The 71,789-nt window shown below is 48.8% G+C and overlaps 1 protein-coding gene across 1 annotated transcript; it reads right to left on the minus strand.

The window, feature by feature from the left end:
* Nucleotides 1-1,947: 1,947 nt before the first annotated feature.
* MAFB (MAF bZIP transcription factor B) lies at nucleotides 1,948-5,323 on the minus strand. Its single transcript, XM_012755249.2, has one exon. The coding sequence runs from the start codon at nucleotides 4,940-4,942 to the stop codon at nucleotides 3,971-3,973; it is 972 nt and encodes a 323-aa protein (XP_012610703.1). The 5' UTR covers nucleotides 4,943-5,323; the 3' UTR covers nucleotides 1,948-3,970.
* Between the last annotated feature and the right edge of the window lie 66,466 nt (nucleotides 5,324-71,789).

Genomic DNA, 71,789 nt, shown 5'->3' on the forward strand with positions numbered 1-71,789 from the left:
AAGCCCGTGCCGCCTCCGGAAGAGCTGTGGGCTCTGCCCGACTCTCGCCCCCCGCGTGCGCCCCGAGCAGACTGGGGCTCACTTGGTGGGTCGGTGCAGAGACTGACAGTGCCTGCGCCGGGCATCGATGTGGGTGCAGGGCGTAGGCGTCTGTGTGTCAGTGTGTCACTAGCACTGTGTCGGCGGGATTGTCATATTCTCCGAGATGCAGCTGGTCACTCTGAACTGGCCTGAGCCACCTTATCTTCGGGTGCAGTGTGACAGTGCTCGTCACTAGGCCGGTGTCCGTGCCCCTGTGATCTGGGGAAGGAAGACCAACGCTTTGGAGTTTGCAAAACCCTGGCCATCTCAGAGGCTGAGGATGGAGGATGCTAGTCCACATGGGATGGCTCCAGAGGGAGCCAGGTCACCGAGTTTAAGGCCTCCAGCACCAGGAGTCTGTGATCCCCTTGGTCTCTGGAGCCACCCAGCCACGAAGTGGGGTTTCTTCCAGCACCCCACTGAATGAGGCCTCTTTTGCCCTAAAGGGGATGCATTTGTACCTGTGGGCATGTTCTGTGCAGAAGCGCTTGCATATGCAATTACCCAACAAATCATACCCCCTCGCTCCGTCCACAGTGCACAAGTCAGCAGTTACCACACAGCCAGGCCCGGCTGCTCCTCCTCTCAGATCGCAGCCAAAGCTTTCCCTGCCAGACGTCTTTCGGTTGGTGAAATGAACTGGGCCTTGGAATTAAATTCAAGCTAGTATCCTGAGTTTGCCTCCTACTGAACAACACCAAAGCACTATATAAATGTAAATTATTGCTGATGTTATTTGTACCCTTAATTTTAAGGTCCCCTGCCTCTTCTCCAGACCCCAGCAGCCACCACCCACCCCAGGCTTCCAGGGATCCAGGCCAAAATCTATTCCCTGCTAGTTCTACTCTCCCCTTCCTTCTCCCAGGCTCCACTAGCTCAGATTCCTGGCTAGTGCTGCACTGCTTGGGTGTCCTATACCTCCCCATTAGGGTCCTGGGGTTTGTGGGTCCTACTCCACCTCCCAGAGGTGTCTGAGACCAACCCTGAGTTGTAGACAGGATTCCAAGGAGGCTGGAAGGGGTTGCAGACCACCTAAGTGGGCGCTGCTCTTCCAGAAATCAAGAAAAGGAAAGGTTCTAGGGCCACATCCCCATCCGGATATCCAGGCGCAGTTGGAGCTGCCGTGCCAGAATGATGACCCAAATGCCCCCAAACCCCAAAGTGAGGAACCACTGAATCCAAGCCCAGCCGTGCAGCACCCTTCTGTGGAGCTGAGGGCTACAGGCCACCCTGGGTGTACTACCCCAAAAAAGTCCACCGAGAGGGGCTTCCTGTCTGGAGGGTCCTGCACCTCAAGATCTGGTGCTGGGTTACACTTGTTTCCACCAGCCTTCTGGGGAGGAGGATAGGCCCTTACTCAGAGGAGGCATCTAACTCTGGGCAGCTCCAGTTGCTCCCAGAGAAATGCACTGGGCAAGAGAAAAGAGACTTTTAGCTCAAGCAGGAGGGTGAGAGCACTGGATCAGCTGGGCTTGGGCACCAAAAAGACTCTGCTTCCCCAGCTGGGTGGCAGCTCCTGGCATCCTGGTCTCCTTCAATTGTTATTTCAGAGCAGGCAGACTAGCAGGTCAGTCCTGATGGCCAAGGCTGAAAGCACCAAAAAAGTGGTGTATGCCCCGTGCCCATGAACTCCAGGGCCTTGTGGACCTGCACCCACTCAGCTCACAGACTGGCTCTTGACTGGGGTCTGTACCTAGGGTGAGAAGTAGAGAACACGTCTGAGGCTCACTTACACACACACTTACACTCTCAAGAGAGAGATTCGCAGGTGACAGCGCCCCAAAGTCAGCGTGACTCTCCAAGAGGCAAGAGAAGAAAGTCAAGGTGGTGCGAACGCAGCCCCCTAAATAAACACCATTTCCATGGTTTTAATAAGCAAAATAGGAAACCATTTTAATAACCAAAAAACAGAAACCAGTCTGAATAAAACTACAATAGACTAGGTTTTAATATTTTCATATCATAAGCAGGGTTTGAAATTGATCCCTTATTTTACATGAAATAAAAACAATTTCTGTTGCAGCAAGTTTGATTTCAACACAGTTGAATCCGTAAAAACCGAAGCTTGTTTCTGATGCAGGACGAATATCCACAATATTTAAAACTGCAAGCACCATGCGGTTCATACAATCTTGTTATTACTGTTAATTTATCAACTAATACAAACTAAAAAAATGCATCCGGCCAGCAGCGCCAGCAATTTCAAATGGGAACTAAAAATATGCTTTTATTTTGGTATTTTTGTCAGTGCAACTTAAATCCTTTTACTGACCTGCAGAAAAAAAAAAGTAAAAATAAAGAAAAACACCCAGATCTTCCCTATAACTATTATACAACTGAAGGGAGGGAGGATACCACCAATAACTCTTCCCACTATCTCAAAAGCAGGAAAAGAAACACAATGCATTGGTCTAAAGAACGCACTTGAAAGTTGCAAAATTACTTGCCAATGTTTGGGTTTCTGGTACATTCTGAGCATGGCAGTTGATTTAATGCAAGCTCTGGTGCCCACTGGCCAATGTCAGGGATGGCTGAGGCGGTCACCCTAAGAACACTATGGGCCCCTGCAATTAGTGCAGGCCTGGAGGGGTTCTGGGGTGATTCTGGTTACAATAAAAAGCAGAGGAAAAGATCTATTTTCCTTTCCTTTCTTGTTAGGGGAGTCAATTTAGCCATAAGACAAGACAGGGAGCGAGTACACGCCAGGGCCTCCCGGGTGCCTTGGGGAACTCCGCAGCTGCCCTGCGCTTGTACTCAAGAGCTGGGACCGCAGTCTTCTCACTCAGCACCAGCAACATAGAAAACTAAAGCTGGAGGAAATAGGGGGCCTAATGGAGACAGGGGAAGGGAAGAAAACATGCAACTTCCAAGGGTGCCCCAAGACAAAGTTGTTTTCTGATGCAAAATGCCTGGAACTTTTTTCCTTTCTTTTCCTTTTTTCTTTTTCTTCTTTTTTTCCTTTGTGTTTTTTTTTAATCTTTTTTACTTACAAACAAAAATTCCATAATAATAAACCCAAACAAAGACACTCAGCTTGTTGCCACGTTTTCTAAGCGGTTTGGCAGGGCGGGTATTTACAAGCCGACCACCGGACCGAAACCCGGCACGCAGCCGCTGGAGTTTCCGAACTGCGATCCCTTCTCACCCAAAGAAATAAGGGGATTATGATCCATGATCAACAACATGCTAAAGTTAAACAAGAAAATGGTACAAAATAGAAATTATTACCATACATGTCCAGCATGCAGGATTAATATTTTTAATGCAGATTTTCGTATTTTTTCTATATAATCGAGCAGGCAATAAAACTGATGAGATTTGCGCGCCGAACGTCCTAACTGAGGCCCGCGTCTCGGGGCTGATCGCCAGTGTTCTCCGGACTCTGCACAGACAGGTCCTTCTGTCCTTCCTTTGCTCAGCCTCGCCTCGCGCCTGCCGGGACGCCAGAGTCCCTCTCCTCTCCTCTCCTCGCTGCTCTCTTCCTGGGCCGGGCTGTGCTCCCGGCGGCAAAGCAGTGACCCGGGCTTAACGCTCAAAGTTCATAAAGCCAGGAATCTCCAGGCGGCCTTGGGGACTCCTGGGGACTATGCCTCGCCGCCCTCCAGCCTGGAGAAAAGTTGCTCCCGGACTTCCCACCCCCCGTCTCTCTCTGGCTCGAGTCTAGGAGGCGGCGCTGGCGTGCGCTACTCTCGCCTTAGCCAAGGTCCCCTGCCCGCCCGCGCGCCCGCCAGTCGCCCGCGGCCCGCGCGCCCTTCCTCCCTCTCGCTCAAGTCAAACAGGTCAAGGCTGGGGCCGCGGCAGGGACAGGGTCCAGGGGAGTCCGGGACTGGGGGCACGGGACGGGGAGTCCGGGTCGGGGCAAGGGCGGGGGGCCGGGACCCGCCACGACTCACAGAAAGAACTCGGGAGAGGAGGGGCTGTCGCTGGTGGAGCCCGCCTCCCTGAAGCCGGAGTTGGCGAGTTTCTCGCACTTGACCTTGTAGGCGTCTCTCTCGCGGGCCAGCCGGGACACCTCCTGCTTAAGCTGCTCCACCTGCTGAATGAGCTGTGTCTTCTCATTCTCCAGGTGGTGTTTCTGCTGGACGCGTTTATACCTGCATGACTGGGCGTAGCCCCGGTTCTTCAGCGTCCGCCGCTTCTGCTTCAGGCGGATCACCTCGTCCTTGGTGAAGCCCCGCAGGTGGCGGTTCAGCTCGCGCACTGACATGGAGACGAGCTGGTCGTCGGAGAAGCGGTCCTCCACGCTGCCGTTGCCGCCCGCCGCCGTCGCCGACGCTGCCGCGTGCTGCCCGGGCCCGGGGTGGCTGGTGGGTAGCTGTTGCGCCGGGCTGGCGGCGCTGGACGGCGGCGGCGACGCTTGGTGATGGTGGTGATGGTGCGGGTGCGCGTGGGGGCCTAGCTCGTCGTGGGCCACGCCGGCTCCCGGGTACGCGTGGTGAGGGTGAGGGTGATGGTGGTGGTGGTGGTGGTGCGCGCCGCGGAAGCCGTCGAAGCTCTGCAGCGGCTGTGGCACTGGGTGCGAGCCGATGAGCGCCTCCACCGCGTCCTCGGGCGTCAGGTTGAGCGCCTCGGGGTTCATCTGCTGGTAGTTGCTCGCCATCCAGTACAGGTCCTCCAGATGGGTCTTCTGTTCGGTCGGGCTGAAGCTGGGCGACGAGGGCACCGAGCTACACGGCGTGCTGAGCGGTGTGGAGGACACCGAGCCGGCTGGCTGCAGGCGCGTGCAGGGCCTGCCCGGACGCTCCGCTCGCCCCAGAGGCTCCTTCTTCACGTCGAACTTGAGCAGGTCGAAGTCGTTGACGTACTCCATGGCCAGCGGGCTGGTGGGCAGCTCTGGCCCCATGCTCAGCTCCGCGGCCATCGCTGACGCGAGGCGCAGCCGCCGCTGCCGCCCGGGAAACTTTGCGGCCGGCCGGGGCGCGCTGAGCTAAGCGCGGGGGCGAAGAGCGGCGAGCCCGGGAGGCGGGGAGCCCAGGGCGCAGCGGGCCGGGGCCGCCGGCCAAGCCTTTGTCTGGGGACGCGGCGGCGCGCCGGAGAGTCCCGAGGCTGCCTGCACGGCCCCAGAGCTCGGGGCTGTGCCCACACCGGGACCGGGCCGGGTCGAGCCGGGCGGGGTGGAGAGGCAAGCGGGGCGCACGGTGGGGCGGAGGGGAGGCGTGGGGCCAGTGCCCGCCGCTCGCTCTCTACCTCTCTTGCTCTTAAGCTCTCTCGCTCGCAGCCGCTCGCAGCCTGGCGGTGCAGCTGTGCCGGATCCTGCACCGCTGCTGCCTTTTATCGCTTTCCTGATGTCACTGGGGCGCGGGGGCCCCGGCTGCCCGGCGCGCTGGCCAATAGCTGCACGGCCTCGGCGGCCCAGCGGCGCAGGGCGGGGCGCGCCTGACAGCTCCCCCGCCCCCCGCGTCAGCTGACTGGCGGCCCCAGCAGCCCGGGTGCCGCGGAGGCCTGGCGGAGGGCTGGAGCAGAGTGGGACGGACGGCCTGGGCCCAACCCCCAACACCCTCCAGGTCCCGGCCCCGGCACTCTCGCCTTCTGTGCGCGCCCCACCTCTGGACCTGGCCGCGGCTTCCACCCCCTAGCGCGCTCTCCTTGCTCGCTACCCTCTGCACCCCCACCCTCAGCCCGAGTCACCCCAAAGGAGGCTCAGAATGAGCTCCGGGACAACGCCTCCCGGGCCCTTTGTTCCCCAGCGGCCCCCGCCCAGTGTCCTCGCGGCTTCTGGCCGTGCGAGTGTGTGCCGTGCGTGCCTGTGTTTCTGGAGGTCTGCGCGCATCTGCGTGTTGGGGAGGGCGGGGTTGGATCTCCGAGAGTTGCGTTCAGACCCAACTCTTAACCTCAGGGGACCTTTCTCGGGCCAAGAGAGGGCCGTTCCCCCTCCTGGCGGGTGCGGAGGCCGAGCCCTGAGATTCGACTCGGCTGGCCCCGCCGCTCCCGTGCTCACCCCCACCCCCCAATGCTCACGATGAAGCCGAATGGGAAAGAATCGGCCAAAAGGCTCTGAATCCCTTTCCCCCGCCAGATGCACGAAAACCTGAGCAACCCGAAGCTCGGGGCCGAGGCCAGCCCGGGACCGTGCTCCGAGTGGCTCTTGGCTGCTGGGGAACGGGCCCTGTTTTTGTTTGAACGTTTTGTAACGATTAAGCAGATCCCGGCGTCAGCCCGCGGCGGAGAGGCTCAAACAGGCATAAAGTGCGACCCCAAGTGGCCACTGTGCGCAAAGGCGCCCCGAACGGCCCGGCCCGCTGCCGGAAGGCTTGGACGGCGCTTCGGACCCAGCCAGGTCTCTCCACCTGGCCCAACCCGAGCCAGCCCAGATCGCAGGCTGTATGTGCACCAGAACCCAGGACAGGCTCCCGTCGAGCCACGCACAGGTCCTCCGGTCTGGTCTTCGTACTCAGCCGCGAGTCCCGCGCTGATCGTCCACGCTAAAATTCCGAACCCCAGCCTTCAGGGGTGCTCGTTGGCGGCTCCTCACGCCAGGAAGCCCTGGGTGGGGAAGGTCCGGTGGCCGAAAGTGGAAACGGCACAGTGAAGGGGCCCGGGGCAGTCAGATGAGAAATCTCCCTGGAGCGCAGACGGGTGACCGGAGCGCACCGCACTAGGCATCCAGACCGCGCCAGGCGAGGCTCACCCTCCCTACCCAGGTCCGCGATGGCCGGAATTAAGGAGCTCTTCCCCAGACTCCGGGCCTGGCGCTGAAACCGGATAAATCGCGAATTCGCTGGACCCGGAGACCCGACCCGCCTCCCGCGTCGCCTTCTGCTTTCCAGCTTTGGGCGCGCGCAGCGAAAGGGAGGAGACGCGTGCACTGGGTGAGTGTGTCCCAGCCGCTGTCTGCGCGGGACCCGCACGACTGACGCCGCGCGGAGGGGTCAAGTGGGCCACATCAATGCGGACGCGGCCAGATTTCTTTAAGTGTTAGCAGGTAAAAATATTTGCCTCCAGTTAATCTAAAACCCACTATTCTCTTGCGCCTTTGGGCAGGCTGGGGTAGGGCGTGGTCTTAGACCGCCTAGTTTTAATAAAATGAATGTATTTTAACTAAAACTTTAACTCAGAGATTTGGATTGGCAACTGTAACGCTGGGAGAGCCCGTATGCAACCCTCTTCGAGAAGCGAGCTCTCCGCAGGAATGATTCGGCCGCCTGTGGCGAGAGCTTGGGCCTGGGCCGTCTGGAAGGGCCGCCCCTTCCCGAAGCTGGAGGCTGGGGACACGCACCCACCCTGTAAGTGTCCCCACCCTGTTCGCCCGCGGTGAGCGCACACTAGGACCGTGGCTCAGCGGGGGGACGTTTCTAGGCCACCCCGGACCGGCTGTCTCGCCTCTGTACAGACTGTGGGTCTGGCCTCAGGCGACCGGGGTGGGACAAACACTCGGGACTCTCTTGGTGCCGACTGAACTCAGGCCCGCAGCGCCTTCCCTCCCGGACCCTGAGAGACCCGCGGTTGCAGAGTGCGTCTGACATCGCGGCCCTCTGCGTGGGCACTAAGGCGGCGGGCCAGGCTGTGTCGCCCGCGCCCGAGTGTCCCCTCCTGTCCGCCTGACCCTCGCCGTCGAGGACTGAAACCCGAATTTCAAGAGTGTGGCCCGTCGTGGCCCTGGGGATTCTTGCAGTCCCAGCTCTGTAGTTGCAAACCTCGCGTTCTCCTGCCCACGTCCTGCCTCCGTCTCAGGCAGGGTCTCTAGGACTTGGGCTTTGTCTGGGCAAGCGCGCTTCTCTTTGTCCCGGTGCCTCTGTCTCTGTTGTGGTCACTCCCTTCCCCTGGGCTTTGGCTGAGATCTCTCTGTCCTTCCCTAGGTTCACCTCCCCACAAGATCCGTTTCTTTGCGGTTCTCCCGAAATAGCTACTCCCTCTTCTCCAGACCCTCAGCTGTCCCCCACCGGAAAAATGTTGGAAACAGCCCCACCCCTGCCAGGCTCAGGGTGAGTGAGGGAGACACGCAGGTTCCCGCAGAGTGAAAGCCGCTGCTGAGCAGCCGACCCCACTTGGTGGCCCGACCTCCTCCTCCACCGGGGCACCACTGCGCTGGGCAGCAGGGTCTCGGAGTCCCAAGCCGTGTGGCCTCGGCTCCCCACTGCCGCCGGCCGCTTCTCCGTGCCCGGCGCCCAGGAGGCTGTACCCCATCTCTAAAAGACAGGCGGGGCCGTGGGTGCTGCTGTATACCCATTGACTGGGTGTCCGACACGACACACTGAAAGAAAAAAAGATGCGGGGAGAAGCGAAGACCCAAAGAGAAGCAAAGCGGAAGCCTGGAGACACCAGAGCAGTGCGCCAAGTCCCAAGCCTCTTTAAAGGAAAGCTGAGGATCTGCAGCGGCCAGAGCCCGGGTTACTGAGCAGCATCTTGCTTCCAGCCGCCAAAACCCCAAAACTCCAATTTGAGGCTTTCACTCAAAGGCGACCCCCCTTCTACCCACTATTGGGCCAGAGGCTGTGCGTTCAAGAATCACCACCTTGGGATTCTTTAGTTACAGATGGTGACGGAGAAAGCTCTGCAGCCACCGCAGAGCCTCGGGGCACTGGGGTGGGGTGGGAGGGATAGGTTATTCTCTAGGGGAGCGCGGAGCCCACTGCCAGCCGCCCCGCAAGAGTTCACGGCGCTGTTCTCTCCGGCGCCTACTCAGCCAGCTGGATAATTGGAGCGGGGCTCGGCGGCTGCCCTCCCGCGCGCCTGCACACCAGAGCGGCGCTCCTGGCAGCCGCGTTCAACCCGAAGGTGTGCCGTTCGCCCGCGGTTTCCCTGAGGGTTGCAGGTGGTTGGAGAGCGAACAGACGTCTCTGTGCGCATTTGGGTGCGGCTGGAAGCGCGCAGAAGGTGCACGTGCCTGCGTGCGTGCGTGTGTGTGTGTGTGTGTGTGTGTGTGTTGGCTGGGGAGGCGCCGCACTCGAGATACCGGAGCCTGAAACTTCCAGCCCGAGAGCCCGGCGGGTTGCAGGGTTGTACTATTCCGGGTCGCCAGGCAGAGGCTAGTGGTCCCAAGAGCCCCACTGGCAAGTTCCGCCAGGGAGGGACCTGAGTCAGGGTACTCCCGCAGGAGCCTGCCTACTGCGTTTATATGACCCAGACATGGTGTCACCTGTCTCTTCCAAGGAGCCCTGAGTTCTCTGCTAACCTTTTATGTGGCCCCCACTCCCTGGGAGCCTCCAAAGGTCTGTGGCTTCCAAGAACAGGGAGGCAGGAAGGATTTTGTTTGTGGGTTTTTTTTTTCACCCTTCCTCTTCCTCTTTCCCAAAGGCAGCTGTCACTTCCACTTTCACTGCCCCCACGCAACCGCTGTATTCCAATCCAGCACTTCCAGAAAGATATTCTTGGGGTTCTGGGTCCTGGTAGCCTTTAGGCAGCCAAGGACACAGCGGGTCCCAGTAGGGAGCCCAATTGCACTGACTCTGCAGAGACCTTCCCCTGGCTGCCTCCCTGGGGCCAGGGACCCTGCCCCCACCCCCGTACACACACTTGGGAGTGGAAATTGATTAGTACAACTCCTTCACCTGCCTCTTTTTACTTTGTTTTAATGTAACTACTAAAAAGTTTTAGATTACCTATATAGCTCACATTCTATTTCTATCAGCACTACGTTGGATAACCACTCGGCTGTATTAGCTCCAATATAGATGGGAAATTTGATAATAATATTCACTCGCATTTGTACAGGGATTTGCAAAGCCTTTTGTCATTCTCATTTTCATCCAACTGTCACAATTCTACGGGGTAGCAACTATTATTTTCCCTGATCTACAGAGATAGGTAGGCAGGCAGGTAGATAGGTGGGCGGATACAGGTATGTAGCAGTGTCCTAAGAGCTTTGTGCGTGTGAATTCATACAGTCGTCACAACTACCCAATGAAATGAGCAGGATTGTCCCCATCTTACACAAAGATGGGGCTTTGTGAGGGTAAGAGGATGTCTTTAAAGTTACACTGCAGTGATGAGCTGGACCCTCTGGCTCAGTGCTCTGAATGAATACTGTGAAGCGTGTGGTCTCTACCTCTAAGTGGGCAGCATCCTGGGGGGTCCAGGTGTCAACACGGTTCTTCTCCAGCTGTTCTCTGGGTCAGGATTTCCAACTCTCCATAGGATTAAGGATTCTGTTCAGGTCAAGGCTGAGCCTCTACCGAGTACCAAGTCCCTACTGAGGACTCAACTGCAAGGGCGATGTTTAAATGTGCTTTCTTGCCACTCACCCTGGGGCTCCTTCTCTTTCCCTTTTCCAGTCCCTGGCTGTGTGGGGATGGAGAGAACCCAGGCAGGAGTGCAAGCAGAGGAGAGAGGCTTTGCAGAGTACTCTCCTCCTGTCCTTTACCTTTGGCCTCAGCCTGACCTCTCATCGTGGCCCCGATCCTTGGTACTGATCCTTGATCCTGCCTTTGGTCCTGATCCTTGATCCTTCCTCTGGTCTGAGTTTGACCCTTAGCCCCAGTTAATCCCTTTCTTAACTATCAGGGGAAAGATAGGGGAAGGGAGCAGCTCAGTGCTGATGAGAAGCTCACTGCCACTCAAAGCCACTGTTCAGTGAAGGATGACCAGGACAGTTCCCTCGCACCACTACGTCTCCCCAGCCCATGACCCCAGAACCAGTGTTAGATATTCTGAAACCTCCTTGCTGCTCCCCAGGACTGAGGATCTCACTCCCATAGCCCAACTGCCACTGTCTGTCTATCCTTCCACCTGAAAATCTCTCTGGTCCTGCACCTGGTGCCTTCACCTTCATCCAAGCCACATTCACCTTTTGCCTAGAGGACTGCAGAGGCTTTGGCTCTGGACATTCTACTTCTCCACAGGGCAGTGGAGCCAGGTTTTATGTTATATGAATCTGATCATTCCATCTCCCCCTCCCCCACCTCCTGGCTTAAATATAAATTCCTTTAATACTTTACAAAGGAACCAAATTTCTTAGCATGGCCTTCGGGCCCAGGATGATCTGACCCTGCCAATTTCCCCCACCTCATCTTTCATTGCATTCCACCCCTCACAATGCTCCAAGCAAACCAACTTCTTTAAGTTCTTCCACAGCCCAAGCTGTGTTCTGCCACAGGGCCTTTGCACATGCCATTTCCTCCACCTACAATGGATCAATCTTTTGTTTCTGAAGAACTTAGACAGAAGAGGTGGTCTGTGGATCTTCCCAGGCCTTAGAGGGACTTGAATGCATCTGGGCATGGGAATGGGGGGAAGAGCCGACTAGCAAGGACAAAGTCCTGGTCCTCCCAGGGAAATCACATGCACTGGAGCCATATGGCAGAGTGGATACCTCCATTCCTTCCTTCTTCAACACAGAAAAATTCAAGGAAATGGTTTGTTCAGCTAAATGTTTTTCACTTGAGAAAACGGGTTACACAGATTCCTGAACTACAGTCTGATTTTATAGGTCTGAATACAGCCCAGCAATTTGCACTTCAGTAAGTTCTCTAGGTAATTTTGATGCATGGAGTCCAAGAAACACTTTGAGAAACTAGATGGAATTTGACTGTGAGCTCCTGGAAGAATGTCTCTGTGTCTCTCATAGCCAGTACAATGCCCACACACCAGGCAGAACTCAATTTATGGTTATGATATGAATGAATGAATGAATGAATGAATGAAGTTAACAACTAGGCAAATGCTGACTCTTCCTTACAGAGCGATGCCTCAGAATTCTCAGGCCTTTTCTACACACCTTCCTGCCTCCTCCTCTCCCTTAGTTAATATTCCTGAACCAATCCTTACTCCTGAGACCAAGGACCAACTCAGAGGAAATCTGTATCATATAAGTCATTCCACCCACTGGCCTCCCTGCTTTTTCCCTCCTTTGTCTGGGTGCTCTTCCAGCTTCCTACCACGTGCTCTTAGCAGCTTGGGGAGCAAACTTCTGGGTACAGGGGACATGGGTGGCACCTGCTGACTGCCTCAGGATCTGATGTCTAGGGTTGTCTGGCTGTGCCAAAGCCTGGGCTCAGTTCAGCCAGGAGCTACTTTGGTCATTCAATCTCTTTTTCCCCTTTCTTCTTTTTAAAATGAATTATACAAGACTACTTCCTCAATGTGAGACAAAAAAATGCAACAATGTAGTTTTAACATCTATGTCTATAGCCACTGCTTGCTTTTTATTTTCACTCAGCAACTTCTGTATCAATACATCGAGATCTTCATCTTTCTTTTTAACTAATGCATACCATCCTGTCCAGTGGATGCCCTGTACTTTTTTATCCAGTCCTGTATTGATGGACATTTGGGCAATTTCTAATCTTTTGCTATTGCAAACAATGCTGCAACTCACACCTTTTTTACATGCTCCTTTTTGCCCTTGAGCACACATTTCTCTAGAAAACAAAAAATTGCTGGCCTGAAAGATGTATGTATTTTCAATGTGTATTTTCAATGTAATTTCAATGTCAAATTACTCTCTAACAACATGGCTTACTTAATTTTCCATCAGGTAACCTGCTTCCCCACAGCCACATCAACAGTGGATTTTATCCAGGTTTTTCATTTTTGTGCAGATTTTATAACCAGTGCTGACAGACGAGGGATCGGAATGAATGAGGCTTCTTTCCCTCCCTCCAGGAAGTTGCAAACCTTCCCACTGTCAATGTGAGGTGCTGTGCTGGCAATGTGACCACCATGCTGGCTGCTGGAGGATCCTAAGCAAATGAGCCCTTGGTTCTATTGGGGGAAAGGGGGAGGAGGCAGATAAGGCCTCAGAGAAGAGGTGACACTTGACTGAGGCTGAGCAGAAATTTGTCAAACACGGAAATGCCAGAAGAGCTGGTGGTAGGGATAGTCCAGGCAAAGGCATGGAGCAAAGCCACGGGCTCATGCACTTGACCAGCTATTTCAGAGAGGGTGGAGATAGAGCTGGAGGCTTCTGCAAGAGCCAGCATCACAAGGGCCTTGAATGCCATGCCAAAGAATCAGAGCCCTGTCCTGAGGGCTAGAAGGCCAGCTCCGCCTAGGCAGGCATCTTTTTTGATTCACTGTCAGGCATCTAGTAGGCGCTCAGTCAATATTTATGGACATGAAAAGGAGAATCTCAAAGATATTTAAGCCACATGCTTAATTCTCCCTCATCTCTCATGCAGACAGGCACGCTCAGTACCAGGGACTGTGACCCAGGCTCCATTCTGGATGCTGGAGAGGCGGCAGGGACAAGCCAAGCTCAAATCCTTTCCTGGGTTGCAGCCCCCTCTCCCAGCCCTGTGCCAGGTCCCTTTCACCTCTGCCCATTAGAGATTGCTTTTGGTTTCTGTGTTGACAACCCCTGTTTCTGTGTTTGGAGCGGCTGTTCAGTGCCATTTCCTGATTTAATATCAGCGCCAGCGCAGAGCAAGGATGCACAGTTAGCAGTTTTTGCTCCAAGTATTTTTCAAGTTCCCTTTTGATGTAAGGGTTGGGTTTGCAGCTTCCCTGATTTTGCCGAGCAGGGAGGGAGAAATCGGGGAAGGAGCTGGGAGTCAGAGGTGGGAGGGGAGGAGGAAAGAACCCAGAGAAGATCCATCCAGTCTAGAGGAGCTGAGAGACCCCAAGCTCCTTTCTGCAAGGAGAGGGCTGAGAGCCCAGCAAAGACAAGGGGGCAGGATGAAGGGTCTGCTGGCAGGTGTGACTCTGAAGCAAAGCTGCTGTCACCCTGCTGTGTGGGTGTAAAGATGCACATATACGTCTCTGCATACGTGCCTTTGTCATGAAAACAAAGGGCTACAAAGCTTGAATAAGCTAACGACACAATTCAAAGCACCAGGAAATTAAAACAAAATTGGCCTACTGAAAAACTTAAGATAGATATAGGTCCCAGCAGTACTCAGGTTTTTTGTTTGTTTGTTTGTTTGGGGTTTTGATTTTTTTTTTGTTTTTGTTTTTGTGTTTTGTTTTTTTGAGACGGAGTCTCACTCTGTTGCCCAAGCTAGAGTGCCGTGGCATCGGCCTAGCTCACAGCAACCTCAAACTCCTGGGCTCAAGTGATCCTTCTGCCTCAGCCTCCCAAGTAGCTGGGACTACAGGCATGCGCCACCGTGCCTATCTAATTTTTCTATATATTTTTAGTTGGCCAATTAATTTCTTTCTATTTTTAGTAGAAACGGGGTCTCACCGTTGCGCAGGCTGGTTTCGAACTCCTGACCTTGAGCAATCTGCCCGCCTGGGCTTCCCAGAGAGCTAGGATTACAGGCGTGGGCCACTGCGCCCGGCCTTTTTTTTGTTTGTTTTGACTGAGTATCTACTATACATACCCACGGACTTCTGCAGATCTAAGTGCTAAGAACAGAAACTGAAGAGCTCATCTTCTGGTGGGAACAGATCTTTTTCACTACATCATGGTCAATGCAGTGATGGGAGCATGATTGGGGACAGTGCACACACAACAGCATTTACGCACACGAGTGCACACACACGCACACACGTACTTGAGGACAGGAAATAGGGAGAGACTGGCACTTCTTTGCCAGAGTCCTTGAAGGTCCTGGCCCCCCAACTATAGGCACCTGTGCGACCTTCTACTGGGTCTCCTTTCTGCCTCTACCACCACCCAGCTGTGGGACTCTTCCTCTGAGACCCTCTGTGTCATTTTGGATCCTCTGAGACGCAGAAGGCAGAATGGGATTAGAGGAACAGGAGGTTTCTGGGGGAAACACTTGTGGTGGGTGAAGAGGAGGCAAGGAGGCTGCAACGCAGGCCTCACATCTGTGCAAGGAGACCCCTCCAAGCCCCTGCGCAGCCAGTGGCAGGAGCCACTGGGAGGGAGCCCAGCCCCAGCTCAAACACACTGGTGGGGCCAGAGGAGTGGCGGCAGGGACTGTCAGTCTGTTATACTCCCGTAGCAACGTCCCGAAGGAGACTTAAGTAGCATACTTCTGTGGCCACCCCACCCTCCTTCTTCCACCCGATCAAAGCAGGCTTCCCCGGGTAATGAAATGACAGCAGCAAGCATCTACTGCATGCTTTCTACACATGCGGGACTATGCCGCATTTAGCTTACGTCATCCGACTTAGTCCTCCCCAATAACCTTAGGAGATAGGTGCTATTATCATTATTACCCCCATTTTACAGGCAATGAAGCTGAGGCTCAAATAAATTAAATCACTTGCCAGAGGCCACAGCTAGCAAGTGCCAGAAAAAGGATCCGAAGCCTGTTTGACTCTCACCATTGCTCTAGACTGCTATGGCCAGGAGGAGGACTGGGCGGGTAAGTGGAAGGCTCGGTTCTCTTTTTGCACCCATCTCTCCTGCTGCTGATCCCTGGGTGGTGTTAACAGTGCAATCCCCAAGAGGGCCCTTCTGGTCTCATTAGGACTGATGCCAGCCGCTGGGTTCTAAGCAGAAGGCCCAGAATGCTTATCCGAAGTAGGCATTCTCCAGCAGCCACATAGCTGTCTTTCTCTTGGGCATCACCTCCTCCAGGAAGTCCCCTGGGGTGGCCCGTGTTTCTGTAGCACCTCATAGACACTGTGCCCATAGTATCTGTTATGTCTGTGTCTACTTCCAAACTCAGCCTTTCTAGGACCAAAACCAGGTCTGACTCGTGTCAGGTCCCTAGCACCTAGCACATGGGGGCCTGACACTGGAGGGGTGGAAATACATGGACATGATGCTGGGACGAACGAACACTGGCCCAGGGCATCAGGAAGACAGGCTGGGAGAGCACGGGACCCTTGTCGAGAAAGCCATTGCTTTGTGCAGCCTGCACTCCCCGGCCTGGCCGCCAGGGGCCTCATCACCCCCCAGGCAGTGTTAACAACTGGGCTTCTTTCTCCCGCCTCTGCAGCAAATCGGCCCCTCCCTCCCCTGCCCCAGCTTCTCCTCCCTGCCAGGCCCAGGCTCACACCCTTGCTTTCCAAGGCCTCAGCATCTGCTTGGCTGCCCAGTGGGTAGCCCCAGCCAAGGAGGAGAGTTATTTTTATTTATTTCTTCTTAATCATGAACTTAATTTAGCTGCTAATCAGGTTACCATGGTGACTTGCACTGGATTTATAGCAGTTTCCTAAAGTGCTTTTTTTTCACACTCTTTTGGGTAAACGAATAAAATTTGGGTGATGTGCAAGGCGCATAAATATTGGGTGTCCTAGAAAAAGGTCAGACGCATCCATTTTGCGTTTGCCTCTTGCTCTGCCTGGTGTGCTTAAGAAAGAGCCGTGACTCGGGACAGACCTCAGCTTCCTCTCCTCTGCCCTCCTTGTAAAACCTTCAGTGGATCCCTATGGCCAACCAGGTAAGGTCTGAGATTTTTGCAACACTTAGAAGGCCTTCCCCCCTCTAGACTCCCCTCCCTAATGCTCTGCCTTCCAATTGCCTGTGCCGCTTCCCCGCATCCTCCTGCATCCTGTTCCTTTGCTGGTGCTGTGCCCTGGGCCTGGAAAGCCCTTGCCCGAGAGCAGGGGCGCCCTCGGCCCTCGAGACCTCCAGAAGGGTTAATTCCTCTCTCCTCTGATCTGGGAGTCTCGGGAGCCTGGCTTGTCTTAGCATCACTCCCATGCAATGCGTTATTTGAGAACACTTCTGAGCGCTCTTACTGGCCCCACTGCCACTCCGTTGGGGGGAGGGGAGGGATAATGCTGGCCAGCCCAGGAGGGCAAGGCAGGGAAGTCAGCCTTTAGACAGCCTTCCGGATTTCACTGTGTGGGAACCTCGCCTCGTGCTCCATCCAGATGGTTGGAAGCACAAAGGGGGACTCACTCCATCTCCCCTCTGTGTTTTACCCTATGGGCCCAGAAGCTCTCCTGCCTTAGGCTAACTGGAACCCCTCCCAACCCAAGCCTCCCGCTGCCCCCACCCCCATGGTTCCCAGAAGGGAGAGTGTCTCCAAGCTGGAGACCACAGTTTCCAGGTTTCCCCGGGGGACCTTGGGGCCGGCAGCCAATCAGTCCCGGGATCAGCCACAGTGCATTAGCAAATGCCCAGGGCTCAAGGCGCCAACAGAGCCACCAGGCGTCGGCGCCGGATCCTGCTCAGGGAACCCAAAGACACCTTCAATTACTGTCTTGGCCTTTGTAATCAGACAAACTGGACCCATAGACCATGGGCTGGTTCACTAGGCTCAGAAACCTCCCAGCCCCCAGCCCTGGCACTCTGGGCTCACCAGGCACCCTCCATGTCTGGAAGCAGGTACAGGGCCCCCAGGAGAACACTCTCTGAACCTCCTGTGTCACAAGAGGAATAGCCTAGTCCCTTTGCAGCAGTCCGTGCTGGGGGTGAGGCTGTGTGAGTTTACTAAGTTGCCACCCCTCTCTGAGCCTCACTTCTCCATCTGAAAGATGGGTCTGTAGTAACGGCAGAGGTGCTGACATCAATAATCATGGGCTTAGTTTTACTTCTGGCCCTTTAGAAGTTGGAGTCAGAAGAACTGGGTGTAAATCCTGGTTCTGCACTTTTATTTGATTTTGCTTCAAGATTGAGGCCAAGGAGAGGAAAGGTGGGTTCCTAGAATGCCTGTGGGGGTTGGGTGAGGTTAGCAGGCCTAGACAGCTACAATAGTGACCCAGGAGGGAATGGCTATGATACGCCAGGCAAGCCCCGAATGGCTGCAGCAACTTCAGCAGGTTTGTTTGTCCATTTGTATCCCCAGAGGAATTCTGGTCAACATGAGTCAGGGAGTCTGGAGGTGGAGAGTAGAAGGACAGCTCCCTTTGCTCCAGCATGGAGGGACCCAGGAATCCAGACATAATCACCCAAGGCTTGCGAGAGTTTGGGAGAGTTTGGGGTCCTAATTCTAGCTCAGTGGCACACTCACTGTGTGATCTTAGGCAGGTCACTTAACCTCTCTGGGCTTCTGAGAGTTTTTCTAGAGACATCAAATCCCATTCAAATAAGGGCTGGACCTTATGCTCTCCAGGCCCCTCTCCAGCAAGTGAGCTTATCAAGCTGGTTCTGGCCTATCCAGCAGTAGTTGGGGGTGGGGAGGAGGAGGAAGATTATGAATTTTGTAAAAAAGCTCAGAGTAAATCATAGTAACCCCTCATGCCAGGGGGGACTGCCCCACTGCCCCCCACCCCTGCAAATACCTTAAGGTGGAATTAACAAGTACCCATTCCTGCTAATGACTCAACAAACACCCAGCATAAAGGAAAGCAGGGAACTCCCCTGACTGCCTGGGTTCAAATCCCAACTCTGCCGTTTCCTAGCTGTGTGGCCTTGGGCAAGTTACTTAACCTTTCTGTGTCTGCTCCTCCTCAAATGTACGATGGGACTGATAACAACACACATTGCCTTGGATTGTTGGGAGGATTTAGTGAGCAAATACACATTAAGCACTTAGTGTTGTGTGTTGATCATTATGTACCAAACATTTCCCCCATATGTTAGTTCTGAAAGCTGCTATTATTAGCCCCATCTTATACCCAAGAAAACTGAGATGCAGAGAAATTCACCCTCTTACCTGGGCCTGGTGCCCGAACTCAGTGCATTTCCCATCAGCCCTTGCTGTTCCCACTTCTGCTCAATGGGATCAATGGTCTCCACTGAGTTGTTTTGCAAAGCAAGTTTATACAACAGTGGAAACAGAGACAGGGGCAGGGAGTTCATTAAGGGTAGGTGATCCACGGATCAATCTTAACACCATTGCAGGAGAGACGACTAGACATTAGGATGTGATACAACAGGACCATCACAACACCATCGACGAAGGCTCCCAGCCAGAAATCGAATGTAACTCAGGCCTCTGGGTATAACTGCCGGTTTCCAGGAAATACAGGGGACGGAGGAACAGGTTAAGCATCACCACAAGGAGGCGATCAGCTGAGTCAAGAATAGGAAACTGTCTGCAGAGGAAAGGACCCAGATTTATCAAGAAATAAATGGCATTTGAAAAAGAGAAATAAACAACAGTTTTAAATGTGAGGAGAAGGGGGGAGCTCTAATGAAGACACTTAAGAGACATATCGATCCGATGCAATGTCTATAGCCTGACTTAAACAGACTATATGTAAACAGACATTTTTGAGACCATTGGGAATATTTGAATCTCAACCCCAGTATTAGATATTAAAGGAACTGGCTTTTCATTTTGTTAAATGTGATAATGATATAACAGTTATGTTAAAAGAAATTTTAAGTCTTCATCTACTCGCAATACCCCCTATAATATTTACATATGAAATGAGATGATGTCTGGGGTTTGCTTTAAATACTCCAACAAGGGAATAGGGTCAAGGGTACATGTGACGTGGGTTTACGTTGATTCACTGTTCTTTTGTATGTTTGGAAAATGTCATAATAAAAAGGTTAAAAGTAAAAGGAGGGCGGAGGACGGAGGCAAATCGCTAAGTAGGAAGAGTTACAAGTGCAGGTTTCAGAAACATTGGAAGCGAGTGTGGTTGGGACCCGCAGAAATGGGACTGGGAAGACTTTTGTCCCCTCAGCCACTGAAGAAGCAGCATGTGCCTCGCCCACTCTCAGGCCACCTCAGGGGAAGTGAGCCTTCCTACAGCACCCTGCAATTCATTGGTTCATTCACTCACTCTCCAATTCGTCCATCCATCCATCCATTCCCTCGTTTGCTTGTTCAGTCGACACACCTGTTGGTTGAGAGCCTACGACGTGCCAGCCCCTGAGACAGGCAATAAGGATGCAAAGGTGACCATCCTGTCCTCATGGCGGGACAGTTTGGACTCGAGGAGACTCGGATGCTTGTTAAATCTCTCATCACACAAATACATCTTCACAAACCCTGAAAAGTCCGAGGGAGGAAGTGGAGTGAGTGCCACCAGGGAGTTTGACATGAAGGGATGTGACTTGGTCTAGGGTGAAGGATGGTCAGGGAAGGGTTCTCTGTAGCACTGAAGCTGGGACTCCAATGATGAGAAAGGGGCGGCCACATAAAGAGCCCCAGGAAGGGAATTGGGCAAACAGAGGAGCGAGAGGAAATGTCCTGGCGCAGGAAGGAGCCAGAAATTTTCAGGAATGTTCAGTATAGGTGAGTGGTGAGAGCAGGGTGGGGACATCTGGGGCTGGTAACTGCTGCTCTTGAACCTCTCTCCCATGGACAGAACCTGTCCCTCCTGCAAGTTATCAAGACAGGGACAGAGTGTGGTGTGTACGCGTGGCCTAGAGCAAATGCTCCACTTCCCTAAAGAATTTTAATTCAGGACCAGGGTAGAGAGGAAGGGAGGAAGGCTGCCCTGGGGCAGAGACGGGGCTATGACAAAGGGAACCACTGGAATCAAATCGCTGAGTAAGTAACACTCCCAATTAGAGATTTAAAAACCAATGGTGAAAAGCAGGTCTGCGCTGCACTCAGGCCCTCCCTCCCTCAGCCAGCCCCAGTGAGGGAAAGAAGTCCCAGCCAACCATGGGGACAGTTCCCCAGTGATTTATGGCCCTGAGACAAAGGCTCCCAAGGAAAGGCCCTGCAAAGCTGAGACGTGTTGTTGGAACAATTAGAGCCCATCCATCTGCGGGAGTCAGCCCAGCATCCAGAAAATGGGCCTGAGACAGGGCCGGCCTGGGCCGAACACCAGCTCTTCACCGGGTGGGACCATCACCCGGTGAACACGCACAGAAGCCCCATTTTTCAGATTGGGAAAATGAAGTTCTCGGAAGGACAACTTGCTCAAGGTCACCAGCTAGGAGATTCCAACTCAGGTCTATCCTACTGTCTCCCTGGCAGTTTCTGCAGCTGCCTAGGGTGGCTGGTCCCTGGGGGTTCCTGGGCTCTGTCTTCAGTTTTCCAAGATTAGGCTCGTGCAGGAGGGCTCAGCTCTCAACATTCAACGCACTCGGAAAACCAAACTGGTGTATGGAAAGCCAGCAGCAGGCTCCTCTCCTACAGAACCAAATGTTTACTTCCTCCTCTGGAACTATGATTCTACAGGGACCTGGAAGGGGTCGAGAGTGACAGCCCCTTGCCTCTAAACCATGTGCAGTGTCCGGGGCCCTTATAAGAGATGTGTGTAAAGCAGTACCCCTCCAGGCACCAGCGCAGCCCGGAGAGCAGATCCCAGCACCCCACTTCAGGAGTGCCGTGTCTGACTCAGCTCTGCGATCCCAGCACAGTGTCTGGTCCACAGCAGCACACAGCAAATGTTTGCTGCATCAAAGAACAGACCTTTGGCATTGGAGATGTTGCAACAAACCCAACTTTAAAAGAAAAACAATAGATGCTTATTAAAATGAGGAAGAGATGAGAAATGCTTATGGTATAATGTGCATTGTAAATAAAAACCAGACTACAGATAGCAAAAAAAGAAAAACCCTACAAAAATCTAGTATAAGTTTAATTATGTAAAGTAACACGCATATATTTGTGCACTGCAAAAATTCTAGATGAAAAAATATGAACCAAAATATTAACAGTCTTATCACTGTGCAGTTGGCTTATGTATAGTTTTATTGACCCCTTGAGTTTTTTCCTCCAAAATGTATTAAAAGAGCATGTGCTGTTTTCAAGATAATAACAACAGGTTGTAAGTATTTTTTTTTAATGACATAGTTTTTAAATGGTAAAGTTTAGGGTGTTGCCTGCCTCTGTGAATCCAGAGCCAGCTGCTGGGCGCTAGACAAGACCCTGGTATTTTGTGAGCTTAAGGAGAGCTTCCCCAGTCTGCAGACCCCAAGCCCACAGGGCCCACGCCGCGGCACCAGGAGTGGCCTGTCCCCTGCCCAGGGCCGCAGGGTGAAGAACGTGGACGCCAGGCCTAACAGCCACCTGCCAAATCCTCACCACAACCAAGCACATTTCCACGACTCCTTCCTCCACAAGCAAGTCAGTAAATCAAAGCGCATCTCGTACGCAAGGTGGGCCCTTTCTGGTAAAACACAAAAAACTTAATCTTTGGTCCAGAAGCAGTAGATTGCGGCCGCAAGTCGGCAGCCAAAACCATTAATCTTTGCTGCGTTCCCCAACTGGCCCGAGTAGTAAAGAAGATAATACCCCAGCAGAATCAGTGACCCACTACAAATTGGTCCTGAAAGGTCCACCAGCATAAATAGACTTTTGCTGATCCAACACTTGTTAGGAACCCCAACAAAGAGACTATTGGCTCATCTGATGAGCCGCTTGCAATGGGTCCTTGCAATGGCTGGTGATGGATGACCACCCTCCCTTGGAGGGGAAGATGCAGCTCCTGGTATGGGGCCCTTTCTCATCTTAAATTTGTCCTCAATAAATCACAGGTGCAGAGAAGCCGGCATCAGTTTCATTACACCTACATGCTCCAGTATCAATCACGCCACCATGGCGGCCTGTCTGGGCGCAGTTCATTTCAAGTGGCTGTTTCTGTTCAGATTCCGTTTCCAGGGCGGTGCACGCCTCCTCCAAGGTGCCGGGGCCCAGAGGGTGGGAGGAAGAAGCTTCTCGCCGCAGGCCTACGCTTCCTCGGCCTCAGCACCCACTCTCTCCTCCTTCTGCAGTAACTTTTCCCCAAATGGGTGCCATTCTTAGCTCTGTACCCAGTACCTGCGCAAAGGGCTGAAGCCTGGGCCTCAGAAAGGCTTGTTTTTAGGTAACGGTTCTGACATTTGCCCATTTGGAGTTAAGTCGCTGAGGTTTAGTTTCTTCATCTGGAAAATGGGGCTAATGACACTTACCCGTGGAGATGAAACACAGGAGCACTTGTAAAGAGCCTGGCATGGTGCTGGGTACATTGGGGGTCTTCGAGTGATGTCGGTCCCAGCAGCTGCTCGCTCCTGCCCTGGATGCCGGCAGAAGACAATGTATTGCCCGGATGCTGGTCTTGCATTCCCTCTGGTACCCAGGCCCATGGGAAAGCGGAAACTCTGTTGTTCCTCTTCCCTGCCTGCGTCCACCTGCCTGGGGCCGTTCCTGGTGCCAGTGAAGGTGTGTCGGTCACCGCTCAGAATTTATGAGGACGCTGCCACAGCTCATATTTTGTCTTGTTCTTTTCATTGTAGGCAGTTAAAATACACTTAAAACTGAGGACACCAGAGAGCTCCCAGACCTCTTCTTAATGCACATAATCAAATACCTTAATGTCATTAAATGCATATATAAGGCTCATCATAAAAGGCGTGAACTTCTTGTTTAAAGAATCATAAATGGGAATCAATGGCTTCTTTTTAGTCAGGTCCTAAGCCAGTCTGCCTGCAGCCACTAGAGGCAGAAGGGATATGGGCCCCTCCAAGGAGACCAGTATGGCTCCTCTGGAGGGCACAGTCCAGCTGCCTCTGCTGTGGGGTAGAGCGCCCCAGGCCCAGTGGCAGCCCTGTAAATTGTTAACTAAATGGGCAGATCTTTGAGCAGAAGAGAGGGGAGTGCAAGGGACCCTGCTCCTGAGCCGGTCAGGAATGTCAGACAGAACAAGCTTTTCAAAAAGACACTTCCATTCACTTTAAACCTACAAGAGAGCTGGAGTGACAGGGCCATTTATTTGCAGAAGAGCTGGGGAGGGGGTGGAAAGGGGAGGCAGAGAGAAGGAGGAGGAGGGAGCTAGGTAAAGGGAAGAGAGGCAGGGAGAGGGAGAGAAAGTTCAGAAAGCAGGTAGACAGAAGGAGCCTGAAAGAGAAATGGGGCAGGCTTTGCCCCAGGGTAGAGTTTCATCTGCATTGCATGTTGGCTCAGACTCCGGAGACAGATCCTACAGAGCTGCACCCATATGCAATACATCTTGGAGAACAGAATATAATATCAATAACAATGCTGATACTGAACACTACCAAGTGTCCAGTCTGGTGTCTAAGTCCCTTACAAACACGACCTCATTTAATTCTCCTAACAACTCTCTGTGGCAGCTACTACATTTCATCAATTCTAAGACATGCATTTTCCTTTTCCATCTTAACACTTCTGAAATTGAGATGCTTTCTACAATTGCTGTCAGCCTGGCAGCAGTCTCGATATCATTGTCATATCTGGGAACGCACATCAAAACTTGCAGAACAAGTATTTGTAGCTTAAAATCCCAGGGACAATGGAGGAGTGGTTTTGAAGAATGCCGGTCACTAATGTTTGCGATGCAACAGAAGGTGATGGTCTGTAGGAAAACGTGGTCATCAACAATGCTCAGTCAGTCTCCGAATATGAAGAAGTTTAAGGAATACCTTAAGCAAATTATTTCACTTATATTGTTCTTTTTATGGGTGTGCAAGGCCTTACGATAAAAATCTATGTCTCAAAAAACCAGAAAGTTCTTTTCATAAGTATAAAATTAAAATTCTAAGTGATAAGAAAGCATCCCATCATAGTTTCATTGGTGATGAGTCTTTTTTTCTTGGCATTTTGCAAAATAGTGGTGTAGCTTACAAGCACTATAAGTCCCATCTTATGGATGAGCAAACTGAGGCACCTTCATTACGTGCTCAAAGCCACACAGAAATTCAAAACTCCAGGTCTTTCCGATTCCAGAGCCTATTTTTCTCACCATTATTGCCACACTTCTCTGATATCTCTGGAGCCAGGCCAACACATGTTCCAATTCCAGCTTAGCCACTTACTGGCTTTTTGACCCAGGGCAGTAACTTCTAGCCTCTGAGCTACGAAGCAGAGATGTTAATGAAACCTGCTTCTCGAAGTTACAGGTGGGAAAATCCACATGTGAAAAGGTTCGGCATAGTGCCCAGCTCCAAGAATGTGCCCGGGACAGGGGAGGGGGTTGAAGCAGGGTCTGCATATATATATAGATTCATGGCACATCTGCAGAACACCCCCTTTGCCTCCGCAGCAGCTGACAAAGGAAAGACTTGGGGGGCACGAGGATCTCAAATAGAGGACTGGAACTGTGAGAGCCAATCAAAGATGCTTTTGGCCCTATCTCAGGACAAGCCAGTCTACCTACGCTTCCTGGTGCCCAGCTCTTCCTACCTACTAACAAAACAACAGCCACGGTGACCATAATTAATGTACTACTTTATTATTGCCATTTGCATCTATCGAGTGTCTGCGCTGTGCTGGCACAGGGCTAAGGCCCTCACACATATCTCACCCTCACGATAACATCCATGGGTGGGTACCTTACAGAGGAGGAGGAGGCTCGGAGAGTTGAAGAACACACAGGGCTGTCTGTAGGCTTCCTGGGCCCATTCAGAGAACAAATCCGCCCAGTGTCTTAGGTTAATTTGGTGCTCTGGGGTCCAGCGATTCATCCCCATTAGGGGGATGAGATTTAAGTTAAAAAGTTGACTTTTCAAAAGTCATAAAGGATGTCTTTTCCTCTCCTACCCACCCAAATTATAAATAAAACAAGTTTACCGTAGAAAATTTGGAAACTGTTTATAACAAAAAGACATGGCCACACAGAATCTCATTGCACAAAGAACACCTCCTTGTTCACATTTTTTTTGTTTCCTTGGTCCACTCTTATTTCTAGCCATAGTTTACACGGTGGACATTATGCATGCAGTTTTCTATCTTAGCCTAAGCATTTCCCCATGTTACTGGAATCAACATCATTTTTATTATTACTGATATCATTGAATTGACCTTAATGTACTTAACCACCACTCCCCTAATATGGGACATTTCACGTGGTACAATTTAATGTGCTCAAGTGCAGACATGTGTAACTAAAGCTTTGCTTACACTTTTATTTCCTTGGGATAAAGTATTTACAATAGCATTCCTGAGTCACATGACTCGTACATTGTGATAGATATTGTCAAATTGCAATTTATATTTAAGAATGTCTATTTCAAGCCAGGCTTGTTGGCTCACGCCTATAATCCTAGCACTCTGGGAGGCTGAGGCAGGCGGATTGCTCGAGGTCAGGAGTTCAAAACCAGCCTGAGGAAGAGCAAGACCCCGTCTCTACTATAAATAGAAAGAAATTAATTGGCCAACTAATATATATATAAAATTAGCTGGGCATGGTGGCGCATGCCTGTAGTCCCAGCTACTCGGGAGGCTGAGGCAGAAGGATTGCTTGAGCCCAGGAGACTGAGGTTGCTGTGAGCTAGGCTGACGCCATGGCACTCACTCTAGCCTGGTCAACAAGCGAGACTCTGTCTCAAAAAAAAATAAAAAAAGAATGTCTATTTCAATCCATCCTTCCCAACGTGGAATATTAACATTTTTTTAAATTCTGTTAATTTGATAAGTAAAATTTTTCTGATTATTTTAAATTAATATATCTTTGTTTACTAGTAAACATCAACGTTTTCTCCAATCTTATTGCATGATTATATCTGTGAATTTGCAGGATTACAGAACAACCATTAAGAGTCCCTGCTAGATTCAGTTGCCTGGTTTTGAATCCTGGCTCCCTCTTTGTAAGAAGTATGATCTTGGGATGATTATTTAACTTCTCAAAGCTTTACTTTTCCTTACCTTTTAATAGTAATGAGAATAATAACATCTGTCTCACTGGGTCTTTGTAAAGAATGAATGAGAGAGCCCTTGTAAATTACACCTGGCATATAGTAAGTGTTGACTAAATATTACTTGAATTTTTCTTTTGCAAATTCCTTTTCATACACTTTCCTTATTTTTCTTTTTCAGTTCTTAATATCTTTCTTATCAATTGGAAAGAGCTCTTTTTATTATGGATGAAGAACACTATGCCTTTTGTCACATTTGTTGTGAACATTTTTGTGATTGGCTTTTAAAGCTACATTCTTTCTGCTTTGATGGTCTCCATGAAGTTATTTTAGGGCCGTCCACATTTAGTAAATCTGCAGCAAAGAGTTATGTCTGTTAAGTGAAGATTTGGCATAAAAGAAGGGGTTTCCATTTCCAGAGGTGCACCCCAGAAGACATAGCTTCAACTCACAGCACTGCGTGTTGAAGCGATGAGGTAGGAACGGAGGGTGGTTGCACCCACAGAATGAAACCGGGGCACAGAATGTCGCCATGGCTCTGACGTGCTGGTGCCTGCACACTGCACAGGGCACCTCATGTCAGGGGAAGAAATTGTGGAGCTTCCTGGAGCCCACTCTTTCTCAGTTTGGCAGCTGTCCTCATGTTCACAGAGACATTTTGGTAAAAAAAAAAAAAAAAACCCTCCTTTTCCAGGATCTCCGTTTATACCTCCTCACTTCTGTGTACTCAGGACTTTTCTGTCAACAAGAGCTCCGAGGAGTGAGAAAGCCTCTGGTTTTGTTTTCATTTTTTATGTCTATTAAAAATAAACATGCTGAGAAGCTGCCTTTTAGTCTCTTTATCAAGCCTCAAATGACGTGCAGCCCGTGTCAACGCGGCAGTGACGAACACAAGCAGCATTTACAAAACCAGATTTGTAAGGCACCAGAAGCAAATTCAGTTAAGGGCAGGTTTCGGCTCCATTGATCAAAACGGGTTTTAGCCGAGTGATGGGCAGTCCGTGGGTCCCTTGACTCAACGGAGGTGTGCAGGCAGGCAGGACGCTGTCCCCAGCCCACCCACCTGGGCTCTGCTCACAGGACACCTGGCAGGCTCTTCTGCCAGGAAAGCCGAGAAGCCCACCTCTTTACTGGTCGGCACAAATGGGGCACATTTCATGCTGAGTCAATTTAATCAATACTTTTCTTGCTTTGGAAACTCGGAGCATTTAGAGAGAGCAAAGCCACACTGCACAGTAAAGCAGCTTTAAATTCTAATGAGCTTCTCTGTGCTAATTAGTGACTTTGCTAACTGGAAGCTTTCTTTGTTAGAAAACACACTCTTGCCTCGCAGTGACGCAAGATGCCAGCTTTCCCAAATGCACCTCGTTCCATCTCTTATTATCAAACCAGAAAAGGAAGTACTTTGTTCCTCTCCCTCGGTTAGAACAAACAGATTTTTTTTATCATTCTTTTATGATTTTCTTTCGGCGACAAACCATCACATTTTGCCTTGTTAAGAACTAGAAAAGTACACGAGATCGATTTCTCCTAAATCCTACCTGTCACCTGCCGGGCAAGCGACAGAGCTCTAGAGGGTAAACACGGCCTCTTCTGGAAGAGACACCACAGTGTGCCCCCTCCTGTCCCCTCCATGTCACGGTGAGGTTTGGTAATTTGCAAATTGAGCAGCCATCGTTATTTTCCGAGGAGCACTCGGGGTCTCCACTCCTCGCAAGGAGAATGTGGCCCAATCATTTGTCTCGGCGACGCACAGATTCTAGAGCACTTGAGAATTCTTAGCCATAAAGCTGATTACTAACACGGGAATGGTTATGAAGAAAAATCTTTTTAATCTGGGAAGGAGGGGAGGGGAGGATGAAGGACAAACAGGGAAAGATATACAGAGCTCGCCACTCGGCAGTGATCAGCCCACCTCGGAGGGTTTTGAGAATCAAAATTAGAGCTCGGATGGATGAGTGGAATTTCTCTCCCTCTCTCTTTTCTGCCCTGTTGTCGTTGCCGTCTGAGTATGAGAGGGTCCGTCTGGGTCACTCTGTCACTATCTCCATCCTCTGTCCTTTCTGAGTGCTTTGGTGAAGATGCCCTGCCTGGAAATAATCCCATTCGGACCTCTGAGTCCCACTTTAAAAGTCTTTGGGACTGATGGAGACGAATCCCACCAGGTTTTTGTTTCCAGTCAAAGTGCCCCCATCATTTATTAGGCGAATTAAAGTATCAATTTCTGTTTAAACATTAACAGGGTGATGCCAAATATTAGTCAGTTCCTAATAATTTTGAGGGATTAAAAAGATAATAAAAGTAATAGTCCATTACATTACCTACTTCAGCAAGATTGTAATGAACGTAATAAATTCTGGATCAGGGTTATAACAACTTCCATCTATTTAAAATGAATTTGTAGGGTTACTTTCATTAACTATGTATATGGGGAAAATGATCTGACATATTACTTTAAAAGAGCTGTAAAACCGATTAGGAGAAAATATGCCTTTCCAGACAGGGATGCCGGCCACGGGGGATGGCTGCACCCATGGGAAGCGGGGAACACGCTGCAGAGACAGCCCGACTGCGTCCCGATTGTCACCCTGGAGAAAATGGGGAACAGCATCGGCGCTGGAGAACGAGGGGGACGGAACCTTCTTTTTCTCCTTCTCCGTTTTTTTTTTTTTTTTTTTTTTTTCCTCCCCAGGTATATTCCTTACTAATGACCCAGGGCTCTGTCCCGGGAACTTCTGCGAGGAAATAGACCCCAGGCCTGCAGCCCAGCCTGGCCTCCGGAACCCCCGGGAAAAGCCGCCGCATTAAAAGGGCCCATGCCCTCATTGCCGGGGGAGACAAGGGAGCGAGCACTTGACTGCACCACAGAAATTACTGCTGTACCTCGAATGCCCGCTTCATTTATCAATTTCATAGCAGAAAAACCCATATGACTGCCTTGCTCAGTCGCACGCTAAATCTAGTCCCTGCAAGCTCCCCACCGCCAGTCAAGTGTGTTATGCACGGGGCCTGGAGAAAGTAACTCGAAATACCACTAATGATTTATACTTAATTAAACTTCTAAGTGATTAAAGTGGCAGTAATGAATGAGTAACACCCTCCTCGTTCCCCTCGGCCCAGCCTCTCCAGGCAGCTCGGGCCTCGCCTTGGAAGGGGAAGCCGGCCGGCGGCAGGGACGGCCAACTCCGGCCGTTCCCCCGGCTCCCCGACGCCGCTCATCTGGGTCCTGGCTAAATTGCTCTCGCTTGCAGTAAATGACTCCATAAGCACCGAATCAGACCATTGATCCTTTTTATTAGATTACCCAATTGTAAGGTTAATGCATTTGCATTTGGCTCGCGGAGTCGGTCAGCTCGAGTCCCACGCGGGGATCGGTGTTTAAATGGACACGTGCCGGGAGCGGCTCTGTCAACATATTGATCTGTTGGTGGCAGTGACCAGATATTGGTGCTCTTTCTTCCCACCACCCCCGCGCCCCACCCTCACCCCAAGGTGCTGTAAGAATACACTTCCAGGGCAGTGACTTCCTTAGCAGAAGCCCCAGTGACAGCCAGGGCCCGTGCCACCATCACCTCCCCCAGTACTTCTGTTTCTGGAAAAAGAAAGGATCCTGCAAAGGTTTTCAGTCACCTCAGACAGGGACAAAGGTGACCAGGAAACTTGCTGCTTTCTCTAATTGAAGGTGAGCCGGGACTTAAATCAGGGACAAGGACACAGGCTTCAGAAACCAAAAAATCCTTCTTTTCTGACAGTCATAGAGTCTGCCTGGGGCAGCCATTTATACTTTTAGGCTTCTACACCCGATGTGAATTTATTCTTGGGTTTGCTGAATGCATTAACCAAATGCTATTTAAATGGCCCACCTTTGTTAGGATTTTCTAGTAAAGAAATTCACAAGTTGGAAAAACATATCTTGTTGATCTAACGTGAGTTCTGCGTTAGAGAATGGTTTGGGGGTGGGAGGGAATTAGAAGTTACCCAGAGAAATCACCCCAGAAAACCACATCCTTTTATAGAAGGGGAAACTGAGGCCCAGAGAGAGAATAAAACTTACCCAAGTTCCCCCAGTGAGTTCATGGAAAATCTCCCCCGTCCTCTGCCTTCCAGATCTGCCTGCTGTTCTATCTTCTAGTAAGAAGGCAGAACTCCCAGAAGATGTGGTTTTGAGGCTGCGACAGTAAAGAAATAGACTTTTTATACAAATGTCCTAAGACACAAGCCATATTTCATATTCGGCTGCATAAACTAGGTCTTTGTCTAAATTGTTCTGTGGAGTAAGCTTTGCTGGAAGTACTGCTCACAGGATGGATTTGTTCAGCATCCTGCCTCCGAGGACAAGGAAGCCGGTTTCATCATTTCAATTGCTTGCTCTTTCTGCTGCTCAATTTCCCAGTTGAAAATAGGTGGCCAGGAGAAGCCAGAATTGGAAGGTTCAGGCCCCAGCTCCATCACTTAAGGGCCACATTCTTGTTCTGAGCCTCAGCTTCCTAGGTTGTAATAATTCCTCCTTTGCTGTGTTGTTTTGAGACTAAATGGGATAATATGTGTGGAAGTGACCAGCATAGACATGAGGGCTCCTTACCCCTGAGCTCTCTCCCTCCTGGTTTCATAGGAGAAGGGTGTGCCCCTGGGCCTTACAGGCAATAACTGAATGGTGACAGGTAGCCTAGGGACAGAGCGCACCAGTGAGAGGAGCCACTTCCCTACCCAGCTCTCTCCTGCTTTGCAAGAGAGGCCCAGGCCCCTGCCTGCCTCTCACCCCCCTCCCCTGTGGAAGGCTAGAGGCTGAGCCTTCTTTGGATCACTACTCAGACCCTGCCTGAATCTCACTGGGTTTAAGAGGCCATGAAGGCAGGGCTAGGGTGATTGCTATAACAACAATTCAATTACAATTCAATCGCTATAATAACAATTCTAATTCACTTACGTTTTTCAAGCATTCTGTCATGTAAATGCTTTTTGCAAGCATTTAACCTCTTCTAAGCTTTCCAATAATCCTGGTAATTGTCAAACGGTTATGTCCACTTTACAGAAGTAGAAACTGAGGCTTGTAGAGGCCAAGGTTCCAAAGTGACACAGCTGGAAAGGGGCAGAGCTGGGGTTTAAGCACAAGCCAGTCAAACTCCAGGATCTGTGTTCTGTCATGGTGCCCTCTCGCCCCAGGACTCATGGTATCATTGTGGCAGGGCACAACCCAGAATTCAGCAGGGACCCTGACCTCTCCTTCCTCTTCTAGGCAGAAGGGCCACCGAGCCGAAGGCCCCAGGGGCAGGCAAGGCATGGGAAGGCATCTGTAATGGGGGAAGCAGACTATCAGAGGCAAAGGGGGGAAATCCCTAGTGAGCAATAGTTGACCTTTGAGAGTTATTGAGAAAGTGCCGAGGTGGCAAGGCTGGTGGTGACAGGGCCCTGGGGGCCTACGGGAAGGACGCTTATCTGATTAGGAGTGCATGCGGGCAGATTCCACCCGGAGATGGTCGCCTCTGGGCTGTCTGGGAAAAGAGGATAAAGAGAGGCCCCAGCTGAAACAGGCTCTTAGTCCGGAAAGACAACGATCCTGGTACTAGGGCTTCATGCCCTGCGAGCCCTCGGCCTGAGCAGGCCAGATGCCCAGTCCCCACGGGCCAGGTAGTTGGCTGTGACCTCTGTTCTGAGGACAATACGCAGAACGCCGGGGCAGGGAGAAAACGGCCTGGAAGGAGAAGGCTGTGTGTTCACAGATCGGACAGACACTTTGTCTCGAAGTGGGCCTGTGCTTGTCTGCAGGCGTGTGCATGTGCATGTGAGCATGCACGTGTGTGCACATGAGCACATGCCCACAGGAGACTGTACCTGAGATGATGTGTGGGGCGGTGCCTCTGAGTGGTCGTGTCTCTCTGTGAGGATGAGGGTGGGTGGGCGTGTGCACGACCAAAGGTGGCTGTCACATGACTGTGCACACATGGACACATGAGGTGTCATGCCTCTATGAGGGTTTTACGCCCACAACCCAGCTGAGGTGAGGGATGACAGGGGAACAGTCGGTCCCATCAGTAGGAATGTGACCATTCAGAGAAGCAGGTGCTGTGGGAGCAAGGAGGGAGAGTCTGTTCTGTCTTGGAGAGTCAGGGAGGGCTGCCCGGAAGAGGGGGCATGTGCTACATGGGCCCTTTCTCCTAAGTCTTTGATGGGCTGGGCCTGAACCAGAATTTGTGGAAACCCTATTACTACCCAGTCGCAGCTGGTCTGTCATCCTCAGAGCAGTCTGAGATGAGCCAAACAGCATGACGAGCCAATGCAGGGGACCAGCTTTTCCCCCAAAACATCAACACAGCTCCCACGGGGCCTTGTGTTCACATGAGGGGATGGGAGTAACCAGGACAGCCCCTGGCTACTGCCAACTCCTGGACTTGGGGCTCTCAAGTACCTTCTGGGACAGGCCTGGCATTTATGCACAGCGTGGAAGGACAGACCCCTGCCTGGAGCTGGGCACTGCCCTGGACGCTGGGGTGCCTGAACCCCACCCCTAGCACCACCTCTTATGATTGTATGATTTGGGACAAGCCCTCTCAGCAACTTGAGCCTCAGTTTCCCCATCTGTCATGGGATGATTTTTCCACCACACCTCAGTCATGCATTTGGAGACCGCAGTCCTGACCTTTGGTAGCTAAGCAAATCACTAAAGCCCTCTGAAGTTCGCTTTGCTCATCTATAAAACAGGGGCAATAACAGCAAATGGCATAATGTGGAGGACAGCACTTTGCAATTTAAAAAACCCCTAGAGTTTGAGAGAAGTCACCTGTGAGACGAAGACGCTCGGCCGGATGCTCAGTTCTCGTCTCCATCTGCCGCCCTCGGCTGGCCACGTCTCAGAGGATCGAGGCCTCTGGGTGTCGCCTTCAGGGTCCAAGGAGACTCAGACGGGGGCTCCAGGGCCCCAAGGACAGGAGGCCCAGGGATGGAGTCTGCCGGCCGGGAGGCACTGGCCCGTGGCTCCCCGGAGCTGTGCAGCAATGATTCAGGAAAGGGCTGACAAGGATATTAGCAGTGTGGGTTTTTTTTAATCCTGAGTCCAGAGAAAATGCACGGTCAGGAATAAAGACGCCCAAGAGAGCAAGGAGAAAGAGAAATAATCGGAATTAGCCAGCAGGCGGGCAGCAGGAACAGAGGCGAGGCAGCCCCGCAGAGGGCCAGAGCCCCTGCAGGACCCCCCTGGGGAGGCGTCCAGGGAGTGAGCCGGCCTGGACAGGCCCGTGAGGGAGCCTGGGCCAACTGGAGCCCAGCGAGCAGGAGAATGGAAGACAAAAGGGAAACCGTCACCAGGTGAGTCCGGCACCCCCTGGGGTTGCTGTGTGCCCCCTGGGGCCCCCTTAGCCACTAAGCGGTGGAAAGGGTGAGGCCAACAGCGCTCGAGTTCTCTGCTCCCCACTGTTCATGGGGCTCTGGATGTGGACATTGGGGTTGCGAGGCGGCCAAGAAGCTGCTCAGAGACTGCACAAGGATGCAGAGGCCTCCGCAGTCAGGAGCTGTCACACCCCTCCCGAAATCAGGGCTGAAATGAGACAAGGATGACAGAGACCACGGCTCTAAAATTTCACTGGGCTCTTTCCCTGGCAGTTGGACGGGGGCCACCAGGGTGTTCAGGGAGGTGGTCCCAGGGCCTGCTTTAAGAACAGAAAGGAATGGGTTTTTTGTTTTTTTTTTTTTTTTTTTTTTTTATATATTAGGAATGGGTTTTGATGAGCCAGGGCAGAGAAATCCATCTGCATGGGCAGTGGAACTGATGCTGTTCCTAATTGAAACCTGCTTTTCACAAATCATTTAGACTATCAGATTGCTTAAGAAAGAGCCCTGGGCCCGTGTGTGTGTGTGTGTGTGTGTGTGTGTGTGTGTGTGCGCGCGCGTGCGTCGGGGGAGGGCAGAATTAATGCATCAGCCTCTGATTCTACTGCAGATTCCAAATTAATGGAGTATAAATTAATGACAAACGCGTGTGGGGTCCCGGCAGTCCAGTGCTTTTCCAACACTCCCTGACTCGGGGTCCTCAGGCAAAGTGCTTCCCTGAGCTGCCTTTCTACTAACCTAATATAGAGGAACAGGACTGCATGTCCCCGTGCCACCCAGAAATGGTGGGGACCACAGCCCCATCCAGCCCAGCTTATATACTACGAAAGGCCTCACATTGAAACTTTTGATAGTGTCTGGGTTAATAGCACAATTACATAGAATTAAATTGTGTGTGTGTGTGTGTGTGTGTGTGTGTGTGTGTGTTAAAAGCATCCATTTGTTAAATGCATTATTTATTATACCACAATTTTGGTAATCTCATTTTGTCCTTTTATCCCCAATATTTAATACACCAGAAGCCTTGATAAAAAAAATGTTTCAGGGCCTCTCTCTCACCCTCTGACCTCAGAAGCTCATTCCCATTTCCTACCATGCAGGTTCCTTTCGCCCTGAATTCAAGGTACATTGGGATCTTAGGATGCAGGCGAGGTCTAGAGGGAGAAGAGGGTTGTTTCCCTTGAGCGTTGCCGACTTCTCCGTGCATAGCTCTAGACTACACTCACTGACACAGGCCGGCAGACGTTCCCAAGAGCCACCGCGAGCTCTCAGCCTTCCTCTCCCCGATCGGGGCTGCACTGTCTCGGGGCCAGTAACTGATCAAACACCCTCTTGTGTTCACGCTCCTCTCTGGGGTGCCAGGTCACGGCAGGAATCACCTGGACCTCTCCCCTCCCCGCCCCGCTCTCTACGGGTCACCTATGTGAACATCAAACCCAAATCACAAGCCCCCAAATTTAATTTATTTCTACCTAAACAAGTTCTTTTATCATAAAGCAATAAATTTGTCTTGGTGCTAGCAATTTGTTGCGGGTGACATAACATTGCAAATTGATTAATCACTACTGTACGCAGCAAAATGAGAAAAGCAAGGAATTATTATGAATAGCGTCCGTCTTTTACGGGAGGGATTCATTATTCAAAAGTGCTCGATGGTGCTTACATGTGCCCTCGGTGCAGATTACATCCATTTGCAGACTTCCCACATCATGCTTACACAAATCAACAAACGTGCATTTATTAAGACATAGAATGAAAGCTATTTAAAAGTGAAAAATGGCCTTTTGCATTACTTTTATTCAAGGAAGGCAAATATGAGTGGGATGTTCCTGGGAAGGAACCCCACAGTTGTCACATAAGTGTCTCTGGGTTCTGTGCACTCTGGCTCACGCAGGCTCTACTAGATCTGCCTGCTCTGCCTTTGATAGCCCCAGGATCAGAAACACCCTGCCACCGGTTCTGGAACCTTCCCTCTGGCTCAAGAGACCTCAGCAATCAACCATCACTGCCTGCTGGGGAAATGCAGCAGATGAGAGTTCTCAGTTCTCTGAAAATGAGCCTCCTTACCATCCCCTGGGAAAGGAAAGGAAACGAATATTAATTGAGCACCTACTCTGTACCAGACGCCGTATTGAATGCTTTCCTTGCAAAAATAAAGCAAGTCTCTCTACCTCCCTGAACCTCCTACAATTGTTGTAAAGACCAACTGAAATAATGCGTGCACGCAAAGCACACAGTAAATGCTCAATACACGTTAGCTATTGTAATTTCATTTGATCATTATCATGGTCGGTATTATTACTACCACTTTACAGATAGGAAAACTGAGGCTTAGAAGGATGGCAAAATTGCCAAATCACACGGTGAATAAGTGAGCAGGGCTGAGCTTGCATTTAGGATCTGCCTCCCAAAATTCATGTTTTTACTAAACCACCCCCAGAGCTCTCTGTGACAGTCAAGATAAGGTGTATTTGCCTCCTCTAATCTGACATTACCCACCCTTTGCCTTCAGGGGTGTCAGATGGGACAGAGGTGTCAGAGGGTCTGGAGATTTTGACCCTCCCCATCTCTGCCCCTAACTTTCCCACATCAGTGGAGTTCCATCTGTTTCTTCCTCTGGTCCCTTGCTTCTCTACTTGTCCCCTTATATGGAGGACTCTTCGGGAAGGAGGCTCACTGCCTGCCCCAGTGAAGGCTACCGGGCAGCTCACAGCCCCAGTATTGATTATTGCTGCTGAACTCAGGCTTTGTTTAAAAATAGACTCAGATCTCAACTTTCATATTCTAATTAGATTTCAAAGCAACTCTTATAAAATGAGAAAGACTTTATTATTTTTCTGCTGCATAGAGAGCTATTAACCTCTCCCCAGCCAAGCTAAAGTCCTTTCTCATCCCTGCTGTCACCCATCAGATGAGAGCAGTCATCCTTCTTCTGAGAAAACTGCACTGAATCACAGGGTCTGTGACTGCCCATGCCCAAAGAAGCAGGTATGGCTGGCCTGGGAGGTCAGGATGCTCTGCGGGGAGTGAGCAGCCCATTCTGGCCTTGGTGAGGGGCGTGGAGTTTCTCCCCACCTGGAAACACTGGCCCATCACTTCCTAGCTGGGCGGCCGTGGGCTTTGACCTCAGACTCTAAAGAGTCTCACTTTCCTTATTCATGACGCTGGGCGTTGATAATTATCTCCAGAGTAACTGTGAAGATTCAGTGAAGCTGCACATGGAATGGGGCCCAGCGGTGTCTGGCATACTTGGGCGGCCTGGTCGATGTCTCTTCCCCCACTCAATCCCTACAACCCCCACCTCCTGTGAAGTGAGTCCCAGGGATGTTTCGGGAGTAATGAATTCCCTCATTGCAGCTAAACCACCCGTGATCCTGGTTTTGTAGGGATGTGCGATGGAACATGATAAATTATTGTTTTAAGCAGAAGCTTCATTCAAATATCCATTTCCCTGTCAAATTAATTTTGTTTCCATGTATTTTCTAGTGGGTTTTGACTGGGAGCACAGACAGTACATAAGCAGAAGAACATTAGATCTTTGGCCCATTCTCTGAGTGATGGGGAGCTGACGGTGGTGGGGCGGGAAGTTTGGGGGATTATCGCAGATGAGAACTTCCACCCACCCCAGCCATGCTCGGTTGCTGACATAGCTCTGAGGGTTAATCCTACTGAGCACGTGTCTGTCCACACGGCATGGCAGTGTCCCATCCCTCGTCAAATGGCTGAGTTCCTCGGGCCAGGGGCATATTTCCTGGGAACACCCAAGAAAGTAGCCGTGTGTCCAGTCTCAAGTTATGTCTGGAGCCCAGGCCCCCTTAACCCCTCAGGACTGCAGGGTGAATTTCCTAGGAACAAGGACATTCTCTCATATACCACACTATGATGATCAAGATCAGGAAATTAACACAGATGCAACACTGTTATCGGTTCAAGGTCCATATTCAAATTTTACCAGTTCTCCCCAAAATGCTCTTCATAGTCATTTTCCCAGTTCGGGGTCCAATTTAGGACCTCACTTCGCATTTCTGTGCCATGGCTCTTTTGATTCCTTCAGCCCCAAACCTCGTAGACCTGCAGTCCCCAACCCCCCAGGCCATGGACCGGTACCCATCGTGTCCTGTTAGGAACCAGGGCACACAGCAGGAGGTGAGTGGTGGTGTTGCGGCAATGTGCACAGCTAGTGTTACAGCTCTTGACCCAGAACAGCCTTTATTCCTCCACAGCACACCTAGTGCTACAGCTCTCTTCCTGTCTTCTGATCTCCTGACCCCCTTCCTTGTTCTCCTCCTGCTTTTATACCCTTGGTAGGGCTCAAAAAGCGTCCAATCAACTACAAGCTTTAACAGCCAATCAACATCAAGCAACCTTTAACATCCAATCAAAAACAGTGGGATTCAAAAATTACCCAATCAGGATCACGCAAGCAGCGTGGCCGGAAACAGGCGGTTGCACGAGGGGCCAGCAGCATTCCAGCACCCGGGCCCCAGTGGCACTCGGGGCTCCAGGTGGCTCTCAGCTGTGGGCCGGCCCCAGCAGCATGCCCTCCAACTGGTCAGGGGCAGCACTGGCCCGCAGAGATGCGGAGCGTCGGGGAGGCTGCAATCTGCCGTGTCCCTGCGCCGGACATTTTCCGTGTCAGTGAGCGAGCACGTGAAGCTTCATCTGTACCTACAGCCGCTCCACTTCGCTGGCATCACCACCTGAACTCCGCCTCCTGTCAGATCGGCGGCGGCATTTGATTTTGCATTATGGCGAGTTGTGTAATTATTTCATTATATATTGTCATGTAATAATAATGAAAATAAAGTGCACAATAGATGTAATGCTCTTGAATCATCCTGAAACCATCTCCCTCCACCCTCTGGTCTGTGGAAAAATTGTCTTCCATTAAACCCTGGTGCCACAAAGGTTGGGGACTGCTGCCTACACGCTCTTTGCCCTTCACGACCTTGACGTTTCTGAAGAGTTCAAGCCCGTTGTTTTGCAGGCGATAGCTCAGTGTGTGTTTGTCTGATGGTGCCCCTTGATTAGATTCCGGGTATGCATTTTTTGGCTGACAAACTACAGAAGTGACACTGTGTCCTTCTCGGTGTGTTCTCTCTTTCCCATTGGTGACGTTGACGTCAATTCTCCTGGTTAAGGTGGTCACCCCAGGTTTCTCCACTGTGAAGATATTCTTTCCTCTTTGTGGTCCATACGTAATTTGTGGGAAGATACTTTGAGATGATGTGAATATTCTTGCACTCGTTTTAGTTCCTACTGATCATTCTTCCCTGAATCAAATTATTACGGTGATAGCTGCAAAATGGTGATTTTTCCACATCCATCACGTGCTCCATCTCTACATTTCCCAGCCGGCATTGTACCACAAAGGAGAGTGTTCCCTTCTCCCCTTCTATTTATGTATTCATTTATTTCTGGCTAATACTATGGACTCAGAGATTCTTCTGGTGTATTCAGTGTGCTATAATCCATTGTCATTGCACTCATTATTTGATTGCATGATCTCATTGAATCCTCGTGACAATTGGGTGATATGGCCACTATTACCAGAGATAGTCATACTTCTGCCATAGGTCCTGCAGCTATGTCAGCTATTCAGTCCAGTGGGACTCTGCTTCCCAACTCACAGACCCAGGCTCTGTCCTGGAAACACTACTCTCTCTGCAGGGCTGGGCTAGGGACACAGGTGCCCACACATGGCATCACCAAGCCCTGACTTCCCACCAAGCCCTGTGGAAATGGGTCTATAGGGTGGAAGGAAGCCTAACTTCCCCAGCACTTTCTCGCTGTGTCCAAGGTAGCTCAGCCTGGAGGCATAGGGGCCAATTTTCTAATCTGTAAAATGGGTCAGTTTGGGCTACCCATTGACATGATGCCCCCAGGAACTCTTGGTACCAGCCACCTTTTAAATAAGTGAGTCTGACTTCATGAGCTTGGCCACTCCTGAATTCATCATTCAACAAATATTTGCTGAGCACTTACTATGTGCCAGGAGTTATAGCCTGGGCTAGCCTGGAGTTATAGCAACAAGCAAGTCAGACAAGCTTCTTATTCGTGGAGCGCATGTTCAGGTGGAATAGATTGTAATCAAAGCATCCCCCAAATAAATTCCTTATAACGGCAGGGATGAGGCCTATAGAAGGAGGAATCATTATTATGAATGTCTCCAACAGGACAATTCGACCTTGTTTTGCACATCAGAGAGTAGACAGGTTAAAATCAATGGTTTATAACACACTTTGTCTGAGACCATTACTCAAAGCAGCGAGGAGGAAGCAGAGACTCAGAGAGGTTGGCTAACTTACCCAGGATTGCACAGCAGTGGAATCCAGACCCCAACCCAGGTCTGCTGACTGTCCCACCCAGCATTGGTGCAACTTTTCTGCCAAAGCGGTTCCCTAAGGGTCTCTAGTGATTCTGGGCATAGGGCCTGTGTCCACCTGCCTACCCTAGCACATTTTCACGTTGTTTCCACTGTGACACTGAAGAGCCTCACTAAGTGCCAAGGGAAAGTGACTTTCTGATAGGCTCAAACATTCTCTAAATTAGTTTTGGTGTTGTTTTTTTTAAGGACCAATACCAGGAAAATCGAACAAACCTGAGTATGCCTGCCACTGGACATCAGAGATCTATAACGTGCGCCAGGCCGTGAGCTAAGCATAGAAGGAGGCCGAGAGGCACGCAGGTGGGTCCAAGGCTGGAGCCCATGCTCTTAACCACAGCCTGGGCTACTGCACAGGGGACGTGTGACAGGTGCAAGCCAGGCCTCAGCAATGGGAGCAGCCAGGCACATTGCAGGAGGGGGGAAGGATGCCCACGCCTGCCCCCACTGCTCAAGGCATCAGGGAGAGGCAAGGTGGGGGCAACTCAAGTTCATGCCCGCCCCTGCTACACGCCACACCGGCACCCCCAGCCTCCAGGTCTCCTCTGGCTGGCCTTGGCGGGTCCTGGCTTGACACCCGATCCCCGTGGAAGCTGACACCTCAGCTTGGGAGGGATCCGGGCAGACACAGCTGCCGCCACTGAAGCCTCGGCACGACTTCAGGGGCAGACTCTGAGGACACTGACCCAAGAGCTGCCCCCCAAGCTCCCTCTTCCAGCTCCACGCAGAGAGAGAGGTGTGTATATGTTCTTCTATATAATAATAACGGCAGGGGGAAAGCTTCCAGTTAAGCGACTCAGCTGAGTTTACACACTTGGGAAACTGGGTTCAAAATCCAAGTCATAAGGCCAGGTGTGATGGCTCCTGCCTATAATCCCAGCGCTTTGGGAGGCTGAGCTGGGAGGATCGGCCAGGCCAGCCTGGGCAAAATGTTGAGATCCCGCCTCTATAACAACAACAAAGCCAAGTCATAGGTCTTCAGAGTTTATACATTTAACCTCTTCTTCAATAAACCATCCCCCTGTATAAACAGGCATATATACTTGTCCAGTACCTGATATGTCATGGGTTCTTTATAAGAATTTGCTTAATGACCACAGGCAAATGTGTATATATGCATGTGAGTGTACAGGCAGGGTTGCTTTTAATGTGGATGTCTTGAGTCCTGGAGTCATTGCGGAAGATTCATTAAGATCAGGAACAAGGATACACGGCATTCCTTGCATCTTAGCTCTTGTTTATCTCATGCGTTTCCCCCTGGAAACAGAGAAGAACATAAACACGATTCAATTCAGATTTAGGATAGGGAAGTGATAGCCAAAACCCAGCCAGGGGATGGCATGATTGGCATCTTGGTGAAACTGAAAGACCACAGGCTTTGGAAGCCAGCTGGACCTGCTTCATCTCCTGGCCTCACCACTTACTTGAGTTTAAGTGACCCTGGGCAAGTCACTCTGCCCCTCTGAGCTGCTGATTCCCCACCTGAAAATGGAGCCAACAATACCTACGGCATTGTTATGAAGAGTCAGTATAAGGAAACTTCCCAGCTCAGAGCCTGATGCGTGATAGGTTCTCAGCATATGTTGGGTCCCTTCTTTCTCCTCGTAGACAGCATCACAGTGGTTCTCAGTCTGTTTGTGCTGCTATAACAAGATATCTGAGACTGGGTAATTCATATAGAGCAGAAATGTATTTTCTCACAGTTCTGGAGGCTGGGAAGACCAAGATCAAGGCTCCAGCAGGCTCAGTTTTCTAGTGAGGGCTGCTCTCTGCCTCCAGGAGGGTGCCTTTTTGCTCATCCTCTGGAAGGAAAGAGGTGTCCTCACATGGTGAAAGGTGAGCTGAACAGCGTGAAGCCTTTTTCATAAGGACCTTAATCCCATTCATGAAAGAGGCGTCCTCATGTCCTAATCACCTCTGAAAGGCCCCGCCTCTTAACCCTATCACATTAAGTTTCAGCAAATGAATTTTATAGGGAACACATTCAAACCACAGTAGTAACATTCATGGGAGAGAAGGGAAAGGAAAACTAGAGTACCTTGGCACCAGCAGAACCATGAGTCTCAATCTCAGCTGCATATGAAGTCCCTGGGGGGCTTGAAAAAGTCCTGAAGTCTGGGACCCACCCCCAGGGGTTCCAATTCAATTGGCCTAGAAGTTGGCCTGGGAATCAGACCTTTTAAAAGCTGTCCAGGTAATCCTAATGAGCAGTCTGGGCTGAGGCCCTCTTGTCCATGGGGTCTCCCTGACATTTTTTGAGCCACTCATGGGGTCAGGCCTTAGACACCCTTCTTCGCAGCCATTCCACCTAGTGTCTGCTTTGTCAGCTTAAGCCATGGCAGAGAGAAGAAGGAAAAAGCTCACATCATTTAAAGCTGAAGCCCTCTCACTTGAACTGGAGTCTGATTTTCCAAATCAAAACTAAAGACTTGCAAGATGAATAAGCATTAGCGATCGGTTGTACACCCTCATCCCTATAGTTAACAATATTTTATTATACACCTTAAAAAATTGTGTTAAGATGTTAGATCTCATGTTAAGTGTTCCTACTACAATAAAATAAAAATGTTTACAAAAGGCTCAGGGCTCTTAGTCTAATAAAAAAATTTTAATTTGTAAATGCATTGATATGCAAGGTGTTTTGAGATACAAGCATATCTTAGGTATACATTTAGCAAAATGACTTTGTTTCAAAAATAAATAAAAAACATTAGACCAAGTAATATTTAGTATGTGCCACAGACACTTTACCCCCGATATTCTCTCAATTATTGTTGGTCACAACACCCTCTGAGTGTGCTGGGGCCAGTAAGGATGGAGACATAGAAAATGGGGTATTTCCCACCTTTCAGACTTAAAACTCCTAGTCATTTATACTTAGGCATCTCCACAGATTTCTGAGTTGTTTTGGAATTTCCATGTAAAATAAAAGCTTGCTACATAATTGAAATTATGGCCAATTGACCATGAAATGGAAGTGCCCGTGACCAATGAGGTGTCGGGTGGGGGAGGTTTTTGCACTCAGAGATGGGGCCTCCAGAGCCCCAGGGCTAGTTCCCTGGCTCTGGGAGAGAAACCCACCTGGAATCCTTCTCGTTGCCCCCAGCCAGCTCACCAGCCTTCCCTGGTCCCTCTCTCTGGAAAGAAGCAGTTTGATGTAGCTCTAAAGGGAGACATTCTGCTGTGTGTGATCTTTTCTGTCTTGGTTGAGAATTCTTCCAGAGGAGGGCAGTTGGAGTAGGAAGGTCCATGAGGAAATATTTTCCTTTCTCAGGCCAGGGCTTTGCAAGACAAGGAACTGCTGAGCCAGACTGGAGTGTGGGAAGTCCAGAGGGAGGGAGTGGGAGGCGATGCCAGACAAGTAGATGCAGCCCAACTGCAGATAAGAATGGGATGCGCTGGAGGGCCATCAAAGGTATTAGGAGGGAAATCGTGTATTTAACATGGGTTTTACAAAGATAGCTCTGCAATGAGGATTTGAGGGGAGCAAATGGAGGCAAGGAGTCCAACCAGTCAGCTTCAACCACCCAGCCAAGATATCATGTTGGCATGGACAGTGACCACGGGATGAGGAGCAAGGTTGGTGAGAGATTCAAAATGTAACAAATTGAGACACAGGGGATCAGAACAGGTGCTGTGAACCAGCTAATATCCCAGCCATCTGAAAAGGTACTGTTATCCTCATCCTCTTGGAGGGGAAACTGAGAATCAACGAGGTTCTATGTCTTGCTAGTAAATGGTAGAGCCAGGAATTAAATGCAGGTCCATCTGTATTTCTAATTTAATAAACAGATAAGTAAAATGTGAAGATGAAGGAGGGACAAAATTGTGCTCTGGTGATGAGACTACACTCAGGAGATCACATTCAATTCTAGACACTTACTTTCAAGAGAGAATTTGATTGGCTAATGGAAGACTTAGGTCTTTATCTTGAAGGCAATGGGAAACCATTGACAGTGTAAAGCAATCAGTACATGTTTTCACTTTTAAAAGATCCTTCTTGGAAGTGAGTCCAAGAAAATATTCTTCAATAAATTGTATGTTTCCTTCATATGCATTCCAGTATATATCTTGGTAAGTTTATTACTTAAGATTCTCTATTTTTGTTGCTATTAGAATAAAATCTTTTTGTCCATTATATTTTCTAAATGGTTGTTAGAATTTTGGATAGATTTTTTTGTACATTTATTCCATATCCAGCCTCCTTAACGAATTCTTTTTATTACTCCAGATAGATATTCTAGTTAATTCTCTAAGTTTTTGAGGACAATAAATACATCTTCTGCAAGTAATGACAATTCTCTCAGTAGTCACAATTGGTAATTTTTTCTTATCTCATTGCATTTACTAGGACTTCTAGAACAATGGTTCTCAACTGAGGTCAGTGACACTCAACCTAGATCAGTGATTCTCAATTCAGATCAGTGATTCTCAACCAGGAATGATTTTGTTTCTTAGGGGACTTTTGGCAATGTCTGGAGAAATTTCTAATTATCACAGCTGGAGAAATGTTGCTTCTAGTGGGTAGAAAGGTGTTCTTATCTTAGTCTTGATTTCAATGAAAATGCTTTTGTGCTTCACCAACATGTGTGGATTTGAATATTAGTTTAAGGCAGAAATTTTCTTGAGTAAAGAGTCTTTAAATCCATATTAATTAAGATTTTTAAAACCAGAATTATATATGGAATCTTATCAATTTCTTTTATAGTTTTCATCAAGATGCTTTTTGCTTTTTTCCTTTTCTTACATTATAATAATTGACTTCTTGGCTCCATTGATATTACTTTAAATCATTAACCATTGTTAAACAAGCATATCTCTGCTGCTTCCTACCCTGTTGCACACTATAAGGAATTGCCCATGTAAGAAGCAGCTTGATTATAAATCAATGCCAGTGATTTGGAGGGTCCTCCCTTGTGGCTTTCAATGGGGACTCAGATAGGAAGCCACCATTCGTCTCCTCTGAATTATAGCAGCTAAACATGGATACCCTGAGCTTCTCATTGCCCTCAGCTGCCCTGAGGAAGGACTGCTAACCTCTATGAGGTCTCTTGGGATACTCAGTCCCACAAAATGAATTTTTCTTATACCACAGAGACAGACAATATTAGGGCAGACAATCTCAATCATACCCTAAAAGTTTGAGGAAAATTCACTCAGGCATCTTCACATGACAGTAACGGACAGATAGAAACTTAATTTTTTAATATAGATTTTCTAACATTAAGCTATCTTTACAGTCCTGAAATAATCATGTACTTATGGTGAATTATTCTCTTAAGATTGAATTTGGTGTTCTATGTTTTTGTAATTGTATTCGAAAGTAAGAGTGATCTCAAGTTTTCTGTCTTTATATAATTTTGGTATGAAATTATAATAATTTTACTTTCCTTTTTATGATATGAAGCAGTTCATCATGAGATTAAAAAGTTTAGATGATGATTTAGAAAATGTGTACCTATAAAACCACCTGCACTTGGTTATTGATTTGTCATTCTTAAGAACTATCTCTATGGAGTTAAATACCCTCTTTCACTTCTAATGTTTTGTAGCAATATTATGATCATCATATGCAAGGGACTTTATTGACATCTATAAAGCTTCTCTTGGATGTAGTTGTCAATTTTACTGTCTTTCTAATTTCTAAATCAGTACTTTCTGCTTTTGTCCTTGAATATCACTTTCCACCTATTGTCTAGAATACACGTTTTCTCCCAATTTCTTGAGTAAACTTCTTCTTTGATTGTTGTATTCTTTCTTATTTTAATGGTGAATTGACTTAAGGAAGTATATTACTTTTGAGTACAGTTTTGGCCGTTTCCCAAAAGTTTCCTAAATAACGTTCTCATTCTTTTTATCTAACTATCCCATGACTGCTAGTTTAGGTTCTCTCTAACCCAAAGCTTTTGTTTTCCTTTCTATTAATTAAATATTTTCCCTCTGTTTCTTATTGTTTCCTATTTTTATTATATTGTGTTCAGAGAATTTAACACGTAACATTTAGGGAAATTATTTATGTTTCTTTTTAGCTAATATATAAACAATTTTTATTAATATACCAAGAGTTCTTGAAAAGAAGCTTTTTCTCTAGAACATAATCTCCACTTTGGGGGATGTATCACAGAAGGAAACACAGGATTATCTAATAAGGCATATAAAAAATTATAACTTATAGTTAATATTTATTTTTATCTTGTCCCTTTTAACTTTTATTTTTGTATATGTTTCCTATGTCTTATATTACCATAGTAGAAGTGTAATATTATTAATAATATGAACATTTAGGGAATATATGCTTGCAAAAGTTTTAAACATAGAGGTGTATAGTGAAAAGAATAGAGATTATCAGACTAAAAAGCACATATTTAGTACATATGTGTGTCTTTAGATCCATATTTTAGTACAGTGGTATGTCTGCATAATTAACAAATATATTTATATTAAAACTACTCAAAAGTGTTTAAAGTATAGGGATTCACATTCAAAAACTTTGGAGATAATTAAGTTATCAACAATATTTTTCCAAAGAGATAGAAAGGTTTTGTTTTTTCAGAATTGTAAGAAAGATGGGGAAAGCAATCTGGATTCATAAGGGCTGCTAGTCTGAAAAGAACCCTCCAAAACAGTGCAACCAGACTCAGCTTCCCAGGGTCTTATTGTCTATGGGGAACATGGGTTTGTAGAAAGAAAAATGCAAATAGCATTTACATTTTTGTGGAGGGAGGGACAAAGGAATGAGCCATGAACTATGTGATCCTCCCATGTGGCTCACCTAAAATCTTCTACAGAGTTACTAAATCCACAAATACTTGACCTAAGAGGATTTTCATGGAAAGCTGTGTAAAGATCACACAAACTCAGGAAAGGAAGTTAAGGGAGGAGGTGACGTTGGTAGGTTTTAGGGAGCATTGGACAGCCCTGAGCCATGGAAGTGGGAACAAACTGGAAAAATTTTATCTAAATCTCCAAGGGTCAAGGTAGCCCTCGATGTGATAGCCCAACTCATAGGTAGCCTTATTTGTGTTTTACCTGCATGATCTACATTAAATTCCTCTGCTACTATTGTGTTTCATCACTTTTCCCTTTTGTTGTTAATTGTAATGTTATGTTATTTGGCACATCAAGATTCATGACTATTATTTTTCTTATTATGGATTGCTTTCTTATCAAAATAAAATTACCTTCTTTTAATGTCTTTTATGTGGGAGTCTTTCTTATCTTTCTGTGTCATGTTGATTTAGGTATAAATTGTGTACAAAATTTGCAGGTGGTCTCTGTGTGTTTGCATGCCTTTTTGCTTGCTTTAATCCAACTGAAAAGTCTTTGTATTTTGTATTCAATTTTGTTTTATTTAAAGACCTTGAGTTCTGGATCTTACTACATTGTATTTCATACAAGAGACGTATTTCATACTTCTCTTTGTACTTTTTCGCTATTAGTTTTTTTTTTTTCCGTTAGCACCATGACTATTTTTCTAAATTCTGAAAAAAGTTTAAAATATAAAAAAGCACTAGAAATAATATACAAAAATATTCCCCTAAACTTTGTTCTGCTTGCTTATTTTCTCTGGTGGTTGATTGAAGAGTATAATACCTTCTTACGTTCCTCTAAATTATTGGTTTTTGTTCGTAAAAACTGTACTTAAACTTGTATTTGTATGTTCATTAATATAATGAATTAAATAATTTTTGTTGACTTGTCTTCTATGAGAGGAATAAAAAGGCATTTAAAAATTTACCCCCAATCCATTCCTAACCCACTTATTTGTTTTCATTCATATAATCTTGAATTTTTAGACTCAGATTATTAATGTTTAATTTTGTTTGTTTATATTATGTAAATTTTTCCCAAGAATTATTTTTAGGTGATTTTAGGCATTGCTATGTAACCATATTTATGGTTATTAAAATAATAGATTCACTTCTATGTTTAACTGATTTTAATGCTCACTATTCTAACTTTTATGTTTGAATTACCCATTCCTGCGTCCCCAACCTTGATTTATCTCATTCATGTGGAATATAGTTTCAAGAATTTTATTTGCTTTGCTTTTTGTGTTTTAGGATGGGCTCATAAATGGTACACTTTGCATATACATCCTTCTATTGTCTTCGAAATTGAACAACTTGACTGGGAATGGTATTTTTCGAGTCATAACCTTTTCTTCTCAAAATTCCATAGATATCGTCCCATTGTCTTGCAGCATTCAGAATTGTGGCAAAGTCTGAAAGCAATCTGATCTTTGTCCTTTATGGGAAAACTGTTTTCCTCCTGGATGCCTGTAGGGCTTTTTCATTTATTAATCCAGGTGTTTAACAAATATCTGTCAAGCACCCACCATGTGCAAAGAACTGATCTAGACACAGTGGTGAATGGAACAGAAAGAAACATATTTGTGATGATGACACACACATGCTAGGAAGGAGGATAAAGCTGAGGAAGGGCACCAGGAGTTGGACACATCACTATTTAAACAGGACCATTAGGAAACCCTTTAGTAAGGTGACATTCGATTAGAGACCTGAAGGAAGGAGGGAATGAACCATGTGCTTGTGTGATGAAGAGCATTCTAGGCAGAGACTCTGAACTGAAAGCTTGCCTGGTGTGTTTGGGGAATAAGAGGGAGGCCGCTGTAGCTGGAGTAGGAATGAGCAAGAGGAGGGTAGAAGCTGATGAGATTCGAGTTGTTTTGGAGGGCCACATTAACCAGGGTATATACAGGTTGGCCTTTCCCAAGTCGGGGTTCCACAGAAAATATACACTGGGCATTGCTACTTTCCAAAGAGGGAGAGATGAGAAGCAAAGTTTCCCAGATTGAATTGTCTATGGAATCCCTTTATTGGAGACCTGTTAGGATTCACTTATCCTTGAACTTAACAAATATTTATTGAGCACCTGCTACACAGGAGGTGTCAACCTAGGCACTGAGAATACGGCGGCGAACAAAGCAAAGCCCCTGCCCTCATGGGACTTACATCTGTGTGTTGAGGACAAACAACAACCTGATATGTGTATGAGATCAGTGCCGCAAAGGGAAAATAAGACAGGATAAAATACTTGCAGAACATTCATTTTGCTAAATACTAGTCCATTTTTGTTAATTTTTCCTACTGTAGTATAGACCTTTTAATAAAATGCTTAAGTTTTTCTTAAGGTTGAGAAAGTTCTCTTCTAGTTCACCTTCAATTGTTACTTCTTTTGTTGTTGAGGTCTTTTGTTTTGTTTTGTTTTCATTCTGAAATTTTGAAGGGAATATTTTACAGTATCTCATATATACAAGAGAATACACACACTGGTCTCATTTCCAGGCCAGGCTCTGTCCTTGAAGTCTGGGCCAATTTCTCATCCCCAGGATCCTTCATGAGCGGGCTTTAATGAAAATGACAACACCAAGTGCGGAAGGCTTCCTGTGTCAGGCCTTCAGTACTTCGCCTGCATAAATCATTTAATTCTCACAACAGCTCAGTAAGGCTGGTTGGGCATCATATTATCATGCAGGTTATACAGATGAGGCAGAGTCCTGGAGGTTCACGACTGTCAAGCAGAAGAGCTGCAATTCGACCTGAAAACCCTGAAGGACACAGCCACCCCTGTTTGCAGAGGAGAGGGGCTTGGGGAGTTCAGAGATAGGCTCCTCTTTCCCTAAGAAACTTCCGAGCAACTTAAAATGCCCCAAGCCCGGCACAGATCTGGTGCTCTGCAAATATTTGCTGAAGGTTTGTGAAGTGAAAAGTTTCGCCCTAGGTCACTGATTCACAGCTGGGAGTGATTTTGCCCCCCAGGGGATGTTTGGCAAAGTGGGGAGACATTTCTGATTGTCACAAATGGTGGGAAAATACTACTGGGTAGAGATCAGGGATGCTGCTGAACATCACACGATGCACAGGACAGACCACTGATGACAAACAGTGATCCATCCCCAAATGCCAACAGTGCCAAGATTGGGAAACACGAGGCTCTGAAATCAACTAGGTCTGTTTATCTGCCCCTTATATCTCTGACAAGACAAAAGAAACTAGTTACCCCAAATACCATCATCTCCCGGAAGGGCTCTGGGCCTTGTAATTTACCTGGATGAATAGGGCTCTTTCTGTGTCTTTCGTCCCTTAATTCAGTCTCACTGTCCCCGATTTTGGGGGTCATCCCAGAACTGCCCTTGAAGACAAGACACTGTGAATTGTGAGAAGAGAGTGGGGATCTCGTCCTTTGGAAAAATCGAGCTGCTGAATTAAAAAAAAAAAAAAACAACTCGGCAGGCAAACCTCTCAGAGCTAGCAGAATAAAGCATGGAAGATTTTAGATTTCAGAGGCTGCCAGAGAGAAGTGACTCTCTGCTCCTTCCATTCAAGGGCTTTTGTTTTGCATTTAAATGACAAGGGAGATGTTGGAGAGAAGCTGGCAGCTCAGTCCTCTGTGAGGAGGGAAGTTGTCGCCCCTCTGAAGTGGCTGCGTTAATGTCATGTCATTACACCGTATTGCTGCACAGGTTAATATAATTGGGTGACTATGTGTGAGCAATGATCCGTGCCGTGTTACAGCTCTGAAACAAATGACATTTAACCAGCCGGTCTGTACGGCTCCTTGTTATCTACATGGTGAGCAATTGGAACGGAGAAGGGGACCTCTCGATGAGCAACTGATGAATTAGTTGTTGGGTTTCCTCGACAGCCTGGATTTATACGAGCACAATTCGAACATAATTTATTAGATCTATAAACAGACAGATCCGATGTTTTCACCGAGATTACATCTTTTCACCCTCAGATATTGTGTCGCTGACAGCCCTGTTATAATTTAATTTTATTATTCTGATAAGGTGTTGTTTCCGGGGGCTTATGTATTTATTTATTTATTTATTCTCCTCCAGAAAAGACATTTTCATGTTTAGCTGGAAAGGGATCAGACACTCTTGTGCTAGGGGGTATCTGGTAGCTACCCAGGGGACTCTTCCGGGCTGCGACTGTGAGCTTCGCAAGCTTGGGGACAAGGTTTTAACACAAATTAGTGTTAGGGACCCTGGGCCTGGGGCATGGCAGGAAGAAGACCTAAGGGAATGTCTGTGGAATGGAATTGGGGTCTGTTGGAGGATCTTCCTCTTGTCGAGACATCAGCCAATGGTCGACCTTTTCCCATAGAATTTCTCGCCTTTGCAGCCTCCTGCCCCTTTCCAGTCCCCCCCCTATTAACTCAGAGTACAGGACAGTCCACCCCAGGTCCGGTGACCACTCACCTGAGCATGAAGCTGAGGCCTCTAGCTACCTGGTCGAAGGGTGACCCACAGAGCTGTTCTAGGCAACTCCTCCTGGCCATGTGAAAAGAGAAGAGTGTGTGCCATGCCTACTCTCAAAGGCCCTTCTAGCCAAAAGGTCACATGTCTGAGTGATCAACATCTACCAGTAAAGGGACAGTGGCTTCCCCAAGAGCTGCAAGGGGGAGAGGGTGCTAGGGTTGTGTGTCCAGGCCAAACAGCATCAGACAGTGAGAAAACACCCACGTAGAGGCAATCAGATCAGGGTTTGTGTTACAGGTAGCTGTGACTTTGGGCACTCCCCTTCCCCTTTATGAGCCACTGCCTGGCTGGAACACAGGAGTAATGACACCTGCCTCATAGGTCCTGGTGAGAACAAAATGAGGTAACGAATATAAGTGTTTGTTCGCACAAGACTTTAGCAATAGTATCTCTAAGCTCTAGAGATACATGTTTTCATCCTGGGAGAGATGTATACTTTTATTGTCACTTTTGTTTTATAATAATAATAATCTTCATGCAGCTTTATATTTTACCAGGTGCTTACATATGATATAAAGTAACATGCGCTCATTTTAGTCTCCTAATAATTTCGTGAGGGTGGGTGACTTCATTTTCCCCACTTTACGGATGGAGAAACTGAGGCTGGTGGGGGTTACCCAGAGCGACTCAACCAGTTGCAAGATCCTAAGTCAGAGCTGAACAGCCCCCACGTCCGTGACTGTGTACTTCTGATAAAGTCAGGACTGTCTCTTCTCAGGATTGGGATGGAGCAGAGCACGGCTCTGAGGACAATGAGAAGGAAAAGTTTGTCGCCAGCTTTCTGCTCCTCGGGAGTTCAGCTGCAGCTTGCTCGTGGGAGAAATGATTGAGGTCAATTCACCAAAAGCCTGGGGTACGGGCGCTCTAGGCTTTCAGCTCCATTTGCTTTCAGGGCCAGCTTCCGTCCCCAAGGCCAGAGGCAATTCTTAGAGTCATTCATAAAGCCCTCCATGCCTCATGGGGAGAAAAGAAATTAATATCAGAAGTGGCAGCGTCTGAGCGGCAGCTTCATAACAGGCTTGAACCCCGACCCCTCGGCTACAGCTGGGAACGGCTCAGCCAAGCACGTCATTGACTCCCAGAGTCCTGGAACCCGAGATGTGCATGTGGGCTTGGAGGTCACCCAGCCCAGCCCCCTTATTTTACAGATGAGGAGGTTACATTCCAGAGAGGGGAGAGGGCTGGCCCAAGGTCACATGGTGGGTCGAGGGGCAAAATCAGGGCTGGAACCGGGTCTCCTGGTTCAGGACTCTTTCCAACACTGGATACCCCAGCAGGCATATTCTGTCGTGGGATGCCTTCTTGAGATCCAATAAAAGAACACAGGGCCCATCGAAACACCAAGCACACAATGTGCAACCCTGCACAGATCTGTTAAGTCATCGCTCTGCGGAGGCAGGAGTCCTACCCAGGAGAAAGGCACACACCCGTCACCCTTCACCCCTGCAGCCTTGAACCTCTTGCCCCAACTCACCATGCGTTCTAGCCCTCAGTCCCTCTCCCAGTTGCAGGCTGACCTTACTCTTAAGACTTCATGCTAAGATGTGCTGATTTTCGGGATCCCTCTCTCTATTCCCATCAAAGTTTAGCTTCTCTTCCAGACTTTTCTGCCTCAGGCCATGCTGGTAAATGCTTCCCAGTCTTCCCTCATCCTCAAAACCCTTCCCTAGGGGGTTTGACCTCAGTTCTTTAACGGGAGCAGGATGGGACCAAAATGAAAGCTTTCAAAATACAACAATTTTGACTTGAACATCACATCCTCAGAGATGCCTTCCCTGACCCCCCACCCATCGCCACCAAAGACCTGATCCGTTTCCAGCATCCTTTGCCAAGTGGCTCTTGCAGTTGGTTTGTAAGGAGGCCTGGGTGTGATTTCTGGATCAGCACGTGTCTCCCCGCTAGAGGGCGCTCTGAGAGGCCAGGGCGTGACTGCTCCTGTTGCCAGCGCCCAGCAGGGTGCTGCCTGGGGCAGGTGCTCCGCAATATCTACTCAGTGATAGAGGAATGCAGATGGGATTCATCCTCACCCACCCCCGAAAGAGTGAGCCTGCCGTGTAATATGAGGAATTCTAGGGGGCCCTGGGGAAGGGAGGGAGATCCAAAGAGGATGTTCTTCTGTGTAAAGAGATGAGTCCATCTTTAGGGTGGGCTTGGGCTGAGATGCTGAGCAAAGAAATAACACTCCATCCCCACTGCCCCCAGCCCTGAGGGTGTCTCCTGTTGCCCACATCTAAAAGGTGCCCCTCATGATACAGGGCTTGGGGTGAATGAGAGCGACCCAGGGTGGAGGCGGCTACTCCAAGATGTCCCCTCGTGCCTGGCTTCCCAAGGTTGCTTCAGTGTTTGGGGTCACCTGCAACCTGGCAGCCCATCAAGGTGGAGAAAGTAGAAGGCAGGAGTGGTAGAGTAGCCTGGGTCCTACAGGTTGGCCAGGGACAAGCACAGCCACCATGGGGAACAGGAAGAGAGGCTGCTAGATGCTCCCAAGAGGCCTCTCTAGAGCCTGTCTTTGGGTCCAGAGGGCGCAGCTATGAGCCTGGGGACTTAGCACCGGGGCTGTGTCGAGATGCCAGCGGTAGCAGATTAGCACAAACTGCCCACTGTAGCCAGAGCAGCATGTGCAGCCGCTGCTCTTCAGAAACAGCTGACCTGGGACCCTGAGGATGCAATTTTGCTCACGTCCTGGTCATGAGAGGAATGGGTGGCTCATGCCTCCAAGACACAGCAGTTCTCAGCAATAAGGACCTCTGGCCAAAGTTTTCTAGGGACCTGGGCACAATGTCATTGGAGGATGATGTCTTTCCTTCTTTCGGATAGCACAATCCAAAACAAATAGATCGTAAGCTCTGTGTGTCATTTTACATTTTCTAGCGACCACATTTTTAAGAAAAAAGTAAAAAGAAACAGGTGAAATTAGTTTTAGTAACATTTTATTTAACCCAATATATGCAAGATATTATCATGTCAACAATGGGGTAAACATAAAAATATTGAGATATTTTAGATTCTTTTTTGAAATGCAGTGAGTATGTTACACTTACAGTAAATAAGTGTAAAATATTTGGAATAGCCACATCTGGCCAGTGACTACTGTATTGGACAGCACAGCTCTAGAAGGTCAAGTCAGCCTTCAGCTTGTCATTCCCATGTGGCAAATGAGCATATCTCAAAGTTATCGGGTGTCTGAAGTCACCAAAGGTGACGCACAGAGCCATCAGGGCAGAAACAAGGAATTTCATAAGCCAGAGATTGCTCACTCAGCCCCACAATTCTCTGTCTACAAAGCAGGCTTGTGTAGGGTTCCAGTGGAATTTCTGTGGCCAGGGAGACCCCAGAGGGCTGGCTCTGTGGCCGCCCCCTGCAAATGCTCTGCTGTGAGCCTGGGAAACGAAGCTGTTTGAAACGGATCCAGGTTTTCAGCTGCCTGGTCCCCGCGCCCCATCTGCCAAGCACCAGGAGCGAGGCAGATGCTGGAAACACATCTGTCAACCTGCCCTGATCGTTTCTGGCACTTCCCCCAGCTTCTCGGAGCCTCTGCCCCCACCCTGGAAGAAGTCAGCCCTCCCTGGGTTTTCCAGTTCCTGGTCCCCACTGGAGGACACCCTGGGGCATCCCTGGAGGTGGCCGCCCCTGAAGGCAATGCCCCGTTCTCAGAGACTGGCCTCTCCCATCTGCTCTGCTGCCACCCGCCCCTCTGGCAAAGTCCCCTTCTGAGAAGGGAAGTGGGGCACAGACCCCAGCAGTCCCACGGACACGGTGAATAGTTCTTGGAGGGTCTGCATGGACTGAATTCAACCGAGTCACAGCATGGAGCTGGGCCAGTGCCTGCATGGCAAGCCACCAAACCCGCTTCTCTTCCATTCCGCCTCTCTTCTACAGGATGAGTTGCTTTGAGGATGCGATGAGAATATGTAAATACAGTTCCCAACGATCAGCACTCGACAAAGTCTGGGCAGAAAGAAGCAGAGAGCTAACAGAGAAAAGAGAAGACTCCTTAGCCAAGGTGATGGCTCCTCCATCGTCAGGGTTCCTAAGTGATTTCAGCGTTATGTTGTTTAAGGCGGAAAAGTTGGTCCATCTGGTTGTGCATGTATGGGTGGATTTTATGTACCTAAAAAAGTCATAGAAGTTGGAAGAGGTTAGAGTGTCTGCTTCCCCTGGGTCATGCTAGCCCCCAGGTTGGAGCCTGGACCCAACCTGGGTCAGTAAATGTGATTAATCAAACAGGTGGAGGAAAGAAAGAGGGAAGGGAGGGAAAGAAGGGAAAAGTCAAGAAAATTTAATGAAGGGATGAGGGGGGAAGGTGAACAATAAGGAGACAGAGCGGGAGGAAGAGGTGGAAGGAAGAGATGGGCCAGGGTTGGAGCTCCCTGCTGCCCCGGCCCTGGGGCTGCACCTCTGGCCCAGCCTCTGGCTCCCAACGGCGTCTCTGTGGCACCCTGGGCCAGGCACCCTAGCCCAAGCTGCAGAGCCTTCTGCCGGCTCTCAGCATTTCCTTTTAAACCGTCAAGGAGTCTAAACGTCAGCTAAACAAGGACCCCATATGTGGAAATATCCATTCTGATATTGATGTTTTCCTTATAAAAGCACATTGTTTTATGTCCGGGTGGAAGAACTCATTGTAAACTGTTAAATATGATGTAAATGCTAATTTCTCTGCATTGCCCTGTAAAGGAACTCCCTGGAAAGTGTGTCTCGTGGAAAGCCATAAAAGAAAATGGTACAAATAAATTAGGGAGCAGTACGGATGGTAGCATACGGTGTCTGCCTTGCCAACGTGCAGCCGTGTGTCCCCTCTCCAAACTCTGGCCCCAACAGGAGGGGATTTGCATAACGGCAGTGACAGATGCCACCACTTCCCAGCGGCTGCCCGGCCTTGACAACTTTCAGGAGACAGTCTGCTGGGGTTTGTTTCGAATAAAAACAATTTTTTAAATTGCCAAGCATTTCTCCCTTTTGCAATTCTTAATAAAATTATGGTTTTTAGTGGTTTGGATTTCAATCCTGAAAAGGAGAGGCATAAATGATATGGCGGAGGTCTGCCTTAAACACCTGGGTTCTGGGCTGCTCACCCAGGCTTGCAGTAACGACCTTCTCTAAAAACCTCGAATGCATTTTGGCCGCGTTCGAAAGAGAGAACGTGGCAGGTGTCTAGCGAACACAAGCCTCCTTCTCTGTCAGTAACCTTGCCTGTCCCGGTACTCTGTTAACCAAACCCAGCTCTGGATTTTTAACCACAACCCAGAATTTGTCGCACACAAAAGAATTAGAATCCGGGGTCACGCAGCTATTTGTGGAATGAATATTAGTATATTCTTTGCAAATGCATGATGTATGAACTGTATATATTTCTTTGATAAATTGTTTTTAAATATTTCCTCCTTTTTATTAATTGAAGAGGAGCCTCATGTATCAATGCCATTTTTTCCTGTTTTTCACATAAATTATTTTCTTGCAATGTTCGTTTGTATTATTATTGCCGATATTAAGGCAAAGACTTTTTTTGCCTTGTAAACAAGATTTTGCTTACAGCTAAATGAAAAGAAGTGAAGTTAATCACATTGAAATAATAGGTTTAAAAAGGTAATTCAGTGGTATTGGAATGAAGTTTAATCTTCGGCAATAGAAGCCGTGCTGAGAGAAATGGCAGAAAAGCTTGTTCTGTAATTAAATGGTATTTATCATTGGCAGGTCAGCTCTGCCAGGTGAGAGCCTCCAGGACTCCACAGAGAAGGGGAAGGCTACTAGGGCAGACAAAAGAGGCCCGGAGCAGAGCCTGGGAACTCCCAAGAGTGGACTGGGAGGAAGAGTTGGGTTCAGTGGCACCCCCTAGTACCGGGCTGTCCAACACCGCACGTGTGTACCTCAGCCCACAGCATTGCATCTGGCAAAAATGCCCAGACACCCACCACCTCCCTCCATAAGGCTCCCAATTAATGGCCCCCCTGTTCAGCATTAAATCACATGAGCTTAGCATTTAGACAGACCTGGGATCGAATCCTACAGCTGGTATCTTCACTCTCTTCATCGGTACAATGGAAATAAAAATGCACCAACCTCCTGGGCTTGTTGTGACCACTAGAGACACAGAATGCAATGTGCCAGGTACCATGCCTGTCACTGTTGCAATAACCGCACTAGTGAGCATTCAGACCTCAGGCAAAGCTGGGGCAGGTTGGAAGGATCTCCAGTCTAGAGAAGAGAAAGCTGAGCTCCTCAAACAGATGCTTCTCAGGCAGCCTTCCGCAAATGTGGTCAAACTCACCAACCCTGATATAGGCTGAGGGCAGCGGCCTGCAGCAGAGAAGGCTGAGGGGTAATTTGAAGATGATTCTCAAACAGCTCTCTGCAAACGTGGTCAACCCAAGAACAAAGCCAGTCACTGAGTTGAGCCCCATCCCGGATTTCTCTTGCCAGAACTCTGAATTCCTCCTGGAGCTGGGGGACATGAAGCCCAGACAGTTTGGCTGGGCTAAGAGCACGCTGTCCATCTATGCCTGTGGTCTGAGTTCACGTCCTGGATCTGCCACTCGCAATGGCGTGATTTTGTATGTGAGCATCCGAAAATGGGAGGAAGTGGCAGTATACTACCTGGTAGAGAAGAGGATAAAGTTAGATAATTCAGGGCGAGTCCTTAATCTTGCAGAGGCCGAGCCTCTCCTCTCATCCTACAACTCCTTACTAGCTGGTGCCTCTATCTTAGAGGCTTTGGGCCCTTCCATTCAAACTCAAGTTCATCAATAAGATCCTCAGGCTGCTGCACTTTGGGGAAACAAAAAGACCCAGTGGGGGATTGTCTGTCTTTGGGAGGGACGGTCCTGTTTTGAACGCTTGCCTATCAGGGCATTTGCTGGCAGGAAAATCAAGTATCCCCGAGGTCCTCTTCAATGAATCCTATTTCAATAGTGCCTGTTTGGCATTTGCAGTATTCTGGGGCTCACATGCTGTTAGATAATGCCTTAAAATCAACTGGCCTCAACTGGCCCACGTGCAGAAACATACCAGGGCATCCTTCAGCATCGGGGCAGCAGAGCCTGGCACCACTCCAGCTTCCCTCTCTAAGAAGCTCAAATTCAAGTCCCTTATTAGCTCTCCCATCTTTATTAGTGTTCCGGAGCAAAGTGTCTGCAGCTCAAGTTATTGAATTTTCACTAAAACCTCAATACTTGCACGACCCTTTTGTACTTTCATGTTCAAAAAGGTACAGACTTCCAACTGCCATCTCCTGCCTCCGTCCGTATCTTTCCTCATTACAGGCTGCCGTCCAAAACCAATATGAATTAAATAAATACCCCACTGAGAGCTGCGCTTTGGAGAATTGTCTCATTGCCGTACAGATGTGGGCTATCTCCAAACAGCACCAACATCTTGTATTTTATTTTATATTTGAGAAAAAAATTAAAATCCAAACAGTATCCAGGAAGGAAGTGTTTGCACGGGTGAATGTTTGATTTCATTTTTCTCCCAGCATGTCCTCCTCTTTCATCCCATAATGGCCCTTCTCAGCTAATCTATCTTGAAAACCCGCAGGTAGAGATGTTTATTGATACAAGACCGACGTGCAATGTGGTTTACAGAGACCATTGAAAATGCATAAATAGTAAATTTCACTTGATGTCTACTTATTAATGCAATTCCACTCTGAATATTTCTACAGAAAGAGGTTTGGCCAGATGGGAGATAAGTCTTTTACGTTATGGATATACATGAAAGAAAACATTTGGTTTCCATTCTAAATGACTGATACAGGCTGTCCCAATGATTGCATTTTTCAGGGCAAATCACCAAATTCAACATCAATTACTTTGTCTTTTTAGCAGTTTAAGGAAAAAAAATTTGGCTTTTTTTAAAAAAAAAAATCTCTGAAATCTCATAGAAACAGTTCAGCCCTCTGCTTCCTATGAACACAACACATTATTTTTATCATTTTACAAGAGCAACTTGCAACATGGTTCACACAGAATCATCCTGTGCCCTGAAACCACAAATTTGACTTCCCAGCAGCTGGTAAGTTTGAATCCCTAACGTATTACCCACAGACATTTGTTCCCTTAGACCCACCCAGGATCCGATGTCGCTGGGCGGATAAGCAGAGTGGAGGAACTCACATTCCCTTTATGCAGATTGTGGAGAAATATAGCGTGGGGGACATGCACTCGACAAGGCCTTTATGGTCCATCTGTGGAACCAGAATAGGAAATCAATGGCTGAGTCCAGACTGGGGCGCTGAATTCTTCCAAGTAATCATTTTTTTCCTTCCTCTGGTCCCCGGCCCCTCCTCTGCTAAAGACTTAACATCGCCTTGCTCATTTAGAGCATAATTGAGACTCCACTTTTATTTCATCATCCTTCCCCTTTCATTGATCATTGATAATTTTCTGGCTCAAAGCCATCCGGGGAATGGGCTTCCTAACCCCAGCAGAGGTGCAGTTGGAGTCATTGGGATGAAAATGGGTTCGTGCTTCGTCTCACGAACCAAGTCAGCTGGCCTGAGGAGCTGACCAGAGACTCAGGGATGCCTTCTACCTACAACCCTCCACCTCTCTGCCAGCCCACCAAGACCTAAGAAAATATCTGCCCTGCCCCCGAAAGCCTGTCTGGCCTCTCCAAGCACGTGACCTGAGCATCTTTCCCCCGTGCCGATAAGAATGCCAGCACAGTACGGAAACTGATTCCTTCCCCCACAGGTACAAAAATAGTGGGTGGCCAAATGCAGCTGTACCTCCAAGTAGCCAGATGTGAGAGCAGCACATCTGTCTGCAGTTTCTCTGTTCAAACCGAATCACTGATTCTTCACTCATGCCTGAGAACACGTGCCAAGGAGAGATACAGAAGCAGAGTCCCATCTCCCCTCCTCCAGACATACCAGCCCGGGGCCAGGGAAAATATATAAGGTGCATATGTCAGAGCCTTGAATTTAGGGAAACATAAGCCCTGAAAGAAGAAGGTATCCTGACAGAATGGATCAGAGGGGAACAGTACCCAACACAGTATCACAACATAATCTCATACCATCCCAGGAGGGGAAAAAAGTTATCACTGTGAGAAATGTGATAGAACTGACAAAATTAAATGGAATCAGCTTCATAGATTGTGAACCACAAGTCACACTTTTATTTTCTCTATCACAGGATAAAAATTGCAACGTTTTCATCAAGATATGAAACAGAGACAATGCTAGCATAGGAAAAGATCTATCAATGTGATATTCAAGTTATCTGCATGATCCCACCCACCATTTCTTTCCTATTATACCCATGGTAGTGGAAACCTGCTGCCAAAGTTTAAGAATCCAAATCTAGCAAAGAATTGGAAGATTTGGATGCAGTGGTGTGCTGCAGTCTGCTTTTACCAGTTCACAAGAACCAATTGTTACAGTTTTGGAAATTTACAAGCTGGCTAACATCATGTTGGTAAATTAAAATTGGCCATCATAGAAATATTTACACCATGTTAAGGGGCAAATGCTATAAATCAAGACTTCTATTTTTGTTCTAGACAGCAGGTTGTTAACTGTTTAACACCATCGATGGGAGGGCTCTTCTTCTGAGATCAGTGTGATGACTAGGTTTAGATTTAGCTGAATCAAGTTCTCTCTTAATGCCCTCAAACTGCTTAAGCCTCTGATTTTCTAACTGGCATCAGTACGTACCTTGCATTCCTAGAACTGCCTAAGGATAGATGGGGAAAAGGGACGAGGGGGAGAATGAGCTTTCCAGATCCACACTCCTGACTTAACAGACCATCTTGGCTTTGAGCTGTTAGGCTAGGTCTACATTTCAGGTTCCTTTTGTCAAAGGGTTCTGCTTTCTAAAACCTTAGCTGAACACAGGGACCGCTTCTGTGGCTATCTGCCTGTTTCATCCTTCAGAGAGGGGTGACTTACGCAAGGTCACGCTATGGGAGAGAAGGACCCTGGATCCTGAACCCAACCTGCTGTGTCCTTGTTGTGTGGCCTTAAGACAGGTCCGTTTCTCCTTCTCTCTGGCGAAGAGGTAAACTTGATGGTCTGTCTCTCTAAGGGCACTCACTGGCTCTGAAATTCTGACATTGAACTCTGAGTCCTTGGTCTACATGGATTCTCAAGGGAATGTGGAGAATTTAAGAAACTGAAAGATAAGAGATGGGCAAATGCCACCCAATTTTCCAACAGAAAATATAGAACCACAACCCTGATCCTGGACTCCTGCTAAGCCTGAAGATCTGCTTATTTTCTGGATGATGGATAAGCCCTGGGGAAGGAGCACCAGGAGGAATCTTCTTGAGTTCTGTAGGAACTCAGGCCAGACCATGACTTGGAGTGTCTGAGTCACACTGGCCTGGATTCACATACCAGCTCTCCCCCTATATGCTAACTGACAATGGGAAATTAATGTAACCTTTCTGATCTTTTCTGTCCTCATCTATAAAATAGATCCTAATAACATCCACTACTTAAGACTTGTATAAGGATCAAATGAGATAAACCATGTAAAGCACTCAGCATCATACCAGCCCAGACTAAGCACTTAATAGATAGCAGCTCTTCTATATTAATATTATTATTTTCTCACCTGATAGGGCCAAATTGAAAGACCAGAGGAATGAAACAGTCTCAGAATTTGCTGTCTCAGCTTTGACCTGAGTTGAATCCACACTTAGGGCTGAGCTGGGCCTGGACTTCTAAGGCAGACTGCTGAGTGGACTAAGCTCGTAAGGCAAAATTTTGGGTAGACCAGCCAGGAGGGAATTTTGCACAAGTAAGTTTGGGTTGGAATCAGTTAAGTCTTTCTGGTTTGGAGTGAAAGGAGCAAAACATACATGCAAGAAGCCACATGGACTATTCACATCCCAGGTCTGGGCCAGGAACGCATGCCCAGCCTTTGGGGAGGGGCTTCAGGAAGAGGCTGGTGAGGCTGAGCTCACAACGGACTTGCTGGGACCTAGTGCACCAGCAGCCCACATGACAAAGTGTGAGGGCAAGAGAGGAAGGCTGACCTCCTCACTTCTGCACCAGACCCAAAGCAGGAGCTCGGTTAATCGATGGGAAAGCCAAGGAATGGTCCCAACATCTGGGATATTGCATGGGAAATGGGCATTTGCATTTTTGCAGGGGGCACCAGCAGAGTTGGAAGTAGTGAGGTGCCCTACCATGGTTCATGGGCAGCAGGTGTCACTAGGAACGCAGGAGCAGGAGAGACAGAACTTAGCAAACTCCGTTATGTAGAGAATGAGACATATTCCTAAACACACAGGGGACTCCCCAACAAAATTGGGAGGACCTTCCAGAGGCCCCAAAATGGGGCCAGAGCCAGTGAAAAAACTAGTGACTTTTGTTAAAGCGGTCCCGGGTTTAACCTCTACCTGGGATGACATACATTTTGTATCTGGAATGAAGCAGGCATCCATTCGACGGATCCTGGGGACAGGTGGGAAAAACGTGAGTAGGTTGCTGGCGCTCTGGGTGGGTCCACAACTGGCTGAATGTACCTAAAAGGAAGGAGCTTCCCTTGGTGCAAATTAGAATCGCCTGGAGAAGTTAATAACCACCCTGCCCCCACCCTTGATGATTGCCACTGGATGAATCTGGGATAAAGCCTGAGCGTGAGTGTGTCGCATGATCATACCAGGTGACTCCCGTGAGCAGCCGGGGGTGAAAACCAGCGGCCTGAAGGAAAGTTCCCAGCAGAGGCCACAGGCCTGTGTCCTTGGTTCTTTCTTGATCAGAGCCAGGTCAGTGGCTTTGATGAGACTCTCAGAGTCTGAGATCCGTGCGTCAGGCGAGCTGAAGTCGAAGAGGTCCCCAGCACGCTGGCTAATGGTATCCAGAACCAGCCAGATCCCAGTACTCTACCTTTCAAAGTCGTGGGTGTCCCGTCAGTGAATGTGTTCGACCAGAGAGCGGGCGAGCCGCCCCTGTGCCGTCCCTCTTCACAAAGCCCCTATCACATCTCTCGCGTGCACACGCGTACAGATTAGGCTCAAAGAAGACACCTGGCCCACCTGAAGTCACCCAGATACGCAGCACCCAAAACGCCAGCCCTCCAGGAAGTGCAAGCTCTTCAGCCACCCCCTGATCATCAGGGTGAGTCACGGGGTGCTCCGGAGGTGGTACCTTGGGTGGCAAACAGGGCCGCGGGACCTGAAAGTTGCCGCTGCTGAGGCCCAGGCTGCCCCGGTGACCCGCCCTCCCCCGGGCCTGGCTCCCGCCAAGACACACCCACTTCCTGGGGCCTTCTCTCAGGAAGGAAATCCCAGTCATCATAAAAGGAAAATAAGGAAATAAAATCTTAATAGGATTTCATAGATGATATAAAATCTCTACAACTCTGGGTGACAGACACTAAAAAAGATCATTTAGAGAGAAAAAGCTTTCTAAGACTTCCTGTGGAATTGGTTGTCTGAACAAGCGTGGTGGGTGCTCGTATATAATGCTGTCACCGGGAGGCCGTGCCCGAGGGCCGGGGCTGCGTGGCGTGTGGGATCCAGGGAGAGGGACTTGGATCGTGAGATGGCACCAAGGCATAGAGCCCCGTCTGCCTTACGACCTCCTCCCCGTCTTTCAAGCCTCAGCTCAGCCACTGCCTCTTCTGGAAGCTTCCCTGCCCCCCCCCCAGACTAAGGCTGTCTGCTGCTAGCCCAGTGCTCCCAGCACACATTCCATTACCCAGCAGCCTTTCTCAGACCACGCCCACAGCACCCCAGCACTCCTGACAACCGTGTGTGTCTCCTTGGAAACAGACTCCTCCTGCACCCCACCCTTAGACCTGCCATTTTGGAATCTCTGGAGTGGAGCCAGCACCTACCTCTCTAACAAGCCCCATGAGGATAGGTGATGGGTTCCCCCGAGACCTGATGGCAAGAAGGAACCCGTCACGTGAAGATCTGGGAGCAATAAGTGCTAGACGGAGAATGGTGACAGGTGCAAAGGTCCTGGGGTGGAAAAAGAGTTTGGAAAGGCTGCAGGACAGCCAAGAAGACGACGGGGCTGGAGATAAATGGGTGTGGGGAAAGTGGTAGGAGTTGGGATTGTTGATGTATCGGAGACCAGATCGTGAGGGGGAAGGTGGCGTTTATGACCTTATTCTAGGTGTAATGGAAAGCCACAAAAGGCCTTTGTTGAAGACTGAATTAGGGGTCCCAATTCTTTATTCCACTACAATGCATTGTATATCCACACCTTTGCCACGTGCTCATGATGGTGACGTGTACTCCTGACTCCTTGATTTTTTGACTTGGCTGCACGGCTTGCTTTGAGCAATGAGATGGTAGCAGATGTGCTGGGGGGCTGAAGCTCAGAACGTTCTTGCATGGGCGGGCTTGTCCTCTAGTGCTCCCGTTTTTTCACCATGAGAAGAACGTGCCCTGGGCAGCCACTGTGCCAAGGAGGATGAGAGCAGCACATGGAGTAGAACTGCAGGCTGGAGCCACTGGGACCCACCCAGCCTCAGCCAACCTGCAGGCGTGTGAGCAGGGAATAAATGCCGGTCGTTGGATAGCACTGAGTGTTAGGGTGACTGGTGATACGGAATTATTGTGAAAATAACTGTCTGATAAAGGCGTTAAGCGGGGATGCCATCTGATTGCTCTTTTGTGAAGACCACTCTGGCAGCTGTGAGGAGACTGGGTGGTGAAAGACAGACGTGGAAACAGGAAGATGAGCTCAAAGCCCCCTGCAGTTGTCTGGGCAGGACCCCGCAGAGGGTTAGACCATCCTGGCCGTGGTGGAGAGGGGCAGGAGCAATGGATTCTAGGTGTACCTGGGAGCTAAAAGCTGACGGGAATTGCTGATAAACTGAATTTGGGGATGTGAGGTTAGGACCACCACGCTGCACAATTTCAGGAGGAAGCACACACAGGAAGTGGTGCACCTTGGCACCACTGGATGTAGTGAGGAGGGAAACGGAGAAACCAAAGACAGACAGATGTCTTCTAGATTTTTGGCTTATGTGACTGAGTGGATGGTGGTGCCATTTGCCGAGGGAGACCTGGTTGGCGTGTATAGGTGGAGGAAGCGAGGGGACCACATTTGCAGTGCCCATTAGACACCCAAATGGAGTGTCAAGTAGGCAGGTGGATATGTGGGTTCAGAGCTCAGTGGAGCGGTCAGGGCTGGAGTTATAAATGAATGAACCAACATTTGGCCATACGTGTTGCACACTTTGCTCAGCCTTTTCCCTCTGCCACATCTTCACTGGCCACTTAGCTGATATTTCTCCTTTAAGGTCCAGCTCAGATGTCACCTCCAGGCAGGGGAGTTAGTGGGTCTCACTTCTGTGTTCCAAGTTTATTGTAAATACCTTACTTGTTCCAAAATAGCCTGCCTCCCCCACTGGACGGCAGACTCTGAGAATCTCTGTATTCCCAGCACCTCACTGAATGCTTGGCACATGGAAGACACTCAGTAGCTTCAGCTTCCTTCCTTCACGTCACTGGTGCTTGAAGAAACAACACTCCCTTGAAACTTCTCAGCAGTGCGCTGGTACATTGTCATTCCATTTTAAAGTTGATCAAACTGAGGCCCCGAGGGGTTAAGGCCCTGACCAAAGTTTCGACAAGTGGAAGCACCTGGATCTGTCTGATTTCGCTGCCAGGGCTGTTTCCACGTTGCCTCTGCCCCATTCCTGCCTCCCCTTCCCCTCCCTCCTCCCTCTCCCTTGCCGCCCTCCTCCTCCTCCTCCCTGGCAGGGCTCCCACGCTGCCCGCGCCTCCACACAGGATGTGCTTCCTGAAGTTCCTGGTCCAGATGGCCTGCGGAAGCTGCTCCTCATAAATCACCAGGCCTCGCAGAGCTGTGCTCAGCCACTTTCTCCTCTCCATCTCCCCAGGTCCCGGTGCGTGGGCCCCATCTGCCCAGTCAGCAGAACCGGCTTCTCCAGCCTGGGGAGCATGTCTGTGGTCCCCCTCCCCACCAGGGCCAGGAGCCATGGAGCAGATTCTGGGTAGAGATGAGGGGACTCGCAAGCATCTATGTCAGGGACTTGGAGGTGACTCAGTCGGATGGGAAGGGGGCAGGAAGGGCAGTGCTGAAAGCTTTGCCCCAGGTAGAGGTGCAGGTGGGAAGGGCTAGCCAATGCCCTGCCAGCCAGGCCCCATCACTACTGGGTCCCCAAACCCTCTGCTCCCTAAGACACTACGCCACAGGACACATGCATGCTTGCCACCAGAGTCCCAAATGCATTTCCCAATACAGACCAGCAGCTTCAGTGACAACCCACTCAAGGCCCAACACACCCTGGGCAAGTCACTTCCCTTCCCTGAACTTTAATTTTCTTATCTGTAAATTGCAGATAATAGTGCCTGCCTCACAGCATTGCTAAGGAGTCAATAGATGGTGTTTCAAAAAGACACACGGCAAGTCCTCAGTACATGGTAGGAATATAAATGCAAGACACCCCTGGGGATTGTACCATTCAAAATGGGGACAGAATTGGGAACAACAGGGAACTGAGCCATTCCTTTCTATTCCACTATCACCATCTCCTTCATGTCCCAGAGCAAAGATTGATTGGATGTGTCACTCCCCTCCCTAGAAACCCTTCAGGGGTCCTGCAGTCACCTTTGACAATAATTCTCTACATTTCCTAATCTATAACTTTAAAAGCTACAATTTGGGACAGCATACTTGGAGGGTGTTGCAAGTTGGCAGCTGCCCACCAAAGATGCACACTCCCATTCCAACTCCCACGGTTGCACAGGCAGGACATTTTCCAGCCCCTCCTGTGGGTCTAGATGGAACCACATGACTACTTCCCACCACCAGAACACGGATGCAAGTGATGTGCTGCTCCCTTCCAGGCAGAGTACCTGTAAGAAGCAGGTACCCTCGCTCCTCCACCTTCTCTTTCCCCGCCCACTAGCTGGAAGAGGGGACTCTAAGATCCAATGAGCCACAAAAGGGAATATGCTTCAATCAATCCCTGAATGACTCTGTGGAACAGAGCCCCAGCACTGTCGATCTAGAACTCACACTCGACTTGGCTTGAAGGAAAATTGTTTTAAGACAATAATATTTTAAGAGTTTATCTGTTACACCAGCTAGTATTAGCCTAACTAACACAAAGGGGTTAAAAGACTCAAAATATGTGGAAACAACCCAAGTGCCCATCAATGCATGAGTGGATTAATAAAATGTGGTGTATGTATACCATGAAGTTCTACTCAGCCATAAAAAATGGAGAACTAATACCTCTTGTATTATCCTAGATGGAACCAGAGCCCATTCTTCTAAGTGAAGTATTACAAAAATGGAAAAACAAACACCACACGTACTCACCATTAAATTGGTATTAATCGATCAACACTTTTGTGCGCATATGGAAATAACATTCATCAGAGATCAGGCAGGGGCGGGGAGAAGAAGGGATGGGTAAATTCACACCTAATGGGTGAGGTGCACCCTGTCTGGGGGATGGGCAAGCTTATAGCTGTTTCTCGGGTAGTGCAAAGACAGTTCATGTGACCAAAGCATTTGTACTCCCATAGCATTCTGAAATAAAATAAATAAATATGACAAGTGCAAAAGAAATTTAAGATAACACATTTAGTCAATGAGTATGTAAAATTCCCAAGCAAAAAAAAATATAACTAATTTAAAAGATGATAAAAAAGAAACCCTCAAAATAGCATGAAACAATTCAGTAATAATAACAGTACAATCACGACTGCTGGGTAACAAATACCTCACGGAATCTATAAAGGCATACACCTGTATCTGACTATTTAATGGAGACCTTTCCATATCACATATCAGTGTGAGTAAACTTAGTGTTCTGGCCTTGCTCCCTTAAGTGCTTATGAAGTGACACTCTCGACTATTCCACTAGTCTTTTCATCTTGTCACATGACCCATCCACCCATTGGTAGCATCAGCCCTGTTTCCATCTGGGCAGGCCACCCAATCCCCATTCTCAGTCCCTGGGTTCCAACAGGGTAGCCAAAGTTCTACATCAACTAGTGGCAGTGCCTGGCCTGGAAGTGGGCACATGACCTACACCCATTGAGCCATCCGTTGGGCAGTAAACAGCAAGACTTTGTTCCGAGAAGCTGGAGGAAACACAATTATTCTTTTCTACTTGATTCAACCCTAGAAAGATGGCAACTATCTTGCAACCACAAGGCAAGAGCCTAACGAAGAATGTCACCAACATGGCAGAAGACAAGACCAAGAGACAGAGAAAAAAATAAGTCCTGATTACATCAAACCATGGTCTCTTCTTTTGTCTAAATCACATTCCCTTTCTTCCTAACTCCAACTCCGCATGGATTTTCTGACCCTTGCAACTAAAACAACCCTAAGTGGAACCTTCCTAAGGATGGGAAGCTCCCCAGCGGGAAAACCTCTGTCGTGCAGGATGCAATTTAGACTCAGAGTCTCGCACACCCTACTCCCTTTCCAGCCCCTGCGTGCTCTCCCCTGCACTCCCCTGCCCCCACTCCCCCTTCCCAGCCTCCACAATGACCGTACTGAATTCCCAGAGGCCGGTGAGCCCTCACCTGCCCCTCATCTCCCCATTCCTATTTCCTCACCGGCCATCTTTGCCCAACCACCCATAACCATCTTTGCAGCCTCTCTCAGACCTTCCCTCCTCTGCGCACTCTTCTCTCAACAATGGTTTGTTTCTAATTAATCAAATTCTTTTTCTCTCCTTTTTGCTCACATCTATGTTTGTTCTTTTCCAAAATAGATCTGGCCTTTTAAAAAAAAATGCTCAGAGAGGCATTGGCCCAGTTTCAGCATGAGATCTTGTTGAAACCACTCCAGGAAGGGTGACACCACCACAGACTTCCTGGGAAGAGGAGATTGAAACCCACCTCGGAAGACCAGAGCAGGGAAGAAAATGAGCAGCACAAACTGGTTCCCAAGGCCTGGGCCTGAGAAACGCTTGGGAGAGCCAATTGCTGAAAATATAATAATAATAATGATACCCACAGAGAGGAAGCCTGCTCCTCAGGAGGAAACTGACTCACCCCCAGATTCTCCTGTTCTCACCCTCACACCCTCCACCCCAACCGCTCCTCCCAGAGCAAGCAGGTGAGCCCCCACCTCCACACCTCTATGGGTTATTTATTGCTGTGTAACAAATAACCCCAACGTATAGCTGCTTAAAACAATAAACCTTTTTAAAAAAAAAAAAATATTTCACAGCGTTCCTGTGGGTCAGGAATCTGGAAGCATCTCAGCTAGATCATTCTGGCCCAGAGTGTCTTGTAAGATTGTGCCCACGTGGCCGAAGTCATCCGAAGGCTGGAAGTTCTGTTTCCAAGGTGGTCACTCAACACCTCACAGGTGAGTGCTGGCTGTCGGCAGGAGGCCCAGTTCTCCCCACGTGGCCCCGGCCACAGGGCTGGGTTGAGTGGACGCAGTGTCCACGAGTGTCCATGGCCACCCGTGAGTGTCCTCCAAGCACAACTCGGGCTCCCCAACACGTGTCATCAGAGAGAAAGCAAGGCTGAAGCCATGATCGCTTGTATGATCCAGTGGTGGAAGTCATGTTCCCACAAACAAGATCCTAAGGGTTGCTCAGGTCAGCCCTGTTCCACGTGGGAGGGGACCGCTCAAGGGTGTGAATTCCGGGGTCACTGTGCCCCTCTTTGAGGCTGGCAACGGGGACTTCGCACTTACCGTTTCCTCTACCACTCCTTCCCCACACCTTCCCATGCCCTGCTCTTTTCCCTCCTCCAAATCTTTGCGCAAATGTCACTTTTTCAAAAAGACCAGTCTTTTACAAACTACAACACTTTAGCTGGGCGTGGTGGCGCATGCGTATAGTCCTAGCTACTCGGGAGGCTGAGGCAGGAGGATCGCTTGAGCCCAGGAGTTTGAGGTTGCTGTGAGCTAGGCTGATGCCACGGCACTCTAGTCCAGGCAACAGAGTGAGACTCTGTCTCAAAAAAAATAAAAAATAAAAAAATCAATATAAACTACAACCCTTCCTCTTGCCCCAGAGCATTAGCTAATCTCCTTCCTGATTTACTTTTCTTCAGAGCACTTACCATCATATATATGTGTGTACATATATACTTATTATATAATTTGGGGGTTTTGTAATTTTAATTGTAGATTTACAGAAAGGCAGCAAAGACAGTACAGAGAGTTCCCGTATACACTCCACCCAGCTTCCCCAGTGGGTGTTCTGGTTGGTTTTCTTACTGTCGTTGTTGCTGTTGTTGTGATGTTATTGTTTTCCGTCTTCCCCCACTAGCACGGAAGCTCCAGGAGGGCAGAGACTTTTGCCTATTTTCTTTGCTGATGTATCTCCGGTGCCCAAAACATTGCCTCACTCTCAGTGAACACTCAATGCATCATCGCTGGATGAATGAAAGGGCTATTTAGCAGCTCAGAGAAAAGCCAGCGCTGGCCTTTTGACCTTGACGTTCATAACAGAACCACAGAGGGTATGTAACGTAGGGTGATCCCTGGGATTTAGGCGCAGTATTTAAAACTCAGCTGGGAAAAGTTTAGGTGAGAAAGTGAAATCCCAACTTGTTATAAAATGATGAAGTAAAATAATAAACCTCATTTATTCATTCATTCCACCGCCACCCCCACCCCTTTGCTCTTTTTGGTATGGTTTGCTTTATTGTCAATATAGCGAATTAGCCTTATGCTTGTGTCGATAGATCTATCTCTGTTCATCCATAACACGGATGCGGTATTCCCCTGGAAGAGGCCTAATTGGACAAAGCAGGGATGCTCGAGGAGAGGGGATAACTTCTGAAATGCTCATGAGAATCTGTCCCTGGTTCCCTACTGAGCCGTTCCTTGGAGGGCTTCCCATTTGGAAGATTCCTCCTCTCTCGTTGTTCCCTGGGAAAATTACCCCAACACAGCAATCGCAGGATGCATGCCTGGCTCCCTTCTCTGGGGCCACCTCGGCCGATGCCTAGCCTTGGTGAACTCTCACTGTTGGACTGATGGTCTCTCCCGTGCTCTGAGCCCCTCCAGGCCCTGCAAGCCCCCTTCCCATGTCAGATTCCTAACACCTCCCAATCCATCCAATGGGCCAGGGTAGGGTAGTGAGTATTTATCAAGCACCTGCAACAAGTACCCTGCACCATGCTAGGTACTCCACAGATACTTAACTCCACTGGGGTGATCTTGGTGAGGCTTCCAGAGTTTGAAAATGACAGTTCCTACCCCTTGAGGACTGCTATAAAGATCAATGAGGTGGTGCAAAGGGTTAGAAAACACTCTATCATGTTGTTTTAAAACATTTTACAGGTGGGAAAAGTGGAGCCCGGAAAGGTGAAGGAACATGACTGAGATCCCAAAGCTGACATGATGGAATTTAGGTCCAGGTCTGCCTAGTTCCAAACCCTTGAAATATCCACAGTATTGGTGTCACTCAATGAATGGTGCGTAGGCATTTTCATCAGAATCACCCGGGCAGCTGGTCTAGGAAGTGGAATCCCAGTCTCCAGGGCTGGGCCTCTGGGGGAGGGAAGGCTGATCTTTCATCAGCTCCCCTTGTGACCCAATGTCCACGAGGCCAGCCTGCCCCTCCTGCACCCAACAGAAGCTCGGGGTTTGCACTTTTGCCCCTCCGTCAGATCCATCGCAA

This window comes from Microcebus murinus, chromosome 16, assembly GCF_040939455.1.
Source record: "Microcebus murinus isolate Inina chromosome 16, M.murinus_Inina_mat1.0, whole genome shotgun sequence".
Classification (NCBI taxonomy): Eukaryota; Metazoa; Chordata; class Mammalia; order Primates; family Cheirogaleidae; genus Microcebus; species Microcebus murinus.

Bases quoted from the DNA above. Each gene is read 5' to 3' on its own strand.
- MAFB (XM_012755249.2), bottom strand. From the start codon at position 4,942: ATGGCCGCGGAGCTGAGCATGGGGCCAGAGCTGCCCACCAGCCCGCTG.